The 72,089-nt window shown below is 37.4% G+C and overlaps 1 pseudogene; it reads left to right on the top strand.

Annotated features, from left to right (window-relative positions):
- The first annotated feature begins 29,722 nt into the window (after positions 1-29,722).
- LOC149171035 (uncharacterized) lies at positions 29,723-58,748 on the top strand (annotated as a pseudogene).
- The last annotated feature ends 13,341 nt before the right edge of the window (positions 58,749-72,089 follow it).

The following is a 72,089-nucleotide window of genomic DNA, read 5'->3' as shown; positions in this document are numbered from 1 at the left end:
ATAGCATGCGTTTTTAAAAGTAAAGGATAAAAGAAATTTGTTGAGATTGTGAAGATTCCAAAATTTAATAGTGAGATGTCGTGGGTAATTTAAAGCTTTACAAAGAATAACCCAAGTTGAATACATGCTTGCATTTCATACATCCATAAGAATCCATATGTGTTTCATGTGTCCTTATTGGATAAGCATGTGTTTAATCCTAACCATGTGATTGATTGGACGATGAGCCAAGTGGAGCACAAAGGAGACTTTAGGTGGATCTACCACACATCCTGGACTAAAAATTCAAAGAGGCAAGGAATCAAGAGATCAACTTGGTTAAGGTCCAATGGAGTTTCTATGTTCTTGAGGACACCATGTGAGAGCATGAGGAGACCATGGGAGAGGAATACCCACAATCCTTTATAATTTTTGAAGAAACCTAAATGTACATTTGTATATAAGTGTACAAAGACTCCATTTCCGGTCGCGAGTGTTCTTAGAGCCACAACTTTGAGACTTCATGGTTGACCTATGTTGGAGCCTTGGAAGGGAAGTAGAATGACATGAAGGACTATGGTGAAGAGAAGGGGGTGCACTTCCCTTGATTATGCAGATTGAGGACAATGAGAGATCCTACTTGGAATTATTATAGGTGTTGTTAAACTATGAAATTATTGAGTATTGTGATGTAAAATTTTGCAAGTATGTACATGTACACTTATATGGTGATCTCCACCGAGGATGGTGCCAAGTGTAGAGAGAGTGGAATGTAACACCCCAGTTTGTAATCTTGATATTAGCAATGTATATTTGTAAATATGATGTATGGTCATGGGTCAAGCAATGTCATATGTAAACTATGTATATAAATGTAATAAAATAAAGTACATCACCAATTGTAATGGATACGGAAAGAGTCATGGGGGATATTTCCACAAGAGAGGGGCTGTTAAAAGGGGGTCCAATGGAAAATTATATATCTCTAATAAATCATTTTTACCAATGAACCTTCTATTTCCCTTTTTCATTATTTCAAAAACCAAATAATTGAATCCATGTAAGAGATTTGGTGGGACGGACACCTCACATAGTTACTTAAAAGCATGGGCTAAGTACAATATTTTTGGGAAGTACAATAATTTGCTCTGAAACATTCATAGGAGAAAATGAAATTCAAATATGGAGATAGGATAATGTTTATAGCTAGAAGAAAGGAATAAAAGAGTGTCTTGGCTGATTGAAAGAGAAATCAATCATATCAAGGGATTGATTATAGCTTGCTAGAGTTGAAAAATAGAGTGTTTGTGAGTGATTTTATATTGATGAAATTACCCATGAGTAAGAGAAATTGTTTTTGATACAACTAGAATTCCTCGAAGATTTCCCAACCAACTTATGTTGGAGAATTGGAGAATCGGAGCGGTTTGAGAGACATTTCAGGGGATCCCATTCCTTAGATTATCTAGGCTGAGGGGAATGAGAGTCGGCCGATGGGATTTCATGTGGGAATTAGATTGTTGTGAGCTTCAACTGGGTATTGAGCTATGAGTTGACAATAACTAGCTATAAGAGACATTGTTTCTTGTGGATTCATAACCTTGGCTTGAGGTGACCTACTATGACCTGCTACTAAGATAACTATAGCAACATAGTTTATGGTTAGGTGGAATGTCTAATGTATGCATCAAATCATGTAATTATTTATAAGATAAATGTTTTTATTCACTATACTCGCGGCCACAAAAATTTTGGATTTAGCATATCAAATATGCTTTGACAGTTCACAAAAGTCCACCAAACCTTGAAACAACCAATCACATGCATTCTTTATGAAGATAAACAACTAACAAAATTGATACTCAACACTCATCTAAAGCACTCATAACAATGGACAAGTGTCGTCCATATCAAAGGTTGCATACCTCTTCCACCAAAAAAAAGGCAAAACATCCCATATAAAAAAATTGTTCTTGGTCATAAAAAGTGTCATAGTCATTAAAAGACTATCCAAATAAAAAGCCAATTGGTTGTCCATAAAATTTGTGGCTCAATCCATCCTAAATTACTTTGCTAATTTATTTATATTGTTTACTCTTAATTTTTTTAAATGTTTTTTTTATTATTTTTAAGTGTAATAAAATTTATATCCCACATAAGAAAATTCAATAATTTAAACTAATTTTATTTTATAAAAACATTTAAATATAAAATTTAATTTTACAATTAATTTAATTTTCTCTTTATTTACAGTTTAAAAAAACGCCCTCAATAATCATGTTAATTGCAAATTAAAAATCCAATGAATAATCATGCTCCAATAATATATGAATAAAGGAAAAATATTTGTATGGATATATTTTCCCAATCAGTTATACCTCTAGAATTGTGTAATTAAAAAAAAAGAAGACAATTCTGTCGATGACATTTGAAGGAGATGCATGGCAAGGCATGGTATAACGAATACACTTACCACATGGAAAGTTTGGAATACCAGACGAAGAAATTACGCGCCAGCATTATCAACGTCGGTGTGGATGGACAATTCTAAGGGCAACTCCGTGTCCATAAAATTTAAGGCGTCGGGTTATGCAACAGTAATGAATGACCAGACATGGCATATGGACATATGGAAGACACTTACTCCGAGGAAATTTTGGAAGGAGAGAATGTCGAATCGGAGTTGTTTTTAAAGAGATTTTTTGGAAATTTTGGTGATGGAACTCGGAGGAAAAAATTGAGGTTAAATTTTGATTTGTATTATTTAAAATGGTTTTTTAACTCATATTTAGATTCAGTACTCTGTAAAAATTCTGAGACGCTTTGATTGTGCAGAAATTAGCTATCAAACTTGTGATTTCAAATTTAAAGAGTCATATTATGCAACAGTAATGAATCTAAATATACAGTTAAAAACCATTTTAAATAATACAAATCAAAATTTAACCTCAATTTTTTCCACAGATTCCATCACCTGAATCTCCAAAAAATCACACTAAAAACAACTCCTCTCGAATCTGTCATCAATTGTATATTTCAAATTTCGATGCATACGGATTACCACCAGCGTCATAAACCTCGGTGAGCGAGAGTTTGCGAACACGCTGTCGGTGTCGTATGCGCATGATCTCAAAAGGATAAGAGTAAGCGTTTACATTAAAATAATATTGAAATATGATATTTGTCTGAGAAAACGTGTGACGTAAGTTCTAATATTTGTTAAGCACCATTTTTCTCAAATACATTTCTTATCCATTATTATAAAGAAATATGGAAGGTAGAACACTCAATACAATACTTGCAAAAGACTTTCATATTTGGATAATGAAAGCAAAAGCAAATAATTTAAGGTTGGCAGCGTTACCCAGTTAACAGTTGGCAGCGTTATCCAGTTACCAGTGGTCGGTTAGAATCACAAATGCGTGCCAGAAAGTAAACATTGGAGAAACATTTTGTTCACATTACGGAAGTTTAAAAAAAGTGTGAGAGATCAACGTTTGAGGAAAGTTTACTTAACCTAGAAAAGTGTGCCAGAAAAGTACATGAGCAATGGCTTCGATTACATGCACAATAGTGAATTTAGGGTAACTAATGCCACTGTAGTCAACTTTGTCAAGCTAAATGAAGAAAGTTAGTTGTGTCTTAAAAGTATGGATAGAATTTGATGGGTAAATTGTTTGTTATGGAGTGATTTGCTTGTTAAATACAGTTAAAAATTTTGCAAAACCAAAAATATCTTTTGTTGAATTTGTAAAAATAGGTTAGAGAGGTGTGAAAATTCTTGGATGGGTCCATTTTGAAATTCTTATCCTGGTTGGAAGTTGTGGGATAATCATGTATCTCATTATTGTGATGAGATCGTTTTTAATTAGGTGGGCAATGTGGGTGCTTGGACAAGTGCTTTGGGTTTCGGTCTGCCCTATCGGTGTCATTTCAACCATAATCATGTATCTCATTATTGTGATGAGATCCTTTTTAATTAGGTGGGCAATGTGGGTGCTTGGACAATTGTTTTGGGTTGTCGGTGCCATTTCAACCATATGTAAGGAAAAGGATATAAAAATCAACTCCACTTTATGAGGGATTTATTGTGACTATAAACAACTATGGTGTCACCATGAGTGCGACATAGTGGAAAATATTAAGAGTTGCATTCTAACCACAAAGGAAAAATGAACACAGATACAAATCGAAGTCTATGTTGTTGTATCTCTTATGTTTTATTCATAGTACTTGTTTGCAGATATGGACGCATTCTCTCGAATATCTCAGAAAAAAACGAGGGACACATGAATATTTGAATAGTGGGTAGGATTTCCCAGAGGCAAAGTGAAGGAATAGTGGGATTTTGGGGCATGACTCTAATCTCGTGGTTCATTAAAATTATTAAAGAATTCCTCTTGAATATTAAACTTCACCTCCCAAAGTCTACAACCAATATGTTGCACTCAAGTGTATCCAACCAATAGACTATGCATTATTTAGAGTGTTAAAGAACATCCTCAAAAAGGCTATTGAATTAAACTAGACAAGATATCTGAGTCATCAAGGACACAAGGTAAAAGGGTGTGTATGCCTCTCTAGGTCCTATAACAATATGCCCTTTTTATGTTACATAAATACGAGGATGCTCACACACCATCTCATGGAGATGTCATGCTCTACAAATTTCCAAGGACCACTAACTCAAAATAGACTTGCTACAACTACAAAGTGTGTATCATATTACAATATGGTCACCAGTCTACTTTACTCACATAATTTTACCTACATTTTTTTTCCACCATCATTCAATCTATGTTCATGCTCCAACCACTATCCTCTGCTACCATAATGTTTCAAGATGTACTATCACCTATTTTCCTTAGACTAGGTTTCAAAGATATCTCTATTGTATCAAGGATCTCTTTGTACTCTTAGTTGCAAACTCATTATTCCACTTCAAAAATTTAGCATACAAACTAGACTTGCTTTCCTCAAGTGAGAACATTGCAACTCGCTTCCATCTCAGAAAGTGTTTATGCTCCTCCTTTCACCTAATGAATTGTCACCATATACCAACTAGAAATCACTAGAATTAGTGGTACCTCAGATTTATGGAGAACTTGTTCTACTCTAGGTCCTAACATCAATCTCACCATGAAGAATAAGTAATTGAACATACCATGGACCTACTTCCATCTACCGAGATGCATTAGTGCCATTCATTAACTCATCAGTTCTATAGGAAGGTAGTCTTGATACAAAATGTATCCATCTCTATATTACATTCTCTATACGTGTCAATCAAGACTTATAGTGCACCACTCAATAAACATTACATGGAGTAAAGCATGTAGCTAGAACTCATTTTTGGCTACAACACTTCTTTGTCTGGGCATCTTTGTCTCCATCTTTGGCATCTCAATTCATTGTTTGTCTTGGACCTCTTTACGTTAACTATCATTTATTATTGTAACTAATTCCAAGAAAAAACATGTAGCTAATGCAAGACATGCAACAACATACATATATCGTGAAAGGAAGGATGACCAAAGGACATTTTCACTCAAGAAGTCCTAGTAGAAATCATCATCCAGATAGACACTAAATTTGAAGAGTGTGTGCATTATCAAAATTATAGAGCAACCCTAGTGTGTCCCTAGTCAAATATTAGAGGAAGAAGCATGAGTTGGATATTTTTCAAGAAGAGAGTAGGAAGATTAAGCCACCAACTTTTGATGAATAACATAGGAAGGGTAAGATGCCAAAAAAATTTAGCTAGACCTTAGTCATAAAATTTGAAAACAATTATTGGTATATATCTTCTTTAGGTGAAATATTCCATGTGATGGGACCAACTAAAACTAGTCAAGGATATTAATGAGAATATAATTTTTTAGAGATAGTTTAAGAAATGCTTCTAGGAACAAAGGCTCTTCAAAGCATTATTATGAAGTGAAAATAAAATAATTATTTGAGTTGAAGCTAGGAAACATAACCATTAATGAGTATGAGACAAAATTCCTTAAAGCTTGAAGTATGTGGATTTGATCAAGGATGATAAGGTGAAAAATCAAAGATTCTTGAGTGGGTTTCTATCATTCTATGAAGATGAAATCAAATTCAATGAGCCTAAGATTTTGGGGAAACAACAAGAAAAGAAAATTATTTGTCTTACCAAAACAAGGGGAAGCCATTGTTTCAAAAACCTTAGGATGATAAGAAGAAAGGTAATATGGATGAGAGGAAGAAAGGATTAAAGTACCCATCCATCAAGAACATATCTTATGTGTATTATCAAGCGAAGCCAATAGAAGTTGAACCTAAAATGACAAGTTCCTTAGGTAAGAAGCTAAAACAATATCCCATAAAGTGTTGGCGATGTTAAGGAGACCACATGCATAATGGTTGTCTTCACAAGGGAGATAGGTCAAGGACCATGCATAACATCTAAGAAGACAATATGGTGTAAGATATTGATAAGACCATGCCAAATATTTATGCAACCTTAGATAATAGATAACGATGAAAATGGTTACTAGGGGTCCTTTAGATCGAATTTTATCTTCTTGTTTCGATTCTGAGACCTGTGGGTTGTGGCCCCCAATTTATTTTTCTCCTTGTGTAACCAACCCTCCCACATTTACCCAATTTCAATAGCCCGCGAGGGTAATCATGAGACAAAGAGTTATTAGGACATGACCTGACCTCCAAGCTCCAGTTAAGTAAGTGGGACCTACAACAAAGACTTATTGACCACAAACTGACAACTCACCTCATCGTTTGAGAGTATAGGTCACTCAAGGGAAAAATAACAACCCTAGGTGACCAAACCCTAAGTTAGGGTTCCTTTTCACACAACTTAACCCCCAACTGCATGCATGAAAAGGCCTCCATGTGGTTGGAGGCCTCTAAGCACACTCACAAACTTGCCTAAGTTCGGTTGGGACCCAAATCGTCCAATTCAAAGGGTGCAGTCCCAAGATTTGAGCCTTAATTCCATGTCAACTTCCATACAATTTCCCAATAATTCCTAAGACTTCTTAGAATCATTAATGACATGACAACAAGGTTAAACATATAAACTTGAAGGCAGAAATTTACCTAGACTTCCTAGAACATAGCAAACCTTTTTTCAAGCACTTGGAAAGCATGTAAGCTATATGTCATGAACACATATCTGATCATAAAAGTCTGAGATTCATCTCAGAATCACCGAGGTGAACATATTCCCTCTCCACATAGCTACAACAACACTTATTAGTCCATCTATTCATCAACTGATAAATAGGTAAAAAATTCTTGACAACAGCCAAAAAAGATACACGTCATTTGAATAACATATAACTAGAAAATAATCAGCATATAAACTATGGAAACCCAACCATAATATCACCAACATATTTCCAACAAATATACATGAATCACAATAGAAGAATAGCTCTTATTAACATACGAAGATATCAACCATGTTAGGGACTTCCACGTACCACCTTACCATAGATTAGGCTGGGCCAAATATCTCTTTCAGTGAATCACCCCCATCCAATATTTCAAGCATGAATGTAGGATCTCATGGAATAAACCAAAAAATACCAATGCTGGCTTCTAGAGTCCAAACCACCTCAACCCTCAACCAATGATTCCACTTCACGGTCGGACATCACTAACACCAACTAGATTGATCTCTACCCAAGATTTCCAAGGTTCGAGGAACTAGTAACTCAACCCACAACCTTTTAGGGCTCTAGAGAATTTGTTAAACTCGGATCCAAGGACTAGTATCTCAACTCACCAAGGGATTAATAGCGTTTGTCCTAACCTAGGCTCCAGAACTAGTAACTCAACCTAAGTTGTTCCAGGGCTTTCAAAGTGTTTGTTCCAACCCACAACCATAAGGAATTATGAGCACCAACCATAAAACAATCAAGTGGAAAAACCCACAACACCATGGCTATCCATGAAATGGAAAGAAAACGCTAAAATCAATGTCAATCCAGGAAATCCTCCATACCAATAAAAACACATAAGTAGAAAACCAAATGCATATACCATACATCCATAAATCAACAAAAAGTAAATGCGCATACAACTTGTTACTTACTAGCCATTCTTACCTTGTGGTGGGGTAAGAATGCATCAAGTCTCAATGTCATTAGGGCCGTTTTATTTGGGCAGACAACGTTCATGCAAGTGGTTTGGGATTCCGTCTGTCCTATCAGTGCCATTTTAACAATGTATAAGGAAAAGGCTATGAAAATCAACACGTTGCTTGAGAAGTTTCCACTTGATGCAGTATATATATATAGTTGTGGTGTGACCGTGAGTGTTGTATGGTGGAAAATACTAAGAGTTCCATTTTAACCGCAGAGGAAAACGAAACGCTGATACAAACCGAAGTATCTTTTGTTGTATCTGTTCCGATTTACCCACAACATTTGTTCGCAAAGATGGCCGCATTCTCTCAAATATCTCAGAAAATGCAAGGGAGACATGAATATTTGAATAGTGGATTGGATTCGCGAGAGGCGAAGCGTATTAATAGCGGAATGTTGAGGCATGATTGTAATCTCATGGTCGTGCTTGACAAGATCGATAATGCGGGTACCAACAAAAGTAATTCAGAAGATATGCGTACTACAATGAATGACATTGAGGGCGAGATGAAGCTCAACGTCGTTGCACATTATCTGGAAGATGTTTCAGCCCACCAATGAAATGAGCAGTACCGATGAGATGGGTTCAAATAAGCAAGGCAAATTAACCGCAGGTGGGGAATCTGGAAGGACCGCGGTGATGTTTGATACATAAAACTTCTCGTACTACGACGATGCTTGCCGCGATCTTGGTTTCTTCCTGGACCATTTTACTCTTGATGAACATGGAATCCCCAAGAACCATCTCTATGGAGATTCAACTCCCGACATTATGTATCTGGATGCCGTGCAATGTTATGTTGAGACTACGGAGGATTTCTATTGGTCTATTTGGGAGGATGATTTTTGGCATTGAGTGGACATCGAGTTATTCAAAGTGTCCTTTTAATCACCATAGTAGGAAGTATATGGAAGCAATAGAGCCAAGTTTCATGACATTTGGAGCCCCATTCGAAATGATTGTAATGCATCTATGAAGAAGAAACTTTGAATCGTGTATAAGTTAAAAACATACTGAAAGTTGAGAATGTAGCTTTATTTCCTTTGAGCTGGCACAGCTTTAAAGACGTGCGTCTATGTCACTTAAATTTTTATCTTAAAAGATGAAGGCCGTCGTGGAACTGTCATTTTCCTTCAGCTAAATATCTAGTTTTTGTCAACATGCTAAACATATAATATTTAACTGCGGTCCGAAACAATTTCATTCTAATTTGTAATCGAACGGATTACTGAACAATGTCAACATCACTTCGTTCTATTTCTCTGAAATTACACACTTTCATGAGCGTTTATTTACAGCATTGGAATACAATTACGGTAGCCAATTAAAGAGTGGTATTGGTATATCATAGAGATTACTAGGAGTGGTACACAACAGGAATCTATTTTATCAGACCTTTACCTGAATATGCATTGAATCAACTTTCCAATTACTAATAGTCATAAGTGTACCATATGACTTCTGGAGTAGTATCAGAGGAATATCGAACTAGCCTGATAGGTGCCCCCAAGTTTTCTCCTAACATTATTTGATGCCATTATATTCTTCCTCGCTGCCGGGGAATGGAAGTATGGGATTTACTAACTTAACACCCTTGCATTTAGTAATCTGACCGTTTGTAATTGTTGGGACACTTGGTGAATCGTGATCCGCGGGTTATTGGGTTATTAAGCATTTATTTGTAGTTTATCAGAGGTGACACTCAACACAAAGTATTGAAGATTGCATTATAAGAATTGAAATTTATACACAAAATGTGGTCGGCAGCTTATCAGGTTATTAAGTATTTATTTGCAATTTATCATAGGTGAACGCTCAACACAAAAAATTGAAGATTGCATTTTAAGAATTGAAATTTATTCACAAAATGAGTTCGAGATTCAACAATGTATTTGTTGACTATCAACTACCATTATATTAATTAACATTTTGTTTATGAAAATAAAGGGAATTAGGAGAAAAGGGAGGTGAAACGTCATAGGTTGCATGTGAAGAGGAAATTGAAGGAAAATAGAGTAAAACTGAATAAATTAGAGGCATCAATAATAAAAATACATTAAAGCATCATTTGGTAGCCTTTTGTCAGTTTAGTTTTGGAGAAGAGAACCAAGAGGAGAAGAAAAGCAAGCAAGAAAAGGAAGGACAATGAAAGAAAAGGAAAACAAGGATCAAGCAAGAAATAGTTGGATCAAGTAGCTTCAGCAGGAATACTTGCAGGTAACAGGTTGCATGTATGATTTCCTAGCTAGTTTTTACATGCATGGTATTTGCATGTTGGTATTTGGTTTTTTTGTTGTCATTTTCAACAATTTTTCTGGGTTTCAACAACATATTTTAGCATTACCTTGCCATTTCCGGATAGCCATGTTGTGATGGGACTTTTCTCGATTTGAGCTTTGGATTGCCAAAAGATTTTGGATCCGGGTGAGGTCGGCTCAAGAAAATTCTCAAAGGCCTAGGAATCCCTTGACTGGTAATGGCAGGATACACGGTAAAGATTGAGGGTAGAAACAGGAAAATTGCTTAAGGTATTGGAGAAGAAATTCTAAGGCATCCAAGATTGGTTTGGTTTTGTGATCTCGAAACTGGTTTATGAGAGATTATGGTATGGTGAGGGTGGAGATGGTTTAACCTCTCAATTCCATTGGTTTTTTATGGATTGTTTTATCCCATGAGATCCCACATTCATGCTTGGAATATGGCACAAGGGTGATTTTTTGAAAGAAATATTTGGTTAAGCCAATCTATGGTTAAGTAGCACATGGAAGTCCCAAACCTGGTTGGATTTTTCCTATGTTTAATAAGATCTAAGTTTCTCTTTATTTTGATGAGTAAATGTACTTGTTATTATGTGGCTCTAATGGTTGTTCTCTCATTGTTATTTATCTAGTTATATGTTGGTTATAAGCATGGTTATATTATAGTTCTTAGTCATGGATCTTTCCATGTTTTTACTTGAAACTGAATGAATAATGAATGCAAGACCTAATTGATGTTATGATAGCTAATGTGAGAATGTAGTGATCCTTCTTGTTAAACCTCAAACAAGTTTTTAGATTCTTATGTTAAGATTTGCATTTGTTACTTGTAGGTTACATGTTTACCAAGTGTTTGACGAACTGTCAGTCCTGTTTAGGGAAGGTTAGGTCAAGTCCTAGTTTCAGTTAAATTGGTTTACAATCATTATTTCTATTGCATATATCATATTTGGAAGTTTCACTTAGTTATGGGCAGAGGCCCGAGTCTTGGCCTTGAAAAATTTGCTCATAATTCGGGGCCGCTGGCACAAAACTAAGTAGAAAAGTACATAGTCGCATGGAGGTTGTCTTATCAGTGTGACTAGAAGGCCATAGTCACTGACATGCATTAGCAAGGGAGCAATTGGGGCTTTAGGTCAATGACAAACAAAGTCATCTCACATGTTACACACGTGGATGGGTTGGGTTGCTCCTGGAGCTCCTGTATTGCCTCAGGAAAGTCAATAAGGTCTTAAGTTGTTGATTCCATTTCCTTAAGGTCATTTAGGAGATTGATTCTTATCATAGTGACCCTCAGCTCATGTTTACTAAGGGTAAATCATTGAAAGTGGGTAAATGTGGGCTGAGGCGCTACAAAATTGTAACATCTATATATATTTTATATTTTTAATTACGTTTGGGCCATTAGACACATGACACTGTGATTTTTTCAATATTTTATAGGTGCATTTTTTCCCATCTACGTGGGCATATTGACATTATTTTTGCATAGAGGATTTCAATGATAGATGCATTACACAAGACTCTGGAGTGGAAGTCAATTTCGACCAACCTAGTTGTGCTAGCCACCACGATCAAAACCTAATGCAGGGGACTGTAGGTTATGTTGGAAAGATACAAGAGACCATTTGAGTGGACTTTTCTTCATTCCAATGTGTTATTTTAAGGTGCAAGTGGTGGAACACCTTTAATCAAAATAATGTAAAGGAAGATCGAAATAGTGGGATGATATCTATCAACTCTAGAAATATGTAACATGAACCTAGGGAGCCTTATGTTTTCCTAAAACACTACAACCAAGTGTCTTTTTACCTAGATGCGCTCAATAGCGATCAGTGGTTCGTATTAAGACACGACCCTATATCAAAACATATTTTTGAGAACAACAATGTTATCATGCCAAGAGAGGAAAATAATCAGGGTGATGACAACGAAGAGTGATATGTACTTCTGTTATTTCACTATTTATACTATTGTTTTGTTTTCTTTATTTCACTAATTATAATATTTTTGTATTAATCTTGTTGGCATTTTATATAATTGGTAAGATTCACAAACATTTTTACACATTTTTTTGCAGTGAAAACATTTTTACACTTAAAACTATGTATTTCCAATTGTGTAAAATATCTATGATAATAAGGATTCAAAGTCATAATCCTTCTCAAATAGAAAAATGAGAAGAATAAAACCAAAATGAGAAAATAGTGAATTTAGAAACAACATTGAAGACTTACTCTCAATGTACTTATTGGCTTATTATTCATTTCACATGTTTTTTTTTCTTGTTTAGTTCAAAATCAATATAAATCATGTAGTGATAACTCTCTGAGGACTCTAACAATGAAAAAATTGTGTATAAATATGTAAGATTAAATTATTGACATGAGAGGTAAAGTCATGTTTATTATATTTAAATTACAGCTCTTGCAACATTATGTAAACTAAAAAGAGGTCTCATGCATGTCTAAAATGTTGATTATATCTCTTTATGGACCATAAGAGAAAGAAATGGGATTATATTGATGCATGAGAGGTTTTAATTGTTTCTTCATGGATAATAGAACAATTTTATATTTTCTTTTCAATGGTAATTATAAATAAAAGTTGAATTAATAAATATTTTATGGCTAAGAATTAAATGATAAATATGTGATGGTGATTAAGAGGAATTTGTTTGACTTTCAAATAGAATTGGTGATGCATTTTTCTTTCATATTTAGATTATGTAAAATAAATATCTATTTTTATGTATTTATAAGTAAATTATTTAAAGTAGACACGACTTTATCATTGTGAACATGATGTAATATTAATTAGGAGAAATGTGAAAACATGAATTTTAGTGACTGTCCTGTAATAAGTATGTGGAAAAATTAATATTTCTTGAGTTGTTCATTAAGAAATAATCAAATATATTATTTGTCAAAAGTTTAAATCTAATATAGTATGATTTTTGTATTATTTAACTCATATTTATTATTAAAAAGATTTAAATTTAAACTAGTATAATAAAAAATAAAGAACCAAAATAACATCAAAATGTTATATATTTATTACTAGAAAAAAGTTTAGTTGCCTCTTTAAGGGGGAACTTCCAATAGAGAAGATCTTCAACTACAAGTAACTTCACAAGACTTACTTTACATTTTTTTGATCTTCTTTAGAGAGAGAAATTTCTAATTCAAATTGGCAAGGGTTGCTATAAATAAATTTAAATTACTTGAAAATCTCATAACTTTAGTAATAAATTAATTTTTATAAAAATAGAATTTTTAAAGTTGCATTAAATCTAAATTAACTATAAAAAATTATGACTTTAAGTGTTTTAAATTTAACAGTAGATTTGATTTTATAAACAAATATTGAATTGCTTAAATTGTATTTTTAAATGATTTATTATTATTAATATTTTATATTAAAAATTGAATGAGTTACACATTTTCGTCTTATTAAGAACTAACTAAATTATTTTACCTTTGTTGGGTGTGTGTTATATTCTTCCCATGACCAGTCACACGCGTTGGGGGGTTATAGGGGGGCAAAAGCCTCTGATGTTCGTTGCATCAGGCACAATAGCGAGGGTGCAGTCCCCCCTATCTGGGATTTCATGGGGGAGATAGCCCCCTTGCACAGGGTCTGGGGCAGCGCCTCGAAATTTTTTTTTGGACCCTATATTAGGTGGGCAGACCTACCTATGGTTTTGCACATGGTTTTGAGAATGATGGTTTTCTACCCATGTTATTTTGTAGATCTAGTAAAGGGAACTATGGTTATGTTCTAATCCATGGTTAATGGATTGGGGTTTATGAATGCTTCAACATGTATATATATGTATTATAACATTCAAAGGAACATAATGAAAAAACAGTTTGGTAGTACTGGTTTTGGGATCCAAGGGAAAATCTCTCTGTATTTGTTTTGTGTTTCTTGCCATCGTATATTTTCCATTTTTAAGAATTTATTTGCAAGTAATTTCTATAAAGGGCTAAAACCTAAAACCTTTAATTATTTTTTCTTTGTGATTATTGAAATATTTTATAATTAAGATAGAATGGATATGAATGAAATATCTAAACAATAGAAAAATATTTGTTGTAATTTTACAATCATAGTTTCAACCATACTAAAATTTGTAATTTATAAAAATATCTTTTCATATTTTTTAAAGTAAGTCATTTTCATGTAATTTCATATATAAAAGTTTGATATAAGTTCACTAATACATAATCTATAATAAATATTATTTCATAAAAATAAACATCATGATGATAAAAATCTAACAAACAGAAACATCATCTAAAATACACATTCAAATTCACTACCATCATCTAATTATATACAACTCTAGCACATATAAATATCAAACTAGCACATAAATCCAATAATATAATAGGGCATGATCATCATGATCACATCTAACAAAACACAAATATTGTAATTTAACATCATCACCACACACATCCTCAAATCAATATACATCTTGTTATAGACATATTTGGGCAATACAACCCCAATCACATATGTCCATAAACCAAGGGCTTCTAAACCCCTAAAAGTGTTGTTTTGTACCCTAAAGGAACAAGTTCAGCTGATTACATCCTCTCCCAAAAGTTCTCCATGAAAAACTACTCAGAACTGGTCAAAACTGGACCATACAGACTGCTCCATGCATAGGGTGCGATGCATCTCACTTATTACACACAGGGGGTGCGATGCATACTGGAAAGCCCTTCTGTAGGGTGTGATGAGCGAGAGTAGACAAATGGCAGAAGTAGTTTGCTAGGTGGAAACCCAAAGAATCTTCTAGAAACTGCTCATATGACACTTACCTCTTTGAATTCGCCCAGGGATGAGTAAGAGATCTGAAATCTCCAAGTGGAACCAAGAACTATTAGTGAAATGACATTAATCAAAATCCCAAAAGCTGACTCAATCTCCTGTATATATATATATATATATGGATCCCTCATCCAAGAGATCGAGAGGCTGGAATTTTGTAATTTGCAAGGAAGTGTTGTTGGTTTCTCTTTGAAGGCATTGTTGGGTGATATTGCTTTGTATGAGGTGAAGAGGGCTTTCATGTTGGGAGGATGATGTTGGATCAGACAGCCTGGTTGTAATCCTCTCTTCTACTACTTCTATCAATAAAGCTATTTGAGTTTTCCTCCATATGCTTGTGTATCTATTAATCTTGTTTGTGCATGCATTTATATGGTTAATGTAAATCTGATACTACATTATTTATGGTTATAGATCTCTATGTTTTGATGGTATTTTTCTGCCTTGACTCTACAGGTGTTCTTTGAAGCAGGACAAGTGAGAAAGGAGTGGCGAAAGCTCTATCAAAGGAGAAGAGGAAACAAGCAAGGAGACTAGCAAAACACTGAGGTTGGTGCTCTTTGCTTGTCTCTAATCTATCTCTCATAAAGGAAAACACAAGTAACTTTAATTTGTTTGTTTCTAAGATAGCTACCCGTCCTAGTGGGACTAGTAGCTCTAAATGGACACTAGTTTTCCCGATAACAAAATGGTGACTCCACTGGGGAATGAATAGTTTGTTTGTTTTGTTACTGTTGTTTGCTTTATAAACCAAAAACGGAGCCTGAAGTTAAGCCAGCTAGCCTTTGAACTGCTTTTGCTATGCAACTGCAAAGTAGATCAACACTGCTTCGGTCAATCTCTGGGTTGGTTTATGAACTGAACATCTAGCTTGCAAACATCCTAAGTGCCCTGGGGGTAGCTCAAATAACCTCATTAGATTATCCCCTATACTTTGTTTCTACTGACTATCATTAGCTAAGCTTCAAACCCTTGAACTTAGCTACAAACTGTGAGTGAAAACCAAGCACAGTCTCATCCCTGGACCATCGCATTGTCTCTTCTTGGCAACCTAGATGCATCACACCTCTTGTGTGTTGCAGGTGAGATGCATCCCTGTTTCCCTGTGTTACAAGTGCGATGATTAACTAAGACTGTTTCTGCCTCCAGATTTTGGTTTTTCTTCATTGTCATCAGCTTTATTCAGTAGTTTTGTTGTCTGTGATCAGTATATCTCTATTGAAACCATCTTCCTTTGCATTATTCAGCCTCCAGCAGAAGGAATTGTGAATTTTTTTTATGTATTTTTCATCATTTACAGTTCTCCTTTGCAAACAGTAGTTTAATCTAACTGTCGTCTTTTGATTTGAAAGTGTCGCAAGTGTTGTTTTCAGTCAAGAAAAAGAGTGTCACAAAGCATTCCTCTTTTAGATCTTCGATTACACTTTTGCCATTGTATTTGATTTGAATCATTAGTATTTCAAGTGTCGAAAGTAGTTTAAATTCAAAATCGCAAAGTGTCGTCTTGACCTTACTTTCGTTTTTCTTGAAAACAAAATTGTTAGGATTGTCGCTTTGAAAGAGAATAGTTTATATCTATACTTTGTTTTCTTTTTGTCATTCTCACATTAAGGAAACTGAAAAACAATACATGCATGTGCATTTGCACTAAGACTACATGCTGAAGTTGATTTAGGAATAGTGCATCTAGTGTGTGCTCTCTGCTCTATGTTGAAAGAATTTATTTCTCTTTCCTTAGTAGCTAGGATTTTCATTGCAAAAAGAAAGTAAACGACTATTTATCATCTTAGATTGCATATTTAGGAATTGTATATCTACATCATGTGGTGAACCTTAAAGGAAAACTTCTTAAGAAAGATCAACTATAAAATAAACTTCAATGAACATAAAAATGCTTTGGAACCTAACGCACAACATTTAGAAGTCTAGGCTAGAGATATATTCTGATGTCGTAAATCCTGGTAACTATCACTTTCGTCGTAGGTTGGGTGACTCCTCCTCTTTGAGACGACAAGTGCCAGTACAGAATTGTGCTCCCACATACCGTCGAGTATATATTGGGAGACCACAATATGCTACATCCTTTATCCTTAGGAAGCCGTGTCTGCCGCCCTATCGATCGTAATGCACTGAACACATCATTCGGGAAGATTCACTGTTGTACCGTAAAAAGTATTCTAAAGTTTTGTGATTGGTTTGGTAATCCCTCTGTCTAGATTTGCAGAGTAGTCACTTTCATTCCTTTTCATACTCCTTAAAAGAAAAGGTCCATCTGAGCACTTGTCACTTCAGGCTCATTAAAAATCGAAGGCGACTAGAGTCATCTTTATCTTTTTCTCGACTCTTAAAAATTGAAAAAGCAAGTTGTGTCAAAGCATCATAAAATTTATTTTAATAGGAATAACATCATTGTTCCCTCGTTGGTCTTTAGGTTGAGAAATGGAGTCTACAAATCAAGGATTTCCCCCTAGTCCCTTCTCCTCTTAGGCAGATGTTGGAGCTCCACATATGGCTACATTGTCCCTTCCAAGACTCAAAATTGGCCTGCCAGTTTGGCTTTTCTCGACCTCTGTCATTCAAAACACCGCAATTCCTCATCAATCCGATCAACGACCAGATGAAGTTGCTCCCCAACCTTCTACTTCATTTGTTTCTCCCTCTCCTTCTTCCTCTTCTCTTGGTGAAGCTAGTAACGCTAAAAACCAAGTAATTGAGAAGAAGAAGAAAGGAAAGGAGAAGAAGAAGAGGAATCCAAGAGCAAAAGGGGGCAACCATTCATCATCTGGCAAAAATCCACACACTGCACCTTCCAAACCTAAATCTCCATGTGTCATTTGCAAGGAAGACCACTATCATCGAGATTGTCCCTACATCCCACGGATCTTGAGGGACTGGTCTCCTCGCTTGCACAATCCGGTGTCTTAAATCGCTGACGATCATGTTGAAAGCACACCATCAACTAGTGAAAACGAAGTCAATGGAAAAAAAGGATAACCCAAATTTCCTTGTAGACTGTGTGAAGGCGATCATGCCCTCCACCATTGTCCCTTCCTAGATGAAGCTAAAAGAGTCTTGGATAATCATCTTGCTTCACTGCTATGGCTTCCTCCTAGATATAAGAAACTCTTTCCGAGTCCATTGCTAGTTGAAAATCTGACTGACACGCCTTTGTTGTCAATCGAAGCGCCTATCTTTGAAGATAAACTCTCTGAGTCCACACCGGACCATAGTCAACAGGTCGAGACGGAAATCGACACAATCTTGCCTTCAGAGGGTCCACCTTCAGATGATACTATCACCAAATAGAATGAGAATCACACCGTTCAAATTCTCTTCGTAAACACAGACTCCGATGAACATGGGGGAAATCTACCCATTCCTTTACCACAGGAAGGAAGTTCGTCAGAGATTTATCCGACCATTTATTCGGTCCCACCTCCAAGCAACCTAGTCGTCTCCTTCGATTGGAATCTACTAGGCAGACCCCACCTACCATCTAATGTACCATTCCAAATCATAGTACAAGATTACAGATGATCATGGTTGGTACTATTATAGATGAAGGGGCTTCTGTGAGTATCCTTTCCTCAACTACTTGGAAAGTTCTTGGTTCGCCATCGCTTTTGCTGAGATTCGAAATCTGACACGCTTCAACAAAGGAACCAGTCGACCATTAGGGATCCTTTCAAATTTGCCTATAATGTTGAGAAGGAAAATCATTTATCTGAATGTGATGGTAGTCCAAGGACCTCTAGATTAAAATCTACTCCTTGGGCGTGACTACATTTATAGCATGCGAGCTATCGTTTCCTCACACTTTCGAGTGATGTGTTTTCCACATGAAGGCAGAGTGGTCCACCTATTTGACTAGCTTTCATTCCCTGGTTCAAACACAACTATTAGTCAAATTCCATCCCTAACTAGTCTTTTTGAACAAGGAATGTCTAATCATTCTCCAATCCATCCACCTAATGATTGCGAGTGATTCGGTAGTTGTGACTGAAACCCAGGAGGCATGTGCCCTTGTCTACTTCGGCAGGAAAACCCTAGATATAAGATAGGTTTCCGTGTAGGAATATGACTAGTCTGATACCCCTGTCCGTTTAGGAAAATGGATTTGGACTGGAAAAGGATTCACTTGTCAAAGGTTATGTGATTGGCACTGACAACAGTCACCTTTGTCCATTTCGATGGACATCGCCAAGTGTTTTGTCTACGACACGGTAGGAACAATTTTACTAATGCAAGAACTCCCATATGGTGACCTGGAAACTCTACTTTATCCCTGGGGGCATGCAAACCTTTTAGCACGCAAGTGAAAAGTGACCAGCGTAACTCTAACCCCGTAGTTTTTACTAACTTCAACTACTTAAGTTAGGTGATTGGTCTGATCAACCATTCACCTTTACTGAGACCAACAGAAATGATAAAGTAAAGGAGATTTTTCCCACCGAGAAACTATCCTACCTAACCTCAGTAGTTCTTTAACCCCTAGGACAGTAGTTGGTCGTTCCTAGCTGGCATACGAAAGGCTTTGGAGCAAAGTTTTGAATGGGGCAAGCTCCTTAAAAAATGAACATATCGATGAGACATCCTTATTAAATGACCAGCACGAGCAGTTTTACGCAAAGTTCAAGATCATTAAAAAATAAACCTCGCCATCAGCAGTTTTACGCGAAGTTCAAGCTCGTCAAAATATAAACCTAGAAATGAGCAAGTCTTCCCATAGAGTTTAAGCTCATTAGAAAATGAACCCCACCTCTAGTAAATAACCATTTTGATCACATGACTATTAGCTTTTGAACCTTGGTCGTGTTCTTACGTCACCTCCACTCTTTTTTAGCCAATCATACGCCTCCATTTGATTGTTCACCCTTTTGAGGAACAACTACAATGAGTGATTCTATTAGACACCTTCTTTACACTGTCATGATTGAAAAAGTTCCAAACCTTACCTGGAACTAGCAGCTATCCAAAAAAAATCACTCGTTCCTCAAAAAACGAGTATCCTTTAATATCTTTTCATCTGACTCGTAAAATATGAAAAGATTTCTGAGAAATTGGCCTCTCCAGCTCGTTAAAGTGACCGGAAGTGCCATCCCTCCTCTAGATTTTAATCTTTTTGGACCTGAGGGATTATTACACAAAAAGATCGAGCGCTTGTCTTGTTCGGCTCGTTAAAACTATCGAAAATTCATCCCTTTCATATTATTTTACACTTTTTTGGACTTAAAGGATTACATTACGAAAAAGGGCCACTAGATTTTCCTTTACGTCGCTTTTAGACTCTCTAAAATTGAAAAGGACTGAGTTATCTTTGTCGTTAAACTCGTTAAAACAATAGCGACAAACTTGTCCATGCAGACAAGAGCGAGTTTCATTGTCGCTAGGCTCATTAAAACATAGCGACGGGTTTGCCTGAAGGGAAAATTATAGAACAAGCATATGTTATCCTCCTCAAGCTTCACAAAAATAAAGAGGTACTAGTCAGCATTGACTGGGGAAAAAGGGAAGAAAACTTGAATAGCATCATTGGTAGCAGGTCGCTCTTGAACATGGCACTTTCACTCCGTCACCATGATTGAGTCGGGTTGGGTTATTCCCTTCACTGGTCATATCACCATTGGTTCACCGTACCATCCACCTTGGGGTTAACGCTACCAATCCATTTCAGTGTCGCCGGTATGTTCAAGAGAATTCGCTCAGAGAATTCACCAACCTAGCTAACGTCTCATCCGTTGCAATACCTTCACTCTCCATTTTTCATGACCGCCACCCTGAATCTTATATTATCAGATCGTTTTTGCCTCCACAAGATAATTTGCTCCTTTTCGTGTCATAGATGTGGGATTCATTAAGGCCCTCCTACGATGGGTCACTTATTTTTGACATCAGCTCACTATCCAAGAAGTTGACTTAGGAACAACCCTTTTAGTACTTTGAAGCTTGCATGCCTTAATGGCAAGTTTCTCACTTTCGGCGATAGGTTTACATCAATGGCATTCAACCGAAAGATTTTATGTGGTGTTCAACATCAACTCATGTATTCACACCACGTGAATTGTACTGCGGTACCTGGAGGGTCATCATCATTATCAGTGACTCCTCTCGCGCCTGTTAATAGCTGACATCATTGCTGGTAATCAGGCGATGTCTTTCCATGTTTGACATCAAAACATCTTTTCACATGGATCAACTTGTACTTTGGGCGAAGATTGAACGAGTTTGAAAACCCCAGATCTAGTTTCATCCATATGAGCTGTGATATATTCAGGAAAATAAAGACATCAAATGTACATCATAGCTGCACAGATAATCATCCAAACTAAAGGATGATGGCTCTACCAGAATCATCAGTTTGCCACACAAATGATTGTCTGTCTTATGTACATGAATAGGAATTTATAAAGCTGAGCATGGGAATGTCCGCCTCATCTAGAACATGAAAATATTGTGAAGATAATTTATTGTATTGTATTTTATTACAGGTCACCTTCCAATTCGAAAAACCTCGGATCCTCATTATAAAGAATTTCACCCGACATCAAAAGATTTACGACCTCATGCTTTAGGGGGCAACTGTTATAGACATATTTGGGCACTTCAACCCCAATCACATATGTCCATAAACCAAGGGCTTCTAAACCCCTAAAAGTTTTTTTTCATACCCTAAAGGAACAAGGTCAGTTGATTACATCATCTCCCAGAAGTTCTCCATGCAAAATGGTCAAAACTGGACCATACAAACTGCTCCATGCATAGGGTGCGATGCATCTCACCTATTACACATGAAGGGTGTGATGCATACTAGAAAGCCCTTCTGTAGGGTGTGATGAGCGAGAGCAGACAAATGACAGAAGCCGTTTGCTAGGTGGAAACCCAAAGAATCTTCTAGAAACTGCTCATATGACACTTGCAGCTCTAAATTTGCCCAGGGATGAGTAAGAGATTTGAAATCTCCAAGTGGAACCAAGAAATATCAGTGAAATGACACTAATCAAAATCCCAGAAGCTGACTCACTCTCTTGTAAACATCTATATATGGATCCCTCATCCAGAGATCGAGAGGCTAGAATTTTGTAATTTGCAAGGAAGTGCTGTTGGTTTCTCTTTGAAGGCATTGTTGGGTGATCTTGCTTTGTATGAGGTGAATAGGGCTTTCATGCTGGGAGGATGATGCTGGATTAGATAGCCTGGTTGTAAACCTCTCTTCTACTACTTCTATCAATAAAGCTATTTGAGTCCTCCTCCATATGCTTGTATATCTCTGAATCTTGTTTGTGTATGCATTTATATGGTTAATGTACATCTGATCCTACATTATTTATGGTTATATATCTCTATGCTTTGATGGTATTTTGTTGCCTTGACTCTACAGGTGTTCTTTGAAGTGGGACAAGTGAGAAAGGAGTGGCGAAAGCTCTATCAAAGGAGAAGAGGAAACAAGCAAGGAGACTAGCGAAAGACTGAGGTTGGTGCTCTTTGCTTCTCTCTCATCTATCTCTCATAAAGGAAAACATAAGTAACTTTAATCTGTTTGTTTCTAAGATAGCTACCCGTCTTAGTGGGACTAGCAGCTCTGAATGGACACTAGTTTTCCCGATAACACATCTCATGCCAGGTAATTATTATCACATTTATATCTATCTAGAAGCACATTAAATCAACATATCTAACATGACCTAACAATATACACATCAACACCAACATATAATTTAAGTACATAAAAATAAACAAAAAAATGCACCCCATACACACACACACACACACACACACACACACACACACACACACAAACAAGTCAAATAACTACATCAAGTCAAATAATTGTAATCAAATATTTGATACAACAGAAATAGTAGTGCCATCCTAGTCTACCACAAAATATGATGGATGGTAAACTACTACCTCAACATCTGTCAAACTTTGAGGTGGAGGAGGAGGTGGTGGCTTGCAACAATAGATGATGGATGGTCAAAAATTGCCTCAACGTTTGTCAAACTCTAAGGTGGAGGAGGAGGTGGTTGGTCTAGTCTATCAGAAGAAATATAAGGCACATCCTCTAGCTCTGGCATCTGATCATCAAGTGACTGAGGAGGACATGAACTACCAAAAATATCACCAGCACCCTGACGACCATGATCCAATGGGGTAGTACTACTAGAAGCATCACGATCACCACCCTCATGATCATGATCTGATGTATTTGTCATTGGATGCCTTGCATCCCTCATCATTGCCAATAGCCTACTAGCTCTGACAATATGATGCATAAGAGACATCATCTTGCATGAATAGTCCCTGTAGAGATCCATGAACCTAGGATCTTCGCTAATGTCCCAAACCCTCACAGGGAAGACTCCCTCCTCAACCAAAACTTTGTACAATTTGTCACAATAATCCATCTGAAGTCTCAAACCATCCCTACGGGCTCGGACTCCCATGCCCCCCTGAGCATATGCCTCACCTTCTTGGGCCTCGCCCATCTCCTCATATCCTCCAACCATTGTGGGAGGAGGAATGTCTCCATGGAATGTGTTGATGTCTACAAAATATATAGTACACAAAAATAATTAGACAATTTCATTAAAAAACTTTAAAAACATGCTAGAATAAATTGTGCTCTAATTAAAATAATAAAATGAAACTAGATTAATTGAAATAAAACACTATTACTACCTTTCTCATTTAGACGATCAACCAGTGTGAAGAGGATGTTGGCACATTGTTTTTAATCAATCCCTGTGTAATGAAACCACAACAAGAGAAACGCATGGTTGAACTCACCAGCTAGTAGCGCTAGTGCCTGTGCAAAAATCCAAGCTAGATACTCCAACATGCCCCTCTTTGGAATTATCTTGCCTCACATGTGCATCAAGACCTCATTAATTAGCCTAGGAAAGAGAATGTCAAATGGGCCTTGTCTCTCAAAGCCTCTCAAAAAATAAAAAAATAAAGCTCTAAAGAGAAAGGGAAGCTCGCCCCCCATGAATCATCACACAACATCTATCTAAAGCCATATAAAATTGCCTCAAAAAAATGGCAGACCATCTGATACATCGTGGAACTTGAATCAAATAATCGACATAATACAAAGGAGTGAAAATAATGTGCTTCCCATCACTACTAAAGTGTGCAATTGTGGTGACTAATAACGAGGGGCACCTAACATCCTGTGCAACAAAAGAGGAAATATGTAGTTGTCCACCACACACCTGAATATCTATTGGATGAACTACATGAGGCCCAACATATATCTGAGAGTAGGCAAGTTGACTCTCCATTTCAACCTCATGGGGGATATCAGGGAACTGGGGAAAATCCTCCCCTCTCCTAGATAGGCTAGTGATAAAATATATATCATCCTCAGAGGGCCTACACCACACCTCAAGACCGACATGGAAACCCTGCTCCTATACAATCCACTGATGGAACTAATGCGCCAACAAGATAGAGTGTGCCTTTAGGGATGTAACCTCTTCATAGTAATTTAGGAGTCCTACATTCCTGAAGAGTGCTCAGGTCGTTGCATTAATAGGGCGAGGGTATAGACACCTCTCCCTCTCTCTGGCCTCCCATGGTCGGACCATATTGTATTGGTATTGATCCGAATGGAAAATGGCATCAACCCATGGTATTAATCCACCCATGGTATTGTAAGTGGCATCCACCCATGGTATTGTAAGTGACATCCACCCATGGTATTCATTCAGCCATGGAATTGACCCATGGTATTGTGACATCCATCCATGGTATTCATTCACCCTTCGAATTGACCCGTGGTATAATAAATATAAAGGCTACATTGTGGTGGACAATTTGTCCTTCTATAGATTGTTCGCCACAATGTAGCCTTTATAGTTATTATCAGTTTTAATACGACGGGTAAATTCCATGGGTGAATGAATACCATGGGTGGATGTCACAATACCACAGGTCAATTCCATGGGTGAATGAATACCATGGGTAGATGTCACAATACCATGGGTCAATTCCATGGGTGAATGAATACCATGGGTGGATGTCATAATACCATGGACAAATACCATGGGTAAATGAATACCATGGGAGGATGTCACTTAAAATACCATGGGTGGATGCCACTTACAATACCATGGGTAAATTCCATGGGTGGATGAATACCATGGGTTGATGCGATTTTCCATTCGGATCAGGTATGCCATTTGCTCTTGCTCATGTTGCTACTCCCTCTGCTGACGTCTCTCCTACATGATTGACATAAAATACATCAACCTCCTACATAAAATACAATTTTTTTTGTTAAATGAAAAATGTATTTATAAATATGGAAACATAACTTTTAATTTAAAAAATAAAATCCCCAGTTTTCCCAAAAAAATAGTAATGCACCATCTCAGGTGAACTTTGAAACACATACACATTGAAATCAATGCACACATACATTTGATGCACCGTGGTTAGTTCACATATCTAAATTTTCAATGTTATGTGTCTCATTTATGCATTGGTGCACACATATACCTTTTCGCACTTGTATGGAACATTCAGCTTATTGAACGTACCGAGATATATTTTTCAATATTGCTTTTACAATGCGCTTGGTAAATGTAAAAGCACCAGGCTTAACCTAAACATATAGGCATCGATGTACAATTTATAGCTTTTCTCGGTGCATTTTTATTTATGAAACACATTGAAATAATAACAGTGTGTTAGTTTCAAGCACATATGTGGTGCACCCTATAAACTACTATCATTGCAAGCCAAACATACTGAGCGCACCTCGAAGGATTTTATTTTTTTCAAAAACAATGGATATTTTGAGCTAATTTGCAATTTTAATCCGCTAAAAAAAATAAATTAGAGAAAACAAAATTCAAAACCATTTGAGAAAATTGGAAAGCCACACACTGAGCATGGTATGAAAAGATGGTGAGAAAGATAAGCACCAGTGTCAGGGTGCTTGCATGAAGAAAGAGTGGCACCAGTGCTTTAGATCTCCCCAGCACTATAGATGGTACAAATCAAATTTACGGCCAGTAGTTTTTTTTTACTTAACCCTCCTTCGATGTGTTATCATAACTGCACGATTACTTCAGATATCGAAGAGCACCGCTTTTTTTTAAATTAAAAAACATATAGTTATTCTTTTGTTAAGATGCCCCGATGGGGCATTCTAATACATGTACCACATCAGTGCTTTGTTGGACTATAGCATTGCATTAACAAAAAAAAGAAAACGCCTAATGATGCTCTTTAGAAGATGCACTGGTGCATTTTAATAGATTAACAACACCAGTGCTTTGGTTGAATATAACACCACATTTTTTTGAAAATTAGAAGCTATAACGGTGCTCCTTCTAGGTATGCACCGGGATGTTTTACTTCAAGAAGGGCATTAGTGCTTTAGGTGTATATAGCATTGAAAATTCTTAAAAGTTAACCTTTTTTTGGTGTTATTGATTAGTCAAGCACCGATGTGTTTTGCTATTTAGTTCACCGTGTTTTTTTTTATTTTATAGAAATGAATCTTCCATAGTGCACCATGTTTTATTTGGCACCGGTGCTTATATGGATAGTAATGCACTAGTGTGCTTGTATATTGTAGATGCATTGTAAAAAAAACTTCTCCGAAAACATTTGCCTCCCACCTTCGCTACAAACAATTTTTTGGGCTATTTTTATAAGGGCTTTCGCAAAAACCTCCGCTAGAATGTCTTTTCCTTGTAGAGTAGGCTAAAAATTAAAAACAATCAAGGAATCAAGCCATGAACTTAGTAAAGTTCCAATGGAGTTGTGTGTTCTTAAAGACACCATGTGAGAGCACAAGGAGACTGTGGGAGAGTGATACCCATAACTTTTTATAAATTTTGAAGAAACCTTAATGTACATTTGTATATAAGTGTACTTGAAGACTCCATTTTTTGTATCTATATTTCTTGGAGCCATAACTTTGAATCTTCATGTTTAACTTGTGTTGGAGCCTTAGAAGGGAAGTAGGATGGCATGAGGGACTCTAGTGAAGAGTAGTGGCTAGACTTATTTTGATTATGAAAGTTGAGGGGAATGAGAGTTGCTACTTGGAATTACTATAGGTTTTGTTAAGCTACAAAATTATTGAGTATTGATGTAAAATTTTGTACTATGTACATGTACACTGATATCATAGTTTCCACCACGAATGGTGCAAAATGTAGGAGGAGGAGAATGTAAGGCCCCAATTTGTAATCTTAAGATTAACAATGTATGTTTCTAAAATGATGTATGGCCATGGGCTAAGAAATGTAATATGTAAACCATATATATCAAATGTAATAAAAATAAAGTACATCATTGACCGTAATGGATAAGGATAGAGTCATGTGGGATGTTTCCACAAGAAAGGGGGTTTAAAAGGGGTCCACTTTAAAGTTATATATGTCTAATAAACCCAATCCTCCTTTCTAAATAATTTTTAGTAATGATCCTTCTAATTTTGTTTTTCGTTATTTGATAAACCTAGTCATTGAATGCGTGTAAGAGTTTTGGTCAGAAGGAAAACTCACATAGTTACTGAAAGCATGGGATAAGTGCAATATTTTTGGGAAGTGCAATACTTTTGTCTCAAACATGCATGGGAGAAAATGAAATTCAAATATGGAGATAGTTTAATGTTTACAACTAGGAGAAAGGAATAAAATACATACTTATGTGCTTGGAAGAGAAGTTAGTCATAGTGGGGTTGAAGATAACTTTGCTATAATTGAACAATACATATTATGTTTGTGAGTGATTTTATATTGAGGACATTACCCATGAGTAAGGGAAATTGTTTCTTATCAACTATACTTTGTGGAGTGACACATAGAGATATTTCCTGGCCAATTTAGGCTAGAGACCTCTAGGGAAGTGGAGTAGCTTGAGGGACACATAAGGGGATCCCATTACTTGGATTACACGGGTTGAGGGGAAAGAAAAAGTTTGTGGATGGGACTTCTTATAGGAATTATATTGATGTAATATTTTAGTAGTTATTGAGCTATGAGTTGACAATAACGTGCTATAGAAGACATCCTTTATTGTGGATTCATAGCATTGGCTTGGGGAAGACCTATTATGACCTGTTACTAAGAGAACTATAGAAACATAGTTTATGGTTGGGTAGAATATCTAGTGTGCGCATCCAATAGTGTGATTTATTATACGATAATTGTTCTTATTCACTATGTGGGTGGCCATAAAAATGTTGGATTTTAGCTGATGGCCATATTGAATGTGCTTTAATACTTCACAAAAATCCACCAAACCTTGAAGCAAACAATCACATGCATTATTTACTGCAATAAACGACTAATACATTTGATACTTAACACTCATACAAAGCACCGAAAACAATGGAAAAGGGTCCTCCATTTCAAAGACTACATACCTCTTCCACAAATAGGTAGGAAAAAAATTGTTCATCATCATAGGGCATGTCATAACTGTTGGAAGACAATCCAAATCAAAAAGAAATTAGTTGTGGGTAATATTCATAGCTCAATCCACCCTAATCCACTTTTCCAATCTATTTATATTGGTTACTCTTCATTGTTTTTAGATATATATTTTGAGAGATATTTGCATCTTTTTATTCACATTTATATTAGGATATTCCATTAAATAAATTGATTTTTTAATAATGTAACGTTTTTAACATATTTTAATTACAATATAATTTATATCACGAAGATAATAATTAATTTTCCCAATTATGTAAATTAACTTTGTTTTATAATTATTTTTAAATATAAGATTCAATATTTCTATTGATTTGTTTTTTTTTTGTAAATTTACTTCCAACTTGAAAAAAAATAAAACTTTCCATGGATAATCATATTCCGTTAATAATTTGTTTTTATTTTTATGCCCATAGACGTTTTCTTCGCTGGCTTGGGGTGGGAAAAAATTGTTCACCCTAGCCAATGGGAAAGCTTGGATTTCACCCTTCCAACCAATAAAATGTTTCCATATGTATGTCCCTCCAACCAATAGAATTTTACCATTTGTCCAAATTGTTTTCTACTACCTACCTATTTATGCAGCTCTCTACCCTCTACCATACCTGTGCCCTCCCTTCCACTTTTCATTTTCACGCCCTCCTCTTTGGCATGTTGTGCCCTTCTCCTTCATGTTGGTCAATCGAGCCCCCTCAGCAATACCTCCATCATTGAATTGCATTGAACCCCATCCACCATCTCCCTCACATGTCGTCATCGGCGTTAAAGAGCGTTGTTATTCACCGGCCATCTAAAAGGAGATTTATCAAAGTTACAGTTTTAGACTTGATATTTTCTTAGATAATATTGGGTGCATCCCAACACATAACAAATGATACGTGAGAATTGTTGTTGTTAGGGTATTGTTTGTTGATTGTGGTTGTTAAGAACATAAACATAGTAAGTGAGAGAAAAAAGAGTTCTACAGAGAAATGGGGGAAATATGGGGGATTTTTCAGTCATATTGATGAGTAAGCCTAATTTTATAGCCCATTCTATATTAGCATGGAGAGGTCTTCAACTTTTGCAGTTAAAGATGAGTCCAAAAATGTTCCAGCATATGAGGAGTCGGAGGAACCCATCTCATGCAGACCATCTATGGATGGAAGTGAAGACAACCCAAATTATTCCGATGTTGAAGATCAGTCATGGCATTCACAATATACTTCAAATGGAGGAACTTATGATGATGAATATGATTATTCTAATGCTTTTGATACTGATATTGTAGGAATTTCAGATCTCGCAAGGTGTTCTCTTTCCGATAGTTCCAATGTAGATCATGAGAAGGGTCCTGACCCGGAGGTGAAGGCACCATAAGGGAATGCACCTTCTGATCAAGGGATGAAATTGGACGGTATTGGGAGTCGGTATGAGAAGGAGTGTAGACTATGCCATATTACTCTGGAGACCAACAAAGAGGTAGGGGCATCTATTTTGTTGGGTTATTCCTACAAGGATGATTTGGCTGTTTCTCACAAGTAGTGTACAGAGGGCTGGTTCAAAACTAGGGGTAACAGGTTAGTTTTTTTCCCAGTGACCGTCTTTTTTAAATATCTATATAGTGATTTATTATTCGCTATAACACCATAGAATCAAATGCACGACTTGATTTTATGTGTGCCTATTCCCCTGTCATAGGTTTTATCTTATATTCCTATCTATATTACATAAACATGACCAGGTGACCTATTTTTCATTTTGTTCCTGTCTTGACACTAAATTAGTGCATTGTTGATCAATTTTGCATCTATAAAATATACCGAGGAAGGTGGGGTTTATGTTTCTTATCTCCAAAAACCCTCTAGCTCTACTTCTCACTCTGTTCCTACTTCTATTCCCTTTTCCAACTTCTGGTAACTTAGACACATATCACTGTTTGGTTGTGGGGCTCTTCTCATTAGTTGTTTGTGAAACAAAGGTAGCAATTTTGGAATGTTTTCAGGCTAATATTCTTCACATTTTTGACAAATTTGTCACCACAACAATATGAATGGTTTAAGTATAAATTATCAGTTTTATTTTCTAGAGCCTTGCTTCTTTTGAACAATTTTATCAATGTATTGTAAGAGCACATAGAGAAGCTTTCACAAATAAAACCACTTAAATGGTACTGCATGTGAATTCTAAAAATCGGTGTTTGGTAAGCATCGTATTAATTATAAATTTTTTGTTGGGTGTGGAGCCCGATTATCTTATATATTCAAAGGTATCACCACATTGGACCCCAGTTCGAAATGGGGCAGCAATGCCGCCCGTAAAATATTCGCTGCAGGGGGGGTCCAAGGCATGAAAAGTTGTAATTTCGTAGTCAATATGGGTCGTTCATTAGGTGGAGATCTGACGGTAGAAGTTATGTTTAATTTAGGGTTTTTTTTTCCCTAGAAGGAAACCCCTCACTATATATGAGGGAATTGTATTACGTCTATGTATATATGTATTCTGAGTGAGGAAGAGAGAGGAGATTGAGAGCGAAGAGGGAGTTACAACAGATCTATTGTAGGTTGTATCTCTTCAGTTTGCTGGATAATATAATAAAAGAAGGACTAGCTGTTTCTCCATGGATGTAACCCAAACTGGGTGAACCACGTATATTTGTTTCTCTCTTATTTTATGAATTTTCTGTGTTTATATTTCTTCAATACTTTATGTGTTCCATTGCTCTATAATATATAATTTTCTAACATTTTCTTACTTGTAATTAAGGCTAGTCATATGATTATTGTAGACAAGTTGCTTAAGCTGCCATCAAAATTCCTATTAAAAAGAGGCATTGGTCTTGTTATTATGTGCTGTTTGAATTATCGATGTACCCTGGCAGATCAGGCTATTTTAAGGTAATAAGGTTCTGTCTTTGGTTGGCCATATGTAATATGCAGTAGTCTTACTTTCATTTCAGCGTTCTTGCATCCCTTTTACTTTAGTTGTGAACCAAGCTAATGAGTAGAGAAAATGGTCTAAAAAGGAAATTAACACCTTAACTTATAAACCTTAAAAATTGCAAGTAAGTGGGGTTTAGAATCTAAATTTAATACCAGCTTGACAATTTTTTGTAGGTGGCAGCAGAATTAGTCCCATTGGAGGAGTATGAGTAAGTAGCTTTTAAATAAACCTTCATTATTGTTGGCCATACCTAGTATGTTCATCTCTATTATTTCTTAGCACCAAATTGCAATCAAAATTGGTTAGATCCCTTGGGCATGCAAAATTGCTGAGCATTATGATAAAACTTTCTATAATCACATTTTGACCCTGAATAAACAAAGGAAATGCTATGTTATCTAGATCTGCAACAAAATCATGAATTTTTGCCTCTTTTGTTTCCAAAATTGAAAATATGTAGCTAAACCTTTGTCCAGAACAAGAATATCATCTTCATTTTCTCCTTATATATTCTCAAGAGGGAAAGCCATAAATCTCTTTGGCTTTCCATATGTTGCTTGAGTCGATAGAATTTGGAGCCTCTAGAGTGACATGAAGGGACTGCATTCCTACTGATAACCTCATCCATCCTCTCTCGCTTTATTTTAATAGAAATTGTTAGGCTTTTTTTCTTCCCATTGGAATAAAAATTCCGAAGATACTCATCTGCTTTGAAAATTCATTATGACTGAGTTCAAACATGACTTTGAGAAATTTGTCGAGAATGGTATTCAGTTATGGTTGCCTTAGAGGATGCTTTATTCTTTGTATTTTGCGTGTTATACTTTTAACCAGCGAGAAATCCACAATACCATTTAAATAAGAAGAAATATAGCCGAAAACACAAAATTATCACATGAAATGAGAAAAACTACAAGGTATTTTATTATTCAGAAGTAGATTCAATGTTCACTTGCCTCTTCGAGGGGGAAACCTCGAATAGAGCAGAGATCAATTACAATAAGGCTCGATGATCTTTCCCTTACTAACTAAGACTATTTATAGTTAAATGACATCTAAAACCCTAAATACTATTGGTCCCTTGCATAACACTAGTTAACCACTTTATTTATTAACTATGGCCCATTTAGAACTAATTGTGGTCCCTTTTCTGCAATGCGGATCAACCACTTACAATTATTAAATCGGGATTTATTGACTTTCTATCTAGCTATGAATATGTCTTAGCCCATTGGGCTTATTACATAAGTAAAGGGGTTAGGGTTGGACCCTAACATGCCCTCCCCCATCAAAAGCAGCCTTGTCCTCAAGGCTAAAGCTGCAGAAACTGCTAAAGAATATTGGTTGGTTCCCAGGTCACATATTCTGGAGAGGTGTCTTTCCACTTGATGAGGACTTTTTTGATTTTGTTGCCACAAATATGTCATTCACAAGTATCGAGGGCCTGTTATGGTCGGAGCCAAAGTGAGCCTTCCTCATCCAGTTCAGCTAAACTTGTTTGAACTCTACAGTTGTTCCCCACCACTTTCTTGAGGCATGATACATGGAAGACCAAATGGATTTTTGAAGTAGCTGACAAGGCTAGTTTGTAGGCAACTTATCCTATGCGCTGAAGTATCTAGTAAGACCCATAAAATTTTGGTGCTAGTTTCTAGCAACCCTTTCCTTTGAAATATTTTTACTTATATGATTGAAGTCGGAGGAATACCTGATCACCATCTTAAAATGAGCACTCAAAATGATGTTGGCCAGCCTATTGCTTCAATCAGTTATGAGCCTAATGTGGATTCCCTTGAGATGAGCAATCATGGTGGCATGATTCTATAGGAGTTGTTCAACTGCTTGTACTTTAGAACATTCAGGGATATAAGAAACAAGAAAAGGTGGGAGTTGGCCATATACTACCTCATATGGAGTCATCTTGGTGGCTTCATGATAGGTAGTATTATACCACCATTCAGCTAAAGGTAGCCACAATACCCATTAATGTTGCTTGTCTAAAGTGAAGCATCTCAGATAGGTATCCTAACATTTTTTGAATACTTTTGTTTAACCATCAGTTTGGGAATGATAGGAAGTACTTAGTTGGAGTTACGTGCTCTATATTTTGAAACGTTCCTGCCAAAATTTGGTGGTAAAAGTGGGGTTGCAATTAGACACAATGGAATTCGGCATGTCGTGTAGTTTCAAGATCTAGTACAAGAAAAATGAATCCACCAAAGTGGGGATAAATGGGTGCGTTAAAGTGCAAAAATGAGCATATTTAGAAAGCTTGTCAACAACCACCATGATGATTGATGTGTTGCCTAACGTTGGGAGACCAGTGATGAAATCAATGGAAACATATGTCTAGACAAAAGTAGGGAGTGGGAATGGTTGTAAGGTTCCCGGTAAATTGATTGTTTCCCCTTTGTTTCATTTGCACACATAACATTCATCTACAAAAGTAAGAATGTTGTTTTTCATGCCAATCCAAAAGAAAGAACGACATGCATGAGCATCAGTCTTCTGAAATCCTGAATGTCCTGCAATTGGAGATGAGTGTAGCTCGTCCAAGGTGTGGGTTTTGAGGGTGGAGTTCGGGGATATCACTATTCGATCCTTCTAGCAAAGAATATCATCCTTCCAAGAGTATTCTATTGAGGAATTAGGATATTCTCTTAAGTTATTAATTAGTTTGGAAAGAGAGGTGTGGTAGAAACATTCCTTGCAGGCCTCTTAATTCCAATCTGGTATTCGTAAAGAGATTAATAAAAGGGTTCTCTCATCCTCAAAATGGCATGATAAAGCATCATACACTACATTTTCGTTCCATTTACTGTAAATTATCTCGTAATCATATCCCAACATTTTGGCAAGCCATTTATTTTGTTGTGGCGACAATAGAAGTTGCTTTAGAAAATATTGTAGGTTTTGATGGTCCGTGAGGATTTGGAAACATCACCCCAATAAGTATGGATGCCAGGTGTCTACTAGATGTCATATGATAATCATTTCTTTTCATAAGTAGATTGACCCGGATTTTTGACACTGATTTTTTAACTGGTGAAAGCCAATGGTCTACCTTCCTGCATTACTACAACACCAATACCTGTACCTGAACTATCACAATCAATCACAAAATTTTTGGTGAAGTCAGGTAGGGCCAATATGGGAGTGGAGAATGTGGCCTGTTTGAGAGCCAAAAAGGCCTGCTGATTTGCATCAGTCTAGAGAAACAAATTTTACTTGAGAATATTAGTGAGGGGTATAGCAATGCGTCCATAATTACAGACAAATTTGCGATAATAGCAAGTGAGACCCAAGAATCCCCTCAAACTCTTCAAGATTTTTGGTTGGGGCCAATCTTGAATTGCCTGAATCTTTTTCAGATCAAACCTCACTCCTTCATGACGCAAAATATGTCCCAAATTATAGACTTCTTCCATGACAAAAGAGCACTTGGATAATTTTACAAATAATTTGTGATCTCAAAGCAGTTTCAATATTTGGTCTACATGTTGGAGGTGTTTGTCCCAAGTTATGATGTAGATGAGAATGTCATCGAAGAATACCAAGATCTGGTCTACATGTTGAAGATGTTTGTCCCAAGTTATGATGTAGATGAGAATGTCATCGAAGAAGACCAAGATCTGGTCTAAATGTTGAAGATGTTTGTCCCAAGTTATGATGTAGATGAGAATGTCATCGAAGAATACCAAGACAAAATTTCAGAGATATGGTTTCAGAAGGTGGTTCATGAGGCTTTGAAAAATAGATGGAGCATTACAAAGACCAAATGGCATGAGCAGGAATTCATAATGTACTTCATGAGTTCTGATGACGGTCTTGGGAATGCCTACTTCCTTCATGAGTATTTGGTGATAGCCCGAGTGGAGGTCTAGCTTGGTAAATAATTTAGCACCATGCAGTTCATCAAGTAGATCATCAACAACTAGAATAGGAAATGTGTCTTTGATAGTGAGCTTGTTAAGGGCCTGAAAGTCTGTACACATGTGCCATTCTCCATATTTATTTAGAACCATAACCACTGGAGATGAATAAGGGTTGATGCTGGGACAAATAACACTGGCTTTGAGAAGCTCCTTGATGATATTTTTAATTTTATTCTTTTGGGAAAAAGGATATCGATGTGGGTGGAAATTAGGCAGTTGGGAACCCGAGACCAAAGGGATGCTATGATCATGTTCAACCCTAGAGGGTGGAAGTTATTTAGGGTTTTCAAATCGCCTTTGGTGGTGATCTAATAATTATTGCTTCTTCCTCAAGAACCTCAAGTGATGGAGCTTCATCTGTTGAGCTGTTATCAGTAGCATCAATTTGAAATAATTTTAGTTCCTTGCATTTATGTCCATGGGAGTACTTGTCATCATAGTAGTAGCACAATCCTTGTTTCCTTCTTTCGTCCATTTCCACCAATGACACCTTTTGAACCTTAAGTGTTTGGGTGGGGCCCTAAGCCTGGGTGGGACGTGCCTTGGTGATGAAATTTGGATGATTGGAATGGGAATTTAAGGAAATTTCCACATCTAAGGCCTTGCGGCATGCGTCCAACCAAGTAGCTGGGTGGTGCATCTGGACATGGGCTTATATGGTTTCTTTTAGGCCACTAATGAAATATTCCAAGTAGAAGTCATCTCCTATACTGTCATTTCTGATGGCCAATTATTCAAAGGCTACAATGTAGTCCTTTACTGTAATTGTTTGTTAGATCTTAGTGAGACAACCCAAAGAATTAGATTCCCGGTCAAAGTGATCACATATGGCTTTTGAGAACATGTTCCAAGTTTCTCTCCATGGATAAAATTTCTGATGCCACTGCCACCATTGCCATCTCTCTTGGTCCAAGTAAAGGGATCCCACATGTAGTTTAGTTCCATCTTCGCAGATATCATTAAGGGAGAAATATTATTCCATTTGTGCTACCCATACTGCAGGGTTAGAGCCATCAAATTTGTACATGTCCAGCTTGGGTGTCTGGTGGTTGGAAGAGTGGTGATTTCCATGGAAGTGAATGTGATGGTTGGATTCTCCTTCTATGTGTGCATCAACACTAGGCTCCTCCCTATGAGACATTTTTATAAGGGTTGTTAGTTGTGAGAGTTGTTTCGTAATATTCTCCTCGAATGCGTCGAATATTTTATCAAGGTGGTCAACCCTCTTGAATGCATTTTCTGCAGTCATAACTTGAGATATGGTACCTAACATACGCCAAACCTGATCAATTTTTTGAGCTTACTTAAGAGTAGTCTGCTTGGAAAGATGACAAGCTCGAGAGTCTAATGGCATGGGTCACTTAAAGTCATGTTGGGAAAAAATTTGGGACCGCCGAAAAATTAGGGGCTTATAAGCGAATGGTACCACTACAACCCATTCATCGTCTTGAATATTATGGGCTAAGTCTCTTGAAAGTGTCATGGAATGGTCTCAAGCTCTTTTTTTACTCTGAAAGGAATTTTTCTCCCCATTCATCAATACTGCAGTGGCTGAATTCTAGAAATCTTAATATTGCCTAATGTCTTGCAAAAATTGGGCCTGAACTATAGTAACATAAACCCCAAGGTCTTAGCACTATCTAATGTGTTGCGACGATCTAATCTGGACTATGGCAGCCAAAACCATCACTACATAAAGAGTTTGACCTGCACTATGAAAACAATAACTACTTAATATGAGTTGTATGGCGGCAACAGAACCCCAACTGCTGTTTCTAATATGGAAGATAAGGTAGAGGGTGGTCTTCATATAGTGGAGGGAACTATGAGCTCAAAGGAGTCTCAAGTGCTACATGTCAAAATATACGCAGGGGTCCAACAATAGTATTGGGACCAATATTTTAGGGCGCTAACTAAGGAGGATCCACAACACCCTTAGTTGTACAACCCAACTACCCTATTCTATGTGCGAGTAATTGCCCCGAGTGTTATTCTTAGCATATTGTAGTAGCAATATGGTCAACGACTTATCTAAGTTTAGGTTTCAGGAGATCTTAGGGAGCTTCTGATATACCCAAGGTTACATGGAAGTGTAGTCTCTGCACAATTTTGTCTGATGCGCTATTACTGGAAGGGGTGCCCACAGGGGTTACAGGGGAGTCCAACAAGCGTGACCACCTCTTTTAGTTCTTACATGCATGCCTCCCCAAATCCGTATGTTTATGCGCTCAGCGATAGATCACGTGGTTTAAAGACTTTGGAAGACATCTCTAGCCTAAAAAAACATTGTGTGAAAATTGGAGGTACAACTGGCCCCGGAAAGTGCTCTGATACCACCTGTTATAATATTGACTTGCAAGAAATCTAGAATACCATAAATATGAATAAATATAGCCCAAACGCACAGAATTATCACATGAAATAAGAAAAACTACAAGGTGTTTTATTTTAGAAGCATATTCAACATTCACTTGCCTCTTCGACGGGGAAACCTCCAACAGAACATATCTCCATTACAATAAGACTTCATGATATTTCCCTTACTATCTAAGACTATTTATAGCTAAATGACATCCAAAACCCTAACTACTAGTGGTCCTTTGCATAACATGGGTTAACCACTTTATTTATTAACTATGGCCCATTTACAACTAACTTTGGTCCCTTTTCTCTAATGTGGATCAACCACTTAAAATTATTAATGCAGGATTTATTGATTGTCTAACTAACTATGACTCTGAGTCGGCGCATTGGGCTTATTACATAAATAAAGGGGTTAGGGTTGTACCCTAACATTGAGGGAGTGGAGATCTATTGAATATCTGTCAAAATCAATGAAATTTTTTGGGCTTTGTTGTGCACAGAATGGTGCATCCATTCTCCTCTTGTATGCATACAATAATTCTTTGGTGTGGGATTTGAACTTAGGGAAAGAGAAAACTATTGTACAACTATTTGTTAATCTCTATCAATGGTGTTCTCCTAAATTGCAACATTTGCTGCTATTTCTAGAGGTTGGTAGTATTCCTTGATGTGTAACATATTATATAAGCAGAACCTCCTCTCCTCTGTGCACTCCTTTGTTACAACTTCTTTTACTAGAAGGTGTTATACTCATTTTGCTACCATCTGAATTCAAATGTCTATCTCATGGATATGCGATTATGATATTCATTGTCTTGTTGTTGCTTCAATACTATTTTATATTTGGCCAAAGGCATTAATTTCACACTCAAGACAGTACTTGTGTGCACCATGTGCCTGAGCACATAATCTAATCAACAGTAATGCAGAGGGTGGATATAAAAAATTCTAAATTTCTGCCATAATTATGGTTGAGTTCTTATAATTATTGAAGGCCCTGGTTTATCATACTAATTAGCATGAGAATGTAGAGGTCAGTCTTTAATGGGACATTTTATTAGGATATTTCTTTCTACGAATTTTTATATCAAAATTTTGGTTCATTACGATTTGCATGGGTGGGTTTCTCAACATTGAAGGTAAAATTGTCTTTTACGATTTATCTATGAGAAACTTCATACGATTGATTTTGATGATATATTTGCGTCTCAACTATATTTTGTGGCACCCTCCTTTGTTCCATAATTTGGTGGTTTCACTCTCTTCTTCACAATCTCTTTGTCTGCTTAATTATCAACAACCTTGTCTTATTCTCTGTATATTCCTCCCCTCTTTGTTTTTCATTACCTTGAACAAGCTATGCCACCATTTACAAAATGTTGCAAGTGCCCACATGTGATCTTTGAACTTATAAGGTATTTATCTTCGGAACATGCTCTTTATTTTAAATAAAATCGGACTTTTATGGAAATCATCAAAATTTATACGAAATATGTTTATTGTACATTTAACCATCAACCAAGATTCAATACTAAAACAACCATGGCTATCCTTCTAACTAGTTTCCTTTTTCCATTCTTCTTGCTTGACATTGTAGTCAATTTGTCCTCTTACAAGTACCTTCCAATCTCAACATTATCATCTCGGACTACTCCAATGATAACTTAGAATTGCTAGTGCCATTAATTTAGGGAGACCTCAGTCTTCTTCATCTTATGTTCTTTTCCTATAGCCTTAAGGTTTTCACCTTCATTCTATCCCTCTCATATGTATTTTCTTCAACTTTATTATTGACTTCAGCTTTATTACTGCAATCTTATAACTCTGTTCAAGTACAACTCAAAAAATCTAGTGGAGAAGACATTTACGATATCAAGTTTTGAGGCGAAGTAGAGGTGGTTTCCAACGATGATCAAATCAGTGATGTTATTAATTCACCTAGTTGGTAATGCACTCATGTGAGACATTTATGCTATATCGACTTGTTTTCCCTATTGTCACTCACTAGCAAATGAATTTTTAGTTATCCAAAGTGAAGAATAAAAACCAATATTGAAGCCATATTTCAAGCCACATAAGCTCTCAAAAATAAATCAATCCCTCTCCATTGAATAGTTCTTGGAATAAGATTTCTAGTGCTATATGGAAGTCCCAAAATGGACTTCTGGATCAAAAGATATGGCTTGTTGAAGTTAAGGGGTTTTTAGCCTTTGAAAGGAAGGAAAGAAGAGTAGGCAACGGAGGTTTGATATTGCAAATCATGGATCAGTGGGTCTAGGCAGTGGACGAGGAAATCAGAGGTTTGGGATAAAACCAGTGATCACCCCTATAGCAAATTGGCGATCAACGGGTCCAGGCATATCGACAATCGGTGGGTCCAACAGACCACTCTTAAGAAATTGCGTGGGAATACGTCGATGGTGTTAAAGCACCAGCGAGGGCCGATTGAGATTAACAAAGGAAATCAGTTGCAAAACCAGAGAAGGATGGGCCTTTTTTATCTCCTCCAAACAGGGCACGTGGCGAAATACTATTGGTCCCGATAAACCCATGTGGGAGTTGATGTTATCATGACGTGGCAGTATAAAGGACACATGGCATGTTGATCTGGCATGTTGAGGGTCCTATGAAGGAACATCCAAAATACATGTGTCACCACTCACGAGGTGACACGTGGAAAAGGATGACGTCATCTCGCAGATCAACTATTGAAGGATGAGGAAAATCACAGTATCAAGTTTAAACCTCTGGTTGAAGGGCTTCAACAAGGGGGTTAGCTGCGATCACATACGAAGTTAAAGATCCAAGGGCTTAGCACAGAGGTGATTGGCAACTGACGATCGCAAGTATCAAAGGGTGCAACCAAATGCAGTGTCATGAAATCGCCAAATGCCGATAACACTAAAATGACCGATTGTGATTTAACAAAGGTTTGCAGCGAAAAACCAAGGGTAGGCGGACCCTTTCTCTCTCCTCTAGAGGGCCACATGGAAGAATACTATTGGTCCCGATAAACCCACATGGTGGCTAACGTCATGATGATGTGGCAGTATGGAGATGACGTGGCAGTATGGAGGACACGTGGCATGTAGATTTGGCATTTTTCAGGGCCAAAATAGGGTGACACGTAAAAATATCACGTCATCTCACAAATCGGTGATCGGAGGTCTCTGCTCATCGTATATCGCAATCGCAAGGGTTAAGAGGTTGCAAAACTAAAGGCATGGATTAGAGAAAAGAACTAATTATCGATCCCCAATATAAGGCTAAGCACCAAGTCACTAGCCCCGATCATATGAGAAGGAATGCAAAAAGGGGCTAAATCATAAGGGGCCTAAAGATCCCGGAACTTGCATGTTTTGTAAATGTGTTTAGTGTAAAGGGCTAATAATGAGAACCCTCAATTCAGCGTTAAGGTAGTATTACTGGGCATAGCATGGCTCTGATAGCATGATACATGAAGTTAAAGGGACAAATGTGTTTAGTCAATTTAGTGTCTTAAATTGCTTGCATAGATTATCAGCTGAGGTTTGTAAACCGATGAAGTGTGGTGCACTATATGTTCTTTGTTAACCTTTTTCTTACTTCATTGTTTTGTAATTTATGTTGTTTTTGGGGGGTTTCTGTTCTCTGATGTCTAATAATATTCAACCTAAAACTATGAGAAGATTTAAGTGAGTCTAATGAATTTTAAGAAGGAAGAAAAGGAGATGTTCCTAAGTCAATCTAATTTTCATAAAAATAAACTAAGAACTATTAGCTAGTTAGAACCAAGTTTGGGAAACAATGAATCTATCTTATCTTATATCCTAATCCATGGATCTAATTCTTAAAACCAAGAATGAAACTACAATGCTTGTTTGAAGTGAAGGCAGAAAATGAAATCAACTAAAGTACTTCTGGTTACTTTAGCATTCAATTATGAATTATGATCTTCTTGAGATGGAGTATAAGCAACTTTCTATACTCTAACTTCTAATGTCCTAGAAAAATAAGCAGAGTATGCATAGAAAAAAACCTAATGTATTCTTAGCTACTCCAACATTCAATTGGGAAGTGTGACCTTCTTGAGATGGTGTTAAGTCACCAATTATACTTAATGATTTAGAAAAATAAGTAAAGCATGCAGAAGGTAACTCAGTAATTGCATTCACTAAACATTCAATCATTCAATTTTGGATTATGATTAAATCAATCTCCTTGAAATGATTATTGGGAATATCCGTAATGCAACTAAGTGAGGATCTTAAAGAAAAAAGGTGAAAGCATGTAAAACTAACTGTAAACAACTAATGTATTTTTGACTTTCTCCAACATTCAAATGTGAAGAATTACTTCTCTTGAAGTGTTGTGCAAGAAATCAATTATACCTTACTTCCTATGTTCCAAGGAAAATAACAATCTACTGAGTAAATTCAATCACAATACAAATTAGACATTTAACCATTTAGTTTAGGATCATCATCATCTTGAAATGGATTTTGAAAACATCCATTAACACAATTAATTGACAATTCCGTTCTAAGAAAATGAATGACAAAATGGTAAGAAAACTAAGCAACTGTGTATTCATATTACTTCAATCTTGATTTGTTTAAAAAAAAAAAGTTGTTTTTCTCCATGAAATATCTTAGAAGAACAAGGTTGCACAATTGTGATTTATCACTATTCTATTGATCAAAAACTAGAATGAAATATTATCCTAATTAGAAAATAGATTTGTTGAAAACAGAGTAATGGAAATTGAACTAAAAACAATAAATGAAAAAAAAACCTCCTCCAGTGCAGGGGCCCTTTGCAACTGATTTGGATGGACTGCTAGCTAGTTAAGGATGCTCTTTAAACAATCATTTGTAGCACGAACTTTATATTATGATAAAATGAAGTCTGAATTGTTTCTCGGTTCTATGTAACTGATATTTAAAGGAAGATAACATAACTATTTGTGAGATAAACTTGCTACAGGTGTCTAATTCGAATTAGATTTGCAATAGGACTGTTGGACTCTTGATTTCCTAAGAAAGAGAAAATCAAGAGTCCTACTGCTTCCAAATAACGTATTTTGACACCATATTTGACCATGATCTTAGGCTTGCTTTTCTGTCGATCTAGACTGAGTGAATAGGATAGAATCCATGTGGAGATTATTCTAGAAATTCCCATGTGGCCCAATTCTTCATTTGACACCTGGAACCTGCCAAACCATGAGAGTAGCTACGAAATCCACAGTTAGCTGTAGAATAGGCTGCGTTCTGTAGCTAAATTTCAAAAATCTACTCAAATAGCAAGAACATGAAAATATAATATGACAATCATTTTAATGCTTTCCTTAAGACAAAACTTAGTATTTATCATTGATTGGGCTCTGTAATCTTATGAGAAAGTGAGGGAAAATGGTGAAAAAAATTGTTAAGGAGAGGGTAATTTTAAGGTTCAACAACATGAATCGGTAGTTATGTTCTGAATATGTTATGGCCGTTATGAGTGATCACTTTTGCTTCTTGTAAAAGAATAAGTGAAACTGTTAAGACCGAAAGCAACAAGGAACTGGCCGAGAGAGAATGAGGCATGATGTAGCTGAAACTCGATTGGACCAGAGGCCGGGAAAGAGAGTGGAGTGGATATATTTTCTACAAGACCATCATTTTAGTTCACTTGTTAATTATGTTTTGTTGTTTTTGATTGATATTGCTATTTTGTTTTATTTTCAAGAAAAGCATCTTTCTATTGTAATAATTGGAGGTGACATAGCCAGCACACCGAGACAGCTAGTCATGTAGGCCGATGGAAGCTCTAGCTTGAGATATTTTGTAATGTTCATGTTCTCCCTCTCCTTATAAAAGGGAAGAAGAAACAGTTAAAAATGGTTTTGAATTCTAAAGAGAAAACTACATGTTATTTTTGAAACTGTATGACTTCCATATTTGCATATTTCAAGATATAAATGAAATAGTGGTGATTCCAACCTTCAAGTACTACAGTATGTTACCTCTTATGTTAAATCCCATTATGTTTATTATAGATTTGTATTTACATATGTGTATAAAATTTATATGATGTCTCTGGTTTCCTGGATATCATATGAGACACATAAAATCTAGATGTTACGAGGCACTGGACTTCTAAGAAATCTGAGGTTGTCTCTAGAAGTGAATACATATTTTAGTGTTATTTCTGGTGAAGGTATTGAAGGATTTCCCCCCTGAGATATGACAAGTTAAGCACCCTTTGTGTAGGTGAGAAAAGAAGTTCTGTGTGCATCCTCATCACCTTGGATGCTCCATGAATCTCATTATCATTTATTATCCCGAATTTTAGAAAGCCTCACACTCGCTTAAATACCTCTCAACAGAAAACCTCTTCTGTATCTGAACCAGAGAAATTAATTTTCAAGAGAGTCTGGAAGGAGAAAAATCCTACTACCAGTACTACTGTCTCATCATTCTTTGAAGCTTCCTCCTCCAACTCCCAACATGTTGTCATCCACTGCTCATATTTTACTCCTAAGTTCCTTACATACCCTGAAGAAGATGAGCTAGAGCATCGTGCCACAAAATCAGAGATCGAAGAGAAAGAAATCTCATTTATGACTCCTTTCATTTCATTCTCTCTTCCTCCTGAGATTGAAAAAAGTAAATTTATCCTCAATAATTGAAATATCCACTATACACTAAGTCACACTACTCTCAGCCTAGTTACTCCAACCACTTTGGTTTTGGCCCAAGTTCCTCCTGTAAATCTTAATCCTCCCCCATTAATCTAGATGGTTGTTCGAGGTTTCTTACTGAATAAATATGTCCCTCTTGATTTACCTCGATGCCTAAGTGCTATGCCTCAGGACTACCTAAATCTTTTGCCTAGGTTTAATGGGGAAGATGAAAACACTACTTAGAGACACATTGAAACCTTTTGTGCTTTTTCTAAGAATCTAAATGTAGAAAAAATGGATGTGGACCTGAGACTCTTTATGCAATCCCTTGATGGAGAAGCCAGAAAATGGTTTAAAGCCCTACCTAATGCATCCATAACCACCTAGGAAGAACTTGAAAAATCTTTCACATAAAAATGGGGTGAAAAGAGAGATCATGAGCATTTCCTCACAGAGTTCAATGCTATAAGGAAGAAGCCGGAAGAGGATATTTCAGAATTCATAAAAACGTTCAATAAGCAGTATAATAACCTACTTGTTGAGATAAAGCCTCCTCAAGCTATTTCTCATGTAGTATTTGTGGGATCCTTTCAGTCCGAATTTGGCTTTACCCTAAGGGAGAGGAAGTCTCATATTTTGCATCAATTCCATGTTGATTCTCTTGAGGTGGAAGAAAATTTCAGCTCGGCATGGAAGTCAAGAGGAAAGAATGAACCTACTGAGAAGAAAAAGGGGAAAAAGGAACTTCCTCCTTTGTTCAAGCTAAAGAATAACCAAATTTGAAGTGGGAATAAATGGATAAACTCATTAAGAGTCTACCTCATAAGGTGGTGAAGCTTGAGCTTGAGAACAAGAGTCTCTCAAAACAAAATCCTCAATGTAACAACCGAGGTTATAACCCACAATACAGAAGGCCACCAATGCAAATACTTCAAAGGGAAAGAAGAGATCAATTCGATCAAATCCCTCCTCCTCTATATATAGAATATTATCTAGATGAACAATCACTGGATACACTTGAAATGTAGGGAAACTTGTATTCATCCTTCACTGAAGAGGAACATGAAAACATGGCTCACCATGAGATGTGCCATGATATATAAGTAGTAGTAAATGAGGAAGACATAGGGGATTATTGTAAAGAATTTGCAGATTTCATTCAAGCATAGATACATCGAAAGTATGACCTCAGATCTTCAAAAAATAGGTCAAGGGAACCTGAAAAACAAGAGGAAACTGCTCCCAAAAATGTTCCCCTAGTGTTAAATAAAGGAAAAGGGAAGCTTAGCCCTAACTCATCCAAAGTAAAAGCCTCCTTGACTAAGGAATGAAATAGCTCGGAGGAACACACAAAAGAAAAGGCACCCATTCTGATAAAAGCTACCGATGATAAAGAAAGAGAGGTAGAGTTGAGAGGTGTAGACAAGGGCCAGTATACATTCAATCTTCAGAAGAACTTGAGAAGGTAAATATCCTTGTTCCCCTAACCAAACTTCTAAAACAACCCACTTATAAATCTCAAGTCTCCCATTCCATGTTCTCATCCACCGCAATACCGACCCATGATCATTTAAACCTTCAAGAAGAGAGACCAATGGTTGTCTTTGGGCCTCATGTCGAAGGACTTGATCCTTCCACTGCACCCTTCTATGTGACCCTGGTAATTCATGACCTCTTATTACACAACTATATGTTAGACTCTAGAGCCTCGCATAACCTCATGCCCTTAGCCGTGATGGAACAACTTGGCTTGCAGATCACTAGACCCTAGAAGGACCTATACTCCTTTGACTCCCAGAGGGTCAAATGCTTGGGAATGATAAAATATCTAGTGGTAAACTTGAGTCAGATCGCTATGAAGAGTGTAGTGATGGACATAATAGTGGCAGATATTTCCCCTTGGTTCGACATGCTCCTACCTAGGCCTTGGGCTTCCAAGGTGGGGGGATATATCAAATTAGATCTTACTTATGCAACTATTCCCACTTTTGGAGGTGAAGAAAGGAGGTTGTATAGAGAGTCTAGATTTGTCAAAACTATGACCCCAGCTGAAGGTTCTAAAAATTCTCTAGTGTATGGAAAATAAAGTGACCTCTCCTGCATGTTCCTAGAAGAAAATGAGACCATATTAGAAGAAACGAAGGTACATCTAATGATGTCATTAGACAAATAGCCCACAAATAAAAACAAATTATGGAAATTATACTTTGATGGAGCAAATTCCAAAGAAGGAAATGGAGTAGGAGTATTGTTGGTAAGTCTTGAGGACAACTTGATACCTCTCTCATTCAAGCTGGAGTTTGAGGCAACCAACAATGTGGCAGAGTATGAAGAATTTCTCCTTGGGCTACAAACAATAAGGAATATGAATATTGAATGCTTAACTATGCATGGAGACTCTGAGATGATTGTAAAGCAGATCCAAAATCAATGCCAGGCTAAACACCCCAGATTGAGGACTTATTGGAATGAAGTATGGGATTTAATTGATAACTTCTTCCTGGCATTTAATATCCAATTTCTGCCTAGAGAAGGAAACAGAATGGTTGATTCCCTTGTGGTAGCAGCAAGAAATTTCAAACCTCCTCAAAATCCACTTCTCAGGTACGAGGTGGAGGTCAGACATAGACCCTCTATACCTGATAATGTCAAGCACTGACAAGTATTTGAGGACGATGAGGAGATCAAGCGATTTATAGTAGTTGGGGAGTTCACCAGCTCAGTTATTGATCAAGGAGAGGAAAAACAGGCAGATCAAGAACCGACTTCATGGGAAAACATGGTGGTTGGACATAAAATTATACAACTGGAAGGGAATACTATTCCCCATGGGTTATTTCCAATGGAAAGATTATTTAACCAGAATGATGTAGCTTCCAAAGAAATGGCTCCGAAGATGGACAAACAATTAGAAGATTGAATATTGGCTCAAAAGATGAAACCTAGATGGTCAGGCTATCAAAGGGAATCCCCTCACAGTACAAAGAAAGGTATTTAAATCTCTTCAAATTCTATAAGGATTTTTTTTCTTGGTTTTATGAGGATTTAAAAGCATTTGATACTAACATCATACAGCATAAGATACCTTTAAAGAGTGTAATAAAACCATGCTAGTAGAAGATTGGGTAGATTAATCCACTCTAATGAAAAAGAAGTGAGGAAAATTCTATAGGACAAAATCATAGTGCCTTTAAGGTACTCAGAGTGGGTGGCCAACCTAATCCCAGTCCGAAAAAATAATGGAGAAATAAGGTTATGTGTAGATTTTTGTAACCTTAACAGGGCATCTTTGAAAGGAAACTACCCACTTCCCAATATGGATTATATATTACAGAAGGCGGTGGGATTAGTTATAATGTCCATGATGGATGGGTTCTCTGGTTACAGCCAAGTGTCAGATCACCCTGATGATCAGAAGAAGATAGCTTTCACCACCCCTTGGGGAATTTTCATGTAAGCTCGCATGCCTTTCGGTCTTGTGAATGCAGCGACCATGTTTCAAAGAGCTATGGATATAACTTTTGTAGGGGAGCAAGACAGGTTTGTAGTGGTATATGTGAATGATATCACAGTATTCTCTAAAACTAATGAAGAGCACATCCTCCACTTGAAGCTCACCTTTCAGAAATGCAGGAGGAATGGACTATCTTTGAATCCCAAGAAATATCAATTTTCCCTGAGTGAGGGGAAGCTACTAGGACACATAGTAGCACAAGAGGGAGTGAAAATTGATCCTAAACAAGCCAAAGCTATCAGTCACATACCTCTACCCAGAAAGAAGAAAGAGGTCCAAGTCATTTTGGGGAGAATCAATTTCTTGAGAAGGTTCATACCCAACTATGCTGAAATAGTGAAGGGTATTACATATATGCTTAAAAAGGAAAATGAAGACAACTGGAGCCCTCCCTCTTGAGATTATTTTACTAGAATTAAAGAAGCTTTTGCTAAAGCACCCATACTAGTTAGCCTTGAGTACTCAACGCCTTTCTATATATTTTATTTTGCTTCTTCGCATACTATTGTTGCAGTTTTGCTACAGAAGAATAAATATGGTTATGAGCAGCCCAACGCCTTCTTCAGCCAAGTCCTGAGGGATGCCGAGCTAAAATATAACATCTTGGAGAAACAAGCATATGTACTAGACAAAGATTTGAAGGCATTTCAAGTGTATGTGTTACAGTCAGAAATCAGAACATTTGTCCCATCGACAGCAATCAAGGAAATCCTTGTGCAAGGAGACAGTGAAGAAAAAAGGGGTAGGTAGAAAGAAAAGATATAGGAATATGAGTTAGACATAAATCCCACTAAGCTCATAAAAGGCCAGGGGTTGGCTAAGATTTTATCAGAATCTAACTGCAAAGATTTGGGAATAAACCTGATACCAAAGGAAGACAGAACATAAGTTCAGCAGAATGGGATTAAAACAGTGGAGAAAAAGATCTATGCTAAATATAAGGGATCACCCTCGTATAATAATATCATCCATTATCTCTTATTCTTGAGGTGCCCACTAGGGCTGGATAAATCCAAATACAGGATGTTGAGACAGCAAGCTCAAAAGTATATCATATTGAATGGTCAACTCTACTAGAAAGACCTAGTGGGAGTTTTATTGTTTGCTTGGTAGAAGGCGAAACTCATAAATTGATTGAATAATTTAATGGGGGAGTTTGTCGAGGTCATTATAGCTGGAAGACCACAACTCACAGAATCCTCAAAGTTGGATTCTACTGGCCTACACTGTTTGGAAATGTACATTTACATGCCAGGTCATGTCAGAAATGCCAAGTCTTTGCTAAGAGACAAAAACCTTCTCCTCTTCCTCTGATCCCAGTGCATGTGGACGAACCCTTCAGATAGCGGGGACTAGACTTCATAGGAGAGATAAACCCACCTTCTAATAGTCAACATAAGTGGATATTAAAGGCCACGGATTATTTCACCAAGTGGGTAGAGGCCATCCCAACCAGAAATACTACAGACTTAGTGGTAATCAAGTTTATGGAGGAGAACATATTAGCTTGTTTTGGTTGTCCTGTCAAAATTATCACCGACAATGCTCAAGTTTTCAAATCTACAAAATTCACCAAGTTCTATCAGAATTTCAATATCATCATTGGGCACTCCACTACCTACTATCCTCAAAGAAACGGTTTAGCTGAGTCCTCAAACAAAACCATGGTGAGAGTGCTAAAGAAGACCATCACCGAGAATCAGAGAAGCTAGGACACCCAATTGAAGTTTTCCCTCTAGGCCAATCGAGTGGCTCCTAAACGTTCCACTGGAAAATTTCCTTTCGAGCTAGTGTATGGTAAGGATGCAATCTTCCCAATCCAATTACCAATGTCAGTGATGAAGTTACTACAAAAATGTGAGGAGGAGCCAAGTCCTTTAACACAAAGGATAAACCAATTGATTGAGCTTCATGAAAATAGGGAACATGTGGGGGCTAAATTGGCAAATTACAGGCAGAATATGAAATCCATGTTTGACGAAAAGGCCAAGGATCGACCTCTTCAACCGAGAGATTTAGTTCTCCGATGGGGCGTTTGACGGGAAGAAAAAGGTAAACATGAAATTTTTTATTCCCTTTGGGTCGTCCCTTTTAAAAATTCAGAGGAAAAAGGAAATAATATGTACCTACTCAAAAATTTGGAAGGTGAATCATTGGAGATTCCAGGAAATGGTCAATTCCTCAAACTCTATTTCCAAAATTAAAGGTACCTATCTTGCACTCATTGTCAATACCGGTGTGCATACTATATTTTTCATATGAAATTTTCATTTTTTTGTTTAAAGCTCCACTTTCACAAAATTTTCACTTGTTTAAGAAGACATGATGCCCAAAAAGATAAGTTCATAGACTGGAGGTTCTCGACACATTGTAATCCAATGCCTCATCCCTAGGTGGAGCCAATGTTGTCACTCACTGCGAAATGAATTTTCAATTATTCAAAGTGAAGAATAGAAGTGAATATTGAAGCCATATTTTAAGCCACAAATGCTCTCAAAGCCAAATCAATCCCTCTCCATTGAATAGTGCTCGAAGTAATCTTTCCAATGGTATATCGAAGTCCCAAAATGGACTTCTGGATTAGAAGATATGGCCTGTTGAAGTTCATGGGTTTGCTACCTTTGAAAGGAAGGAAAGAAGAGCAAACAACGAAGGTTCGATATCGTAAACCAGCAAGTAGCAGGTCCAGGTAGTAATGAGGCAATCAAAGGTTTGGGATAAAACCAACGATTGTCGATATTGCAAATCGACGATCGACGAGTATAGGCATATAGGCGGTTGGCAAGTCCAATGGACCACTCTTAAGAAACTGCGTGGGAATACGTCGATGGTGTTAAAGTGTTAGGGAGGGTTGATTACAATTAAAAATGGAAATCAGTTGCAAAATTGGAGAAGGACAGGCCTTTTCTCTCTCCTCCAAACAGGCCATGTGGTAGAATATTATTGGTCCTTATAAACACATGTGGCGGCTAACGTTATCATGACGTGGCAGTACGGAGGACATGTGGCATGATAATCTGGCATGTTCAGGGTCTTATGTGTGCATATCCGGGTGACATGTTTCACCACTCACAAGGTGACACAAGGCGAAGGTTGACATCATCGCTCAGATCGATGATCGGAGGATTAGGAAAATCATAGTATCAAGTTTAAACCTCTGATTTAAAAACTCTGATTGAAGGACTCCGATAACGGGGCTAGTCGCGGTCACATAAGGAGCCGAAGATCTAAGGGATTAGTGCAGAGGTTGATCGGAAATCGGCAATTTCAAGTATCAAAGGTTGAAACCAAATGCAGTGTCATGAAACCGTCAAATGTTGATAACACTAAAATGGCTGATTGTGATTTAACAAAGGTTTGCAGTGAAAAACCAAGGGCAAGCAGACCCTTTTTCTCTCCTTCAGAGGGCCACGTGGCGGAATACTATTCGTCCCAATAAACCAACATGGTGGCTAACGTCATCATGATGTGGTGGCTAACGTCATCATGACGTGGTAGTAAGGAGATGACGTGGCAGTATGGAGGACACATGGCATGCATATTTAGTGTTTTTTGAGGCCAAAAAAGGGTGACACGTGTCACCACTCATAAGGTGACACACGATAAAATATGACATCATCTCACAAATCGGTGAACGGAGGTTGCAACTCATTGCAATTTGCAATCACAAGAGTTATGAGGTTGCAAAACAAGAGGCATGGATTAGAAAATTCTCGATCGTCGATCCCCGATATAAGGCTAAGCACCAAGTCACTGGCCTCGGCCATATGAGAAGGAATGCAGAAAGGGGCTAAATCATAAGGGCCTAAAGATCCCGGAACTCGCCTGTTTTGTAAATGTTTTTAGTGTAAAGGGATATTGATGAGAACCCCTTATTCATCGTTAAGGTGGTATTACTGGGCATATAATGGCTCCAATAGCATGATACATGATGTTAAAGGGACGGATGAGTCGACATCTGTGTTCTGAATTTGTTATGGCCGTTATGAGTGATCGCTCCCCCTTCCTGTAAAAGAAGAAGTGAAACTATTAAGACCAAAAGCGATAGGGAACTAGCTAAGAGAGAATGAGACATGATGTAATAGAAACTTAGTTGGACCAGAGCCAGCAAAGAGAGTGGCATGGAGATATTTTCTACAAGATCATCATTTCAGTTCACTTGTTAATTCTATTTTTTTGTTTTTGATTGATATTGCTATTCTGTTATATTTTCAAGAAAAGTATATTATTGTTGTAATAATTGGAGGTGACAAAGACAACACACTAAGATAGCTAGTCAAGTAGGACGTTGGAAGCCCTAACCTAAGATATTTTGTAATGTTCATGTTCTCCCTCTCCTTATAAAAGGGAGGAAGAAACACTTAGAAATGGTTCTGAATTCTAAAGAGAAAACTATATGTTATTTCTGAAACTGTATGTCTTCCATATTTGCAGCTTTAAAGATGTAAATGAAATAGTGGTGATTCCAACCTTCGAGTACTAAAATATGTTACCTCTTTGTTAAATTCCATTATGTTCACATTTCCTCTCTAATTTCATGTAATTCTAGCTGTCAGAAATATTTCATATGTTATTACAGATTCATTTGTATTTATTTGTTAATGCACGTGCCTGTATGTATCTTTGAGATTATATCTTTAAAAGTGTGCTCCATGAATCACAACATCCAATCCTCTTTCATCCATTATGTCGACTTTTAACTCAGACAAGTGTAGAATTCTTGATATTTCAAGCTCTATGTGATGAGTTAGTCTATCTCCTTCTCTTCTTTCATTACTCTGCAAAAGCTGATTAAACTGTAGGTCCTCGAATTACTCGGCCTCCACTAGTTTATACCTATATTCCTGTGAGTTGTATATGTGAAAGGATACCAGAAATACATGGCTTATGTCCTTGGATTAAGGAACCAACCCATGTTGTTTATTGTATATTTGTATTTACATATGTGTATAAAATGTATATGATGTCTCCAATTTCCTTAAGAGCATATAAGACACATAAAATCTAGATGTTACCAGGCACTAGTCTTAAAGCAATCTGAGGTTGTGTATGGATATGCATGCCTAGTAGTATTCCATTTCCACACAATATCAAGTGACCAATGTAAGCATATTCCTCCCTTTTTCGATCGGCTATGTGGAAGATAGGGGTGATTTTAGGGGCGAACGTTTGCCCTTTGGCGAAATTAAGGGGTTTTAAATTTTTAGTGGGCGAATATTTTCTATCATAGTACATTTTTACAAATCACCTCAAATAGCCCACCTTATTTTAAGGGAGAGGGTAAGAAAGGTAAATTTAGCCCTTGAAATTAGGAGTTACAACCTTCCATTCGCCCATTCTCAAGAATAGGTTTTATTTAAGTGAATCCATTCGCCCATTTTCAATAATAGGTTTTATTTAAGTGAATCCTATGGGCCAAAGGCCCAAATATCATATTTATAAAAGAGGTATGGTAAATTAATAAAAATATAAATAAATGAGAGGTATGGTAAATAAATAAAGCATTTTTTATATTTACTCCATAAGTCACCTTATATACATGAAGGGTGTAAACAAATAAAAATATAAGTAAAGTGGAGGTATGGTAAATAAATAAAACGTCAATTTATACTTACTCAAAAGGTATGGTAAATAAATAAAAATATAAATAAACTAGACGCATGGTAAATAAATAAAACCTCTTTTTATATTTAGTCCATAACCCTCGTTCTATTTATGAAAGGTTTTATTTAAGTGAATCCTATGGGCCAAATACCATATTTGTAAAAGAGGTATGGTAAATTAATAAAAATATAAATAAGCGAGAGGTATGGTAAACAAATAAAACATTTTTTTATATTTACTCCATAAGTCACCTTGTATTTATGAATGGTATGGTAAATTAATAAAAATATAAATAAATGAGAGGTATGGTAAACAAATAAAACATTCTTTTATATTTACTCCATAAGTCAACTTATATTTATACTATAGGACAAATACCATGGACTAGATTGTTATTAATACCATGCAAAAGAACATTATTAACCCTAATATTAGTATTAATAAAAATAAAAATGGCACATGGTATTGACCCATGGTATTCACCAAAATGGCACATGGTATTGACCCATGGTATTCACTTGGAATGTAGCCTATTTAAATGGGGGAATTAAACCAGCATAGATCCATCTTTACTCTGGATCTACTAACCCCCGAGAGGTATCAAATATCGTGATATGCAAACTAGCATAGAGTGAAAAAATATTTGATCCGATCAAGAGTAAAAATGGATGTTGTAATTTAATGTATGTTAAACATTTTAGTTTGGTTAAAATAAAAAATAAAATAAAAATCAACTATTTTGATGCGATCAAAAATAAAAATGGATGTTGTAATTTAATGTATGTTAAACATTTTAGCTTGGTTAAAATAAAAAATAAAATAAAATTCAACTATTACTTTTATTAATTTTTATAATTTACTAATAGTAATTTTTAAGCTCCAGGTTTATGATAACCCATGGTATTGACCCATGGTATTCATGTGGGCATAGACTATTTAAAGGGGAAATTCTATCTTAGATCCATCGTAATTTTGGGTCTACCAAGTGCTCAGAGGGATAAATAGATTTCATCCCCCTAAGAGTGGTAGATGTGGAGTTAAGATGGATATAGGTTGGTTTTTATGATAATGAAGGTATTAAATAGACTTAGGAAATTATCTTGTAAAAACATCTTAAGGTGAGTGGTTAAAGCATAGACATTCGACAAGTATATTTGTATACCTCTGTTTTAAACTGAAACAAATCCAGGGCTAAAAGGAATGGATTGATTGCACTAGTCATCCTTCTATAACTTTCCAACATATGCTGGAGTAAACATATTGTAATTTGGGTAATTTTTCTAATTGCAAACGGGAACATACTTGTGTATTGGCGGGGTGGTTACGAGGTCCCTAGAAGTGGAGTAAACAGATTGTAATTTGGATAATTTTTCTAATTGCAAACAGGAACATACTTGTGTATTGGCAGGGTGGTTACGAGGTCCCTAGAAGTGATGAATTTGAATTTTTCTTGGTTTTATATATAGTATTAGGTTTTTTCTCATGCTTTCTGCGAATGGCACGGGTGAATTTTATCCTACACCCACTAGGTTATCGATATGTAATTTCGGTAATTTTGATTTCAAAAGATATTTTAAAGAAATGCAATGATTTCATTTTTGTATTCAATAAACACAAGATTTTATAATTGAGTAAAATATTCGCCATGCCTGGTGAGAGATTCGCCAAAAAATTATATATACATATCATATTATTGATAAAATCGCCTTCCATTTTTCCTATATACCATGGAGATTCGCCCATTTATTATACATGTAAGTTTGGGGGGTTCTTAAAATTTTCCCTGGTGGAAGATACCGTTCTGTCAACTTCTTGAAGGTACCCACAGGGAGAAGAATCTGGTAAGGACTAATATAAGTGATCGATGATGACTGATGCCGATTTTTTTTGTACATGTTTTACAAGCAATGATGTTTAAGATCAGATTGTGGATCACCTTATAAGGAGTAAGGGTTGTTGTAGTTGAACGAAGATGACCTATAGAACTTTTGTACATATTTTATAAGCATTCACGTTTTACATCAGATTGTGGATCAAATTGCATACAGTAGATGAGCTTGGGATTTATGCTAAAGGAAAAATATGGATATTTGTTTTTTGGAAATTCATGTGTAATATAATTTTAAATTGAATTAATACTATTATTTTGTGATGCATTTGAGAGAACATTGTTTAACTTTATCTAACATGAACTTGTGTTTAATTGATGAAGGTGGACACTCAAAGAAAGCATAGTTGTATTGAATTACTGGTTAACCAGAGATGCATTTGAGATAAAATTGTAGATTTTTTAACTTTCTCTAACATGGACTTTTCTTTAATTGTTGAAGTTGCACACTGAAAACAAATGGGTTTTCGCAACATGTGAAGGAATTTATTATACCCACATTCAAGATTTACAACAATGTTATTAAAGTGAATGAAACTATTTGCCCAAGCCAGTAAGGCCTGGAAAATTCAGTGAAGCATTATTACAGCCTCTAGATAGAAATATGTGGTCTTTATCTGCAAACATTACCATATCATTCACACATTTAGTTGTGAAACACCTATAGACAACAGAAAAATAAAATAAAACAAAATAAAAATAATAAAAAAATAAAAAAAATAAAAAATAAAAATAAAAATAAAATAAAAATAAAATGGATTTGATTCAGATAGAAATAGTATTTCCCATCTTTTTCTAAGATTCTTTATGGCCTCATCTTGTTCTCTTCAAATCTTTTTGTCTCTTAGGCCAATTTTTCCCTATTCATGTTTCTTTTTAGCCCTGATGGTGATACAAGAGATACTCAATAGAGATATCCTCTATGAATAAGCATATCAACCTAGTGCATTTGAAATTCTCGATTTTTATACACAATTCAAATCGTTGATCAGTTGTAAACAATTTGCAAATACATTCTCATTTTGTATCATTTCTCTCACATAAAACATTATCAAATTGGTGGGTGCAATGGGATCATTTCCTGCACTTGAACAATTATATGGCATGGTGCATAGAGAGACAAAGACAGGGCAGCTAAAAATCTACTCAAGTAGGATTGGTCATTGTATATGTTTTTTCAATATATTGGAAGACCAAATTTAATTGAATTTTTCAATATCTTTCTTTCTCTCTCTTTTGTACTTGAATCCCTACAATCTGTTCAGAATCTGTTCAGGATGACCAATAAATGAAAAATGTTTTTTCATTACTCTCACGGATAGGTGCTACTAGATTTTAATGCCATTTTTTGGTATAAATGGGATGTTGTTTCTTTAAATGGTAACCTCTACATCTGTTAAAAATTTGACATTGTAGGTTTCTTCTACTAGTAATAGACAAAACCAATCAAATTAACTCTAAAACGAGTTTTTTCGAAAATTTCAATTTTTTTTTGTCAAAATCGGAATGTATTTTGTTACGTGCACAAAACATTCACACCCCCACAATACCAGAGCAATGCATAACACTTTAGCTCAATTGTAGCTTACTTACTAGTCTCCCACATTCTCATTATCAACTGGGTGGCAAGTTTCCATATTCTCGTCATGGTTAGGAGGGTTTGTACACTGAACAATTTTGATAGATAAATCGGTAATGAAGTTCTAGTGTAATTCCATGCTAGAATATTCACAACCCTTTCATGGGTAAGAGGTTACCCAACCTACATTGGGTGCAAGGCCAACTATGCGCAAAGCCCCAAGCTTCTTGGAAACATCTCATTATCGATGAGAATACCCAAGCTAGACTTAGCTAGACTTGGCTGCAAGCCCAAACTGTCACGAGTGCCCTTCTTAAAATGAGCGCAACTCTTCTTGAAATGAGCTCAATGGATTTCTACATTCTTCTTTTACCTTGTGAGATAAGTACAATAATTCTATTCAAAAGATTAAAAAAACCCAAACAAAATATGTATCCTTACACTTTGGTACAAATATTCTTTATTTTATTTCTAAATTTATTTCACACTTAAAATATAAAAGTTTCCATAAATAATTATATTCCAATAATATAAGAATAAAATATATTCTAACCTTTTATACACGTATCTTTCCAATCAGTTATACCTAACATCCAAAGCCTAATTAAAAAATTAAAAATATCACATTGTAATTGAGATTCACAATACAAATACTCTAGGAATGTGTAATAAAAAAAATTGAAGATAATTCTGTCGACGAACATGACCAGGCATGGTATAGTGAATACACTTACCACGTGGGAAGTTTGGTAGAACAGACGACGATGGAATCTTTTATTTCGAAGTTGATTGCATAAGGATTGTCATGATTACCCACCAGCATTACCAAAAGTCGGTGTGGATGCACATTTCAAGGGCAACTCCGTGTCGACAAAATTTAAAGCCTTGGCTTATTCAACCCTAATGACCAGGCACGGCATACCGAAAACCCTACTACGCGGAAAGGAGACCAGCGTTATAAAGGTCGGTAATTGAGAATCGTGATTTCGAACACGCTCTCAATGTCGTGTGCGCATTTACATCAAAATAATATTGAACAATAATATTTGTGGTGAACAAACGTGTGACGCATGTTCATTATATTTATTAGGTAAGACTTGCTTTCCAAATACTTTTTCGCAAGTACGAGGGTAGCACTCTCGATACAATACTCATACAAATTTGGATAATTAACGCAGAAGCAAATAATTAAAGGTAGTCAGCTTTGTCCAGCTACCAATAGTGGGGCAGTGTAACACGTGCGTGCCAGAAAGTAGGCATTGGAGAAACGTTCAGTTGACATTACGGAATTTTTAAGAAAGTGTAAGAGATCAACATCTGCGAATAGATCGGGTAATATCCTAAAAGTGTGCGAGAAAAAGTACATAAAGAATGGCTTAAATTACATGCAAAATACAGTGCACAATATGTCTACGGTAGTCAGCTTTATCAAGCTGAAAGAGGAGCGCAAATGCGGGCAACGTGCGTGATTGGACAAGTGGTTTGGGATTCCGTCTGTCGTGCCGTTTTAACAGTGTGCAAGGAAAAGGCTATGAAAATAAACACGTTGCTTGAGAAGTTCCCACTTGATGCGGGATTTATTGTGATCTATCTAATGCCAGCTTTATATAGATAGATAGATAGTTGTGGTGTGACCATGAGTGTTGTATGGTGGAAAATACTAAGAGTTCCATTTTAATCGCAGAGGAAAACGGAACGCTGATACAAACCGAAGTCTCTTTTGTTGTATCTGTTCCGATTTACCCACAGCATTTGTTCGCAGCGATGGCGGCATTCTCTCAAATATCTCAGAAAAAGCGAGGGAGACATGAATATTTGAATAGTGAATTGGATTCGCGAGAGGCCAAGCGTAGTAATAGCGGAATGTTGAGGCATGACTGTAATCTCATGGCCGTGCTCGACAAGATCGATAATGCGGGTACCGACAAAAGTAATTCAGAAGATACGCATACTACAATGAATGACGTTGAGGGCGAGATGAAGCTCAACGTGGTTACACATTATCTGGAAGATGAAATTGGGTTGAAGGCGCGAACAGATAATAGTTTTCAGCCCACTGACGAAATGAGCAATACTGAAGAGATGGGTTCAAATAAGCAAGGCAAATTAACCGCAGATGGGGAATCTGGAAGGACCGCGGTGATGTTTGATACAGAAAACTTCTCGTACTACGACGATGCTTGCTGCGATCTTGGTTTCTTCCTAGACCATTTTACTGTCGATGAACATGGAATCCCCAAGAACCATGTCTATGGAGATTCAACTCCGGGCATTATGTATCTGGATGCCGTGCAAGGTTATGTTGAGACTACGGAGGATTTCTATTGGTCTATTTGGGAGGATGATATTTGGCATTGAGTGTGACATTGAGTTATTCAAAGTGTCCTTTTAATCACCATGGTTGGAAGTATATGGAAACAATGGAGCCAAGTGTCGTGACATTTGGAGCCCCATCCGAAATGATTGTAATGCATCGTGTGTAAGTTAAAAACATACTGAAGAATCGTGTGTAAGTTGAAAACATATTGAAATCTGAGAATGTAGCTTTATTTCCTTTGAGCTGGCACAGCTTTAAAGACGTGCGTCTCTGTCACTCAAAATTTTATGTTAAAAGATGAAGGCCGTCGTGGAACCGTCATTTTCCTTCAGTTAAATATCTAGTCTTTGTCAAAATGCTAAACATATAATATTTAACTGCGGTCTGAAACAATTTCATTCTAATTTGTATAATCGAACGGATTACTGACCGTATCAACATCACTTCGTTCTACTTATCTGAAATTACACACTTTCATGAGCATTCATTTACAGCGTTGGAATACAATTACAGTAGCCAAATAAAGAGTGGTATTTGTATAACATAGAGATTACTAGGAGTGGTACACAACAGGAATCTATTTTATCGGCCCTTTACTTGAATATCCCTTGAATATTGAAACAATTTTCCAATTGCTAATAGTGATAAGTGTATCATGTGGCTTCTGGAGGAGCATCAGATGAATGTCGGACTAGCCTGATAGGCGTCCCCCAGTTTGCTCCTAACATTATTTGATGCCAGTATATTCTTCCACGCTGCCAGGGAATGGAAGGATGGGATTTATTAACTTAACGCCCTCCGATCGTCCGTAATTGTTGACGCGGACTCGGTGAATCGCGGCCCGCGGGTTACTAAGTATTTACTTGCAGTTACCTTTTCAAGTTACAAGCACATGTCGTATTCACGAACACATACCTCTTCTTGCAATCCACTTATTCCCAATTAGTTAAACACGTGCGTTTATGGTTAAGATTAATAATGTTACAAATATTCATAAGTTAAACTATTTAGTAAGATACATCAATTATCTTGGACACAATGTTTTGGTTCAAAGAATATCTTAATGGGAAGTTAATTAGTTAGAGAGAACCTCGCAAACTAATTTGGCTTCAACAACTTCTTAGAAGCTAGGAACATACTCTTCACTAGAACTCTCTTACATTATGATAAATAAAAACAACTAAATAAGCATAACCACATACATACATAAGACAAATAAGAGTCATATACATGAACACTCCCCATTAGCAAGCACTTGTCTTAATCTTCATCAACTACAATAAACATTTTACAAAGTGGAGAACCTCTTGTTCAACAAAGTCTACCTCTAATACAACCTGGCACTTTCATACTGTACCTTGATCATGTAGACATTACCAAATTATCGATGTATATATTAATGAACAATCATCCATTGGAATGCATGGTACCTAACCACTGCAATTGTCTATCTACTAGGATGTCCTTCATGTACATCTTTCATTCAACTTATTAATGATTCCCCTCGAATATAAAACTTCACCTCTCAAACTCTACAACCAATATGTTGCACTCAAGTGTATCCAACCAATAGATGACACATTGTTTAGAGTGTTAAAGAACTCCTTGGTAGAGGCTATTGAATTAACTTTAGACAAGATATTCAAGTCATCAAGCACACATTGTAACGGGGTATGTATGCTTCACTAGGTCTTATAGAAATATGCCCTTTTTATGTTACATAAATAAGAGGACGTTCATACTCCATCTCATGGAGATGCCACGCTCTACAACTTTCTAAGGACCACTAACTGAAAATAGACTTGTTACACCAACAAATTGTGTATCATATTACAATATGGTCACAAGTCTGCTTTACTGGCATAAGTTTACCTACATTTGTTTGTCCACAATCATTCAATCTTTGTTGTTGCTCAAACCACTATCCTTTGCTACCATAATGCTTCAATATGTGCTATCACCTATTTTCTTTGGACCAAATTTGAAATATATCTCTATTGTATCAAGGACCTCTCTATCTTCTTGATTGCAAACTCGTTATTCCACTTAAAAAATTGAACCTACAAACAACACCTTCATTCCTGAAGTGAGAACAATATAATTCACTTCCACCTCATAAAGTGTTTATGCTCATCCCTTCACCTTATGAATTGTCACCATATACTAAATGGAAATCACTTGAGCCACTGGTACCTCAGATTTACGAAGAATTTGTTCTACTATAGGACCTAACATCAATCTGACTATGAATACTAAGTAACTAACGATCCCATGTACCTACTTCCATCTACTGAGATACATGGTTTCCATCCATTAACTCATCATTTCTCTAGGAAGGTAATCTTCATACAGAATGTATCCATCACTATCTCACATTCTCTACACCTACCAATCAAGACTTATAGTGCATCCACTTGATAAACATTTCATGGATTAAAACTTGTAGCTAGAACTCATTTTCAGCTACAACACTTCTTACTAAAAAGACTTAGGAATGATCCTTACATTTAAAAAGAATTACAACACTATAAAACACTAATGGAGATACATTATAGACATGGTCTCTCTTCATAGTCGCTTACATATAGGTCATCTTTGTCTCCATCTTTGGCATATCAATTCATTGATTGTCTTGGATCTCTTTACTTTACATATTGTTTGTTAGTGTACCTAATTCCAACACAAAACATGTAGTTAATGTAAGACATGCAACAACATACATATATCATGATAGGAAGGATAATAAAAAAGGACATTTACACTCAAGATGTCCTAGTAGATACCATCATTCATATAGACACCAAATTTGAAGAGTGCGTTAACTTTCAGAATTAGAGAGCAACCTCAGTGTGTCCCAATCAGAGGAAGAAGTATGAGTTGGATATTTTGCAAGGAGAGCTTAGGAAGCTTAAGCCACCAGCTTTTGGTGAATGTCATAGGAAGGGTAAGATGCCAAAATATGTTTAGCTACATGATTAGTCATCAAATTTGAAAGTAATTATTCGTATATATTTTCTTTAGGTTAAATCTTCTATGTGTTGGTTCCAACTAAAAATCATTAATCATATTAATGATAAGAGAATTTGTTGGAGATATTTTAAGAGATGCTTCTAGAAACAATACTTGTCAAAGCATTATTATGAAATGAAAATGAAATAATTATTTGACCTCAAGCTAGGAAACATAACCATGGATGAGTATGAGATGAAATTCCCTAAGGTTTCTGAGGTATGTGGATTTCATTAAGGATGATAAGGTGAAAATTTGAAGATTCTTGAGTGGGTTTCTATCATTCTATAAAGATAAAATATAATTTAATGAGCCTAAGATTTTGGGGGAAACCATAAGGAAGGAAAAATATTGGTATGATCAAAACAAGGGGAAGCCATCATTTCATAAAACCTAGGATGATAATAATAAAGGTAATAGGATTAGAGGAAGAAAGGATTAAAGTCCCCATTCATCAAGAACTTCTCTTTTGTGTATTATTAAGGAAAGCCAACACAAGGTGAACCTAAAATGGCACGTTCATTATGTAAGAGGCAAAGGCAGTAGCCCATAAAGTGTCAGGGATGTGAAGGATACCACGTGCATAATGGTTGTCTTCAAAAGGGAGATATAGGTCAAGGACTATACATAACATCTAAGAAGTTAATATGCTGGAAGATATTTATAGGAGCATGCCAAAGATTTATGCAAACTTAGACAATAAATAAGCATACTATCAATCCCACATTATTGAGGTAGAAGGTAAGGTTGATTATCAAACCATAGCTATTTTTTATTAATTTTGGAGATATTCATAGCTATATAAATCCATATCTAGTTGAAAGATTTAAATTAAAGAGATTTAGGCATGCAAATAATTGGTTAGCTTAGCTAGCCATTAGGACGAAGATAAAAAGTAGTGAGTGTTCAGGATTGTTGAGTAAAGATGAGTGGTTCTAACACCAAGGAATATTTTAACATCATACCACTTGGGTCATATGATTTCTTATTTGGTATGGGTTCACTGGACAAACATTCTATTGTCCTAGATCGCTACAACACGACTTTCACATGCATTGGTGAGGATGAGAGTTCAAGGATAGTTCAAAATATTCTAAATTCCATATCCATATGAGAGATCACATAATAGCTGAAAACAATTCTTAGGAAAGTATGTTGAATATAAGAGACCCATATGGAAGACCCAACCATGGTTAAGAATCCAAATCTTGAATATCCTTTAGTCTTTAAACAAATATGAAGGGGTGTTTCAGAAATTTCTATGATTGCCACCAAAGAAAGAAATTAACCTGTCTATTAACCATTTTTTTTTCTCAGTAAAATTAAACTATTTCTATTGAGTAAAATATAGTACAATCATGAGAGACAAGAAACTGGCAGACCGGAAATGATGAAACTATCAACCTCGGTCCCGCAGAAGGAGTGAACCAATCACGTAGCTACAACAAATAACTTGAGAGCAAAAAATGACTATTACCCCACAGGGGCAGTAACCTCAACACGGTATTTTTTCCCTTTCTTTTTATTGACTTTTATCCAGCCATCCTGGGGAGTATGGGCTAAAACAACTTGAAGACTGAAATTCTCCATCAGGGGGACCTCCTTATCTAATTCAGAAGAGGAGGTCTCATGGACACGTTTCTGGGAGATTGTTGTGACAGTGTTGTGCGTAGGAGTATCTATGGACGGATCCATCGTCTGAGGCGCCTGGTTCGATTCTGAATCGCTCTCCTCATCTTTCGAGCTTGAGGAATCCGAGCTCACTGCTGGCGGCGGAGAACAAGGGGTCCAACGCTTGGGTTTGGACTTTGCAAAGTTGCCCTTTTTCGATTTTGCAGGCAGCGATGGGCAGGAATTCTGCAGGTGACCTGTTAGGTGACAGTGGCAGCAGTGGAAGGCAGTGTTTTCGTAATCCAGGTTCTGGGTCCAGACATAGTCATTGATCTTGAGATTGATTTGCTCTGACAGTCCCTTGCTTAGATCTAGTTCCACACATATTCTAGCATATGTGTAGAGACCTTGTTGTTCCCGCGTGTAATCTCCCACTAAAAAGCTACCCAAGGTGTTGCCTATGCTCCTATAGACTGTTGTATGTCACAGGTGAACTGGAAAGTTTGGGAGTCTGATCCAGACAGGGGCTTTGGTAATGACTGCAGAAGCTGGGTCAAAATCTGAGAACCATGGAGTTATGAAGAGTCTTGCTGTACCCATGAACCAAGGACCTTCCTCTAAGGCCTTTTCATAGTGCTTAAGACTATTGAACAGAACTATGAAATATCCTTTTGAGCAGAAGCAAACCTTGCAATGGTGAGTCCAGTTGTCATTGATCCAGTCATAAAGGTCCTTAGTGCGAGGCCAAAGCCCATTGAATCTGCAAATGATGGCCCTTTCAACAAATCTTTGAATGTCATCTGCAAGGTCAGGGTGGGAGATCTCAACAGAGGGGACCTCCTCTAACTTGTCAACTAGAAAAGGCTTAGGTTTGGGAGGTTCAGGGGAGATGGGTATCTCAGAGCGAATTATAGCTTTGTAGGAGTAGGGAGGAGCAGAAGAAGATTGACCTGCAGCGCCACCTCTCAAAGGAAGGGAAAACACTAAAGAGCTATTATTTTTTATGCTGTAAGAAGAGAGGGGAAGAGGATCATCGAGTTGTTTACCTTGAAATATAAGTCTCTGTAGGGCAGAGGGGATCCCGAATCGACGTTCCAGATTTACTTTGAGATTCTGCACCAGATCTGAAGGGTGTACCCATTGCAGAGTGGTCTTGCCTGAGATCTGTGTGATTTGAACCTGAAAGGGGGCAGAGAAATTTTTAGAAACTTTTTGAAGCAGCACAGGGCCAGAGGCTTTAGGGTCTCCTATCTCTTGACGCATTGGAGGCAGAGGGGGAGGAAAAGGCTTCTGCCGATGGTAGCTTTCGCTCCAGCCCAGATCTGATACAAAGGAATTCTCTCGATCCGGAGACTCTAACAGAGATCTCATTTTCAGGTTCGCACTATCAGGGGTTTCAGAATGTGAAATTTCTAAAACAGCTTTGGAAGTATCAGGCGTTGAACATGATGAGCCCCAAATTTTGGTAACATTTTGGGCTCATTTGGCCTACTTACCTTGCTCAACCCTTCATTTTTTATCACTTATGCATCATTTCTTAGAATATTCATGTTATTTGTAGGAAGGAGGGCAGTCATTATGCCTATGTGGCTAATACATGTTTATTTCAGGTTTTTTGACATTAAATGGAGCAAAACCACGCAGATGAAGGCAAGGAGACAGCCAAGGTGGCATTGTAGTTTTGTAGGAAGGTTGTCCACAGCCTTGAATGACCTTCCTCGTGATCTCCACCCCAACTCCGAGCTCCAACAGTTATCACCATCGAGCTAGAAGGCAGCCAACGGATTCTAAAGGAACAGCAGTTTACTTTTAGTTGGACAGCCAAGCCCCACTAATTTAGGAGGCCATCTTGGCCCTCATAATGTATAAATCTTGAGGCTGTAGCCTTCGATGGGGACTTTTGAACCTTTGTTGCAGATTTTGAATCACGAGCTATAGCTCTGTTTTGCTCTTTGTAAGCCATTTTTGGCATGTTGTTAGACTTATGATTATGATCTTTTAATAAAAGGCAGGCAGATTTGAGTTCAATTCTGAGTTATTAGAGGAGCTATAGCTCTCAGGTTTGGGCCCAACCTGAGAGCAATAGGCCTCCTTTCTTTGTATTGTTACTTATCTTTCCTTTCAGCATTTCATTTCTTTGCCTTTACATGCACTTGGGAACACAGTTTGTTGATTCGAATTTCTTGATGTGATTAAATAGGTTAGTTTTATGGATAAAGTGCTTTCAGCAGTTTAGATTAGAGTAGGAGGATTAGAATTCATCAGAGTTCCAAGAAAAGGTTGATTGTACACTCACTTCCACCTCTGTTTAGAGATTGGGAGTGTAGACCGTGCCAACCACCAAAAAACGCAGTTTTACATGTTCATGCAAGCTTTAAAGCAATATTTCCATTGGTAGAAGTGTCCATGCATTTAGATCTTGAGCAATAACTCCTTGTTTCAGCACCATGCACGATTTCTCTCTAAACTACATTGTTGTTCTTTGGTTTTCAATAAAAGAATTAGAATAGGTTGATGAATTCTCGGTTTTGTGCAAGACAGAGGTGATTTGTTTCATTTACACTGCGCAACACCACTCTATCATTCCCTTATCCTTCTGAGCTGTGCCTAAGCCATCTACTTACCTCCCAGTTCGATCATTGGCCTCCCAACTCTTCTATCATCCACGTTGTTTTATCTTTTCGGCCTTCCATTGCCTCTAACCTCCTTTAGATCAACCAGCTTTACACACCCCCTATCCATCTCATCTCTCTGTCCATAAGCCATCACAAGCTCCCCTCCTACCTCTATATCCACCCATACAGCTCATTCACCCATCCATCACCCAAAACTCTGATTGCAGAACATCCTGTAGAAGTTAGCAGATTTCCTGTAGAAATCCCGAGCTTCCTGTAGGATCCCCTGCAGACATCCTGTAGAAGCTTGCAAACACAGTTGCCAGGCATCTGAAGGTTGTGAACTTCTGTGGAATGATGCTAGGGATCCTCTGGACCCTCTCAGAGTCCTCCTGACCTTTTCCAAGCCTTCCTCCCCTTGAACTACCCCTGCATAGTCAAGACCCAGTAAGAAGCACAGTCACAATAACTCCAACAACTTGAGCAAAAATACAAAAACATGTTCTCTTCAGATGAAAGTAGTTTAGACTCATGCATCTCATCTCACTAGAAGTAATGGCATCATTTTTAGAAGTTTCATTCCCACCATTGCGTCGTAAGGATTAAGCTGGTCAAATTAGGGTTTACTAGGGTTTCCATGTTTTGTTGGCTTTCAGTTCATTCTTGCAAAGTAGGTTAATTTCCTTTGAGATAGCTTTTCTTCATCACTTAAAAAGCTTCTTCTGAGAACATATAGAAGTTGGCTTGAGCCCTAGTAGACTTGTGCCAGCTGACCAAGTGACAGCTGCGACAAGAGCTAGTACTTGTGCATACAGCACCGTCGCTTCCAAGTTTGTTACGAACTACCGGGTTGATAAAATTAGAGAAGGAAGCTCCAGGAGTTGTAGCATTATTGCTACAATACTGGAGCCCACCATCTTTTTGGCGCCGTTGCCGGGGAAGCGTCAGAGTATTAGTAATTGTTGCTTTTCTTCTATTTTCCTACTCTCGCCTTCTGCCAAGTAGTTTATTTCATTTCCATTCTGCAAAAGTAGCATAGACATTTCCTGCTTTCATAGATTAGCATTTCAATTCCGCAATTTCAATTTTGCAAGCATAGATTAGCATTTCAATTCTGCAAGCGTAGACTAGCATTTCCATTCCTGCAATTCCATTTGAGCAAAGTAGACTAGTTCTTTCCTACTTTCATTTCAATTCTGCATTTTCATTTCAGCAAGATAGTTAGTTGTAGATCAATCGGTTTCCGTTTTTGCAGGTACCAAAGAAAAAACAAAAGCAATAAAAAAAAAAAAAAAAAGTCTTTCCATTTCATGCCTCGTAGGAATCGAGATAAAACAGGCAAATTCTTACCCAACACCCCCACCACATCACTGAGTCACCCTTCTCTCTTCTTCGGTGACAGTGATCCAGAAGAACCTATAGGTGAACCTCCTGAGATATACGAAGATCCTATAGCAGAAGAAGAATTAGAGACCATCCCATCTGAAGCTATGGCTGACAATAGAGGAGAAGATGAGAGAATAGAAGGTACCTTCCCCATCCGAGAAACCAATGGAGACATGAAAATGAAGAACATTAGCCCCTCCGCTTTACCTCACTTCCATGGACTGACTACTGAAGATCCTGATACCTTCCTGTTTGAGTTTGCTGTCCTTTGTCGAACCTATGACTATACTGAAGATGAGCAGAAGCTGAAACTCTTCCCTTCAACTCTTAAGGATGCAGCATTATGCTGGTTCATGGGCTTACCTGGGAATAGTATCACCACCTGGGCTCAGATGCAGCAAGCTTTCAATACCAAGTACCGGGACTACTGTAGGTCCAAGGAAACCAAGGGAGAAATCTTTCGGATGACCATGGGAAATGATGAGTCCTTAGAGGATTATGAGGAAAGGTTCCAACTTAGCTATAAACGGGCCAGGTGCACACTTGACCCTGAATCCCTCAAGTTGGTCCTGCTCCGAGGAGTCCCTGAAGACCTCTTAGATACCCTTCACATGTTAGCTGGAGGAGATATTTACCAATTGCCTTATGAGGACATCAAGACTGTGTTTAGGAACCACTCTAGGGCAGCTTGGAAACGAGGTAGAGGAAACCTCCTCTTAGCTGGTATTCCTTTCTCCAAACATGAGTTTGCAGATCAATTAGAAGATCTCAAGAGTGAGGTGAGACAGACCATTTCCATGCAACTTGACACATTCAGGATCCAGCAGAAGAAGGAAGAAGCTGAGAGGGCCTTGGCTATCTTCTGCCCTAGATGTACAAGGAGACACCCTAAGAACGAATGCCCATTGCATTCGGTTGAAGTGTGTTTCGTTTGTGAGGAGGACCATCCCACAAATCAATGTCCAACCTTACCTGGGCTTAAAGCCATGTACCAAGGGACAGAAGCCCCCATTGAACCTCTCTATTTCCTCAACCAAAGGAGGCCACAAGGACCTAGACCTTACCACCAGGGGATGCAAGGGGCACCCCAAGCTTATTGCAGCCCCAACCAATCTACTCCTATGCCTTCCTGGGGTCCCCCTGCTCATCCTTCCTGGTCTATGCCTCCTCCATGGTCTTATCCACCTCAGTACCCTACTCAACCCACTACTCATTCATATCACTCACATGCCTAGCCACAGCCTCAGTGGAATGCACCTCAGTCGGGGTGGAGGCCCCAGTACAACACTCCCCCCGCCATTTTGCCTCCACCACCAGTTCAACCTCAACCATTACCTCCTTCTCCTCCAAGGCAACCTCAAATGCCTGCTCAACCGAACCCGAACCCCAACAATAGACAGGCCCAGCAGGTATACACTGGGGAAACATCACGCCCTACCTATGCTGTGGAGATCCAGGAGATCAATCTTCGATCTGGAAAGACTCTTCCGGATCGCCAACCTCCTCCCCCAGAGGACGAGGAAGACAAACAGGAAAGTGAACCAAAGGCTATTCCACCCTTTCCTGAGAGACTAACAGCCACCACACAACCCAACCCAAAGGAGGATGAGCTTCTGGGAGAGCTCAAGCAGTTGTGTGTGAAAATTCCACTTCTCCAAGCCATCAAGGATGTGCCAATATACAACAAACTGGTTAAGGAAAAGTGTTTCAAACACCCAGGCAGGCGAAAGAGAGATGCTTCAACCATCAATGTCATAGGACAACTGTCTGACCTTATGTTAGGACAAGTCATCTGCCCAAAGTACCTAGATCCTGGGAGTCCTATAGTAGATGTCCACATCAATGGCACCATTATACCTCACACCTTGATTGATCTGGGGGCTGCCATTAATGTGATGACCAGGGATACCATGCTCAAACTCAACCTTCAGGGTTCCTTGAGGAAGACCTCGACAGTCCTGCAACTAGAAGATCGCTCCACCGTGACTCCCGAAGGGATTGTGGAGGATGTCTTGGTCTCTATCGACTCTTGGGAATACCCTGTAGATTTCTTGGTTCTGCAACCAAAGGCAAAGCTTACTGGATACCCTCTCATTTTGGGAAGGCCTTGGTTAGCCACTGCAGATGCTTACATAAGTTGCCATGCAGGAAACATGACCATCAAAAATGGTCCTATGTCCAAGCAGCTAGTCCTATACCCTCCTGCCCAACCCTCCTTAGAGTATGACTTACCATTTTGGTTAGAAGAAGGAGAAGAAGATGAGGTGTACTCAGTACACCACTAGGGGAGACCCCCAAACCGAGGATGATTTGATTGAGACCTTGATCCAGAATCCACCTCCCAGTGCACTATCCTTAGAGAAATTCGTGGAGGATGCCCAAGCCAGCACCTTAGTGGACCTTTGTGCCACCAACCCTGTCACTCCCAAAGTCAAGAATGTGGAGTTCGGCCCTGAGAGAACGTTAAAGATCAGCTCCTCCCTATCTCCTTCCCAGGAAAAGGAGCTGTGTAGTCTGTTGGCCAGTCATCTAGATGCTTTTGCTTGGAGCTATAAGGAGATGAAAGGAGTCCATCCTTCAGTCTGTACCCATCACATATACATCAAAGAGGATTGTAAACCGGTTAGGCAACCCCAGAGGAGAATGAATCCAACCCTTAAGGACATTGTCAAGGAATAATTGCAAAAACTGTTGGATGCCGGATTCATTTACACCATCTCAGATAGTGAATGGGTGTCCCCTCTGGTGTTGGTTCCCAAGAAAAATGGGAAGTGGAGAATCTGTGTGGACTACCGAGAACTGAACAAAGCTACCAAGAAAGACCATTTCCCTCTACCTTTCATAGATCAAGTGTTGGATGGACTGGCAGGAAAGAAGTTCTTCTCTTTCCTAGATGGGTTTAGCGGGTACAACCAATCCAAATCAGCCCGGAAGACCAAGATAAGACCACCTTCACTTGTCCTTGGGGTACCTTTGCCTACCGAGTTCTTCCCTTTGGGCTATGAAATGCTCCTGCTACCTTCCAGAGAGCTGTCTTGAGCATCTTCTCGGAGCTAGTCCATGATGCGGTGGAAATCTATATGGATGACTTCACTCCTTATGGGTCCAACTTCCAAGAAGCATTGTCCAATCTGGGAAAAGTCCTAACCAAATGCATTGAGATGAACCTGTCCCTTAGTCCTGAAAAATGTGAATTCTTGATGACTGAAGGGACCGTGCTAGGCCATACCATTTCTTGCCAAGGGTTACAAGTGGATCCTAACAAAATTTCTCTCATCAAGAAGGTTCCACCTCCCCAAAAGGTAAGGGATGTTCTGAGTTTCTTAGGATTAGCATGGTATTACAAGAGATTCATTAAATACTTCAACAAGCTAGCCTCACCATTGTTTGGTCTGTTGGCAAAAGATGTGGAGTTTAAATGGACTGACGATTGTCAGAGGGCTTTGAATGAATTAAAGGACAAGTTGGTGTCTGCCCCAATCTTGAGAGGTCCAAACTGGGCCCTACCTTTCCACATCCACACTGATGCCTCAAACAAAGCCATAGGGGCAGCTTTAGGACAAGTTGAACAAAAACTTCCATATGCCATTTACTTTGTTAGCAAAAACTTATCCAAAGCTGAACTGAATTACACTGTAACCGAGAAAGAATTCTTGGCTGTGGTCCATGCACTGAACAAGTTCCGACATTATATCACTGGCTATCAAACCTTTGTACATACAGATCATGCTGCAATTAGATATTTAATGAATAAACCAGATGTGAATGCTCGTATTATTAGATGGTTACTTTTGTTGCAGCAGTTTGATTTGACCATTGTTGACAAACCAGGTAAAGAAAATGTTGTTGCTGACTTTTTATCTAGATTGGATTTGTCTGCAGATGAGGATGGAATAGTGGATGACCAGATGCCCGATGAACATCTGTTTGCTATCTCAGTACTCTCTCCATAGTTTGCTGATATAGCAAACTACCTTGTTTCAGCACAGTTCCCTCCACACCTATCTTCAAGAGAGAA

Source organism: Pinus tabuliformis, chromosome 4_2, assembly GCF_031772625.1.
Source record: "Pinus tabuliformis cultivar Carrire ecotype Pingquan chromosome 4_2, CPIR1, whole genome shotgun sequence".
Lineage (NCBI taxonomy): Eukaryota > Viridiplantae > Streptophyta > Pinopsida > Pinales > Pinaceae > Pinus > Pinus tabuliformis.
The sequence above is the reverse complement of the archived record's forward strand: the minus strand, read 5'-3'. Positions and strand labels throughout refer to the sequence as shown.